At 38.5% G+C, this 72,089-nt stretch overlaps 1 long non-coding RNA gene, 1 other non-coding gene and 2 pseudogenes across 2 annotated transcripts; 3 read left to right on the top strand and 1 right to left on the bottom strand.

Moving 5' to 3' along the window:
* Positions 1-23,574: 23,574 nt before the first annotated feature.
* On the bottom strand, positions 23,575-23,714 carry LOC118704008. Its single transcript, XR_004983245.1, has one exon. It is a non-coding gene; the product is annotated as a small nucleolar RNA SNORA7 (small nucleolar RNA).
* A 9,399-nt stretch (positions 23,715-33,113) lies between these two features.
* LOC118703108 lies at positions 33,114-53,808 on the top strand (annotated as a pseudogene).
* Positions 45,169-69,096, top strand: LOC123651242. Its single transcript, XR_006739813.1, has 3 exons — positions 45,169-45,182; positions 57,554-57,560; positions 68,911-69,096. It is a non-coding gene; the product is annotated as an uncharacterized LOC123651242 (long non-coding RNA).
* Positions 67,951-68,542, top strand: LOC118703623 (annotated as a pseudogene).
* Positions 69,097-72,089: the final 2,993 nt, after the last annotated feature.

Below are 72,089 nucleotides of genomic sequence, written 5' to 3'. Positions count from 1 at the left end.
ATTGTAGAATTTTGCAAATCAGCAAAGAGGAGATACTTCATGACTCCGTCTTCTTAGGAACAATGACAGGAAATAATCCATCATCTCTTTTCCTGAGTGGAGTTTTCCTTGAATGTGGAGTTTTCCTTGGATGTGGCTACATCCTCCTTAATGAAGCCCTGGCTGCCCGGGGCTTCCCTGTCTTTCTGTCCTTCTGGGATCACCTTTTCCTTTTAGATCCAAGCAACGTGGTCCAAGCCCATCACACTTGCCGCAGTCCAGAGCCCCCCTACAAACCCTCCTGGCTGCTTCTGCTTCTACCCCCGCTATTCGCTGCTTCTATAGTGCCTCCCGGTTGTCCCCTACATCACGCTTGGCTTCCCCAGTAGCCCTACTTCACTATTTCAAATATAAGATGATCAGACTTCAGCTGAAGGCTGGGAGAAGCAGAGGGTAATTACAGCTCAGGATAGTAAACATTCCTGTCATAAAATTCCTCAGCTACCGTCACTGCATAAAAATCTCTTCTTTAAAGAGAAAACAAAACAGTTCTAGAGATTTTTAGAGAAAGAGAAAGGGAGGGGGACAGAGAGAAGCGCATTGATGAGAAAGAACCATTGTATTCTGACTGGGAATTGAACTACGACTTCTCGGTGTATGGGAGGATGCTCAACCAACTGAACCACACCGGCCGGGACTAAACTTTCTTCTTGTACCAGTTTATCTCCAGCCTCTGCCTGCCACCATATTGGCCAGGCCCTTCTCTCTCCTAGGCTACACTTGCCTCCTTCAGCTGCCAATAAGGTGCCAACAGTCAATCCTTTTGATATGCTATATAATAAAAGGGTAATATGCAAATTGAATGACCAGAACAACCACTCAACCAGTTACTGTGAGGCACACTGACTACCTCTCGGTCCCTTTCCCCAGCCAGTAGGCTTCAATTGCCTGATGGTGAACAGGGACCCAGGGGTAAGTGGCGGCAGGGGGCAGGACGGGCTGCAGGCAGCCAGGGAAGATGGCCCTGATCGCACGCCAGGCCTAGGGACCATAACTGCACATGAATTTCGTGCACTGGGCCTCTAGTAGTGTCTATAAAACTTGGCATAGCTTGTCACTCAAAGTTATGGAAAAAGTGGTTTGGGAGTCTCTGACTCTAGATCGCAAACCCTCACCCTAATCTCTTATATGTAACTTCATCTAGCTGAAAAAGTATTTTCCCAAGCTTGTGCTAGAAAGCAAATACCAAATTATATTTGTATGACAATTTTTCTTTAGCTCGGAATATTTGCAATTAAATATAGAAATAATGAATTAAACAATAGGTGTTATTAATACATTTTTTTAATTAAAGAACAATCTGGATTTAGATATGTGTATATGTTTAGATAATTCTTTTTAAAATATATTTTTGTTGATTTTAGAGAGGAAGGGAAAGGGAGAGAGAGATAAAAAACATCCATGATGAGAATCATTGATCATCTGCCTCTTGCAAGTCCCTCACTGGTGATCGAGCCCCCCACCCAGGCATGTGCCCTGACTGGGGATCGAACTGTATGACCTCCTGGTTTATAGGTTGGTGATCAACCATTGAGCCATGTCGGCCGGTCTGTTTAGGTAATTTGACCTGTTAGAAGGATCTCCTGATTTTAATTTAAAGTGAGTAATTGGATAACTGTCTTTCATTTGTGATTTTAGTCAAAATCTTACTAAGTTAATAAAGAGTACAATTAGAAAAAAAGAAATAAAAAAAACCAAACAGAAACAGTACAATTAGAACAATTAAAAAATATAAAATTGTTTTTAAAAATATATATTTTATTGATTTTTTTACAGAGAGGAAGAGAGAGGGATAGAGAGTTAGAAACATCGATGAGGGAGAATCATTGATCAGCTGCCTTTTGCACACTCCCTACTGGGGATGTGCCCACAACCAAGGTACATGCCCTTGACCAGAATCAAACCTGGGACCTTTCAGTCCGCAGGCTAATGCTCTATCCACTGAGCCAAAATGGTTTTGGCATAAAATTAATCTTATCTATACATTTAACTTACTTGATTTATAAGAATTTTGAAGGGTGACACAGATGCTCTAAAATTGATTGTGATGACAGCTGCACAGCTCTGTGATATACTAAAGCCACTGAATCACAGGTGTCTCTCAACTTACAATGGGATTATATCCCCACAAACCCTCTGTAAGTTGAAAATTATTGTAAGTCAAAAACACACCTATTACTCATAACTTACCAAACATCATAGCATAGCATAGCATAGCATAGCAGAGCATAGCAGAGCATAGCCAGCCTACTTGAAATGTGCTCAAAACACTTACATGAGCCGCAGTTGGGCAAAATGATCTCAATGCCACTGCCCAGCACCACAGGAGAGTATTGTACCACATTTCTTTCCGTAGCCCCGGAAAAGATCAACATTCAGAATCTGATATACAGTTTCTACTGAATGCCTATTGCTTTTGCACCATTGTAAAATAAAAATAAAAAAACCCTAAGTCAAGAACCATCTGTACACTCTTTAAATTGTTTGCTTTAAATGGGTGAGTTAATGGCAATGCAGATCATATTTCAATAAAACTGCTAAAATGTCATTTGAGTTCTTGAGAAGGTTTGTTTGTGAGTCCACTGTAATATTGAAAAATAAAACGAAACATAGTACACATAAACCCAGTATAAGAATATAAGGCTTTAGAGTAACTGAACTGTAAAAGCTTCCTTAAAAGTGATTACTAGCCGAGACCGGTTTGGCTCAATGGATAGAGCGTCGGCTTGGGGACTGAAAGGTCCCGGGTTCGATTCCGGTCAAGGGCATGTACCTTGGTTGCGGGCATATCCCCCGTAGGGAGTGTGCAAGAGGCAGCCAATCGATGACTCTCTCTCATAGATGTTTCTAACTCTCTATCTCTCTCCCTTCCTCTCTGTGCAAAATCAATAAAATATCTATTTAAAAAAAAAAGTGATTACTAAAATTTGCTAAATAGAATAAAAGCATTTATAAACTATAGTTAAAGCTTAAGGCAAAAGTAGAGTTTTAAAATTTAATCTTAATAAACTGAATAAAAAAATAGACCTCGTGCATGTATAGAAGAGGGTGAGATTTATATGATATAATCATTAAAATATAAATTAGCAGTACTGAGATCTCTGTATAATGGATTAAAAAAGACCCAGCAATATTGGGATTGAAAATCTAGTATTTCTGAAGCTAGAGTCAACATCTTTTTTTTTTTTAATATATTTTATTGATTTTTTTAGCGAGAGGAATGGAGAGAGATAGAGAGCTAGAAACATCAATGAGAGAGAAACATCGATCAGCTGCCTCCTGCACACCCCCTACCAGGGATGTGCCCATAACCAATATACATGCCCTTGACCGGAATCGAACCTGGGACCCTTCAGTCCGCAGACTGATGCTCTACCACTGAGCCAAACCAGTTTCGGCATTTAAAAAAAAAAAATATTTTATTGATTTTGTACAGAGAGGAAGGGGGAGAGATAGAGAGTTAGAAACATCGATGAGAGAGAGTCATCGATCAGCTGCCTCTTGCACACTCCCTACTGGGGATGTGCCCGCAACCAAGGTACATGCCCTTGACCGGAATCAAACCGGGGACCCTTCAGTCCCCAAGCCAACGCTCTATCCATTGAGCCAAACCGATCTCGGCTAGAGTCAACATCTTTAATCAACTCCAGCTCCGGCCATTTATATTTTATAGGATGAAAGCTGGAAAAATGTCAACTTTATCTGTTTTCTTCAATGTAAAATAAAGAAAGGTGTCTTTCTCCTAGGACTGCAGTGAGGATTAAAAAAGATAGTACATGTACATGGCTGAGTTACTGGCATAAAGAAGGTGCTGAATTAGTTATCTGTTATTATAATACTAGCTGGTCAATGATAGAACCTCTTGGGTAAATGCATGAAGTGGACATCTGATGTCCCTGTTGTTATTTTTGGTCACTTCATGTCCACGCTCCCTTCCCGATCCTTGATTTCCTTTTTGAGAAGTTACCTTCCTCCTAATGTGCCGTAGTAGCACTGGTGGAACTATCTAGATGCTTGCCCAAGCCAAACTGACAGGGATCCCAACCTCTACCTCTGGGGAAGTGGATTCTTGAGGGAGCTGATGCAAGAAGGCAAAATGTTTTCTCATTCAAAATATTGGTAGTGTCAGTCCATAGCCAAGCATCATGTGGTGATCCCGGCACCGCAGCTGGTCAACAGTCAGAAGGATAGCTGGACTCAGCAAGAGGACAGTGAGGATGAGCTGAGACTTGCCCGACACCTCTGCCTTAGTCTCTTCCTATATCTGGCCAGCTCCCAAGAGGTTCTTCTTTGCTCAACTCTAAGTTGGAACAATAGCCAGAAGGGAACTCTCAAATAAATCAAGTTGACATTCACACATTCCAGCAGAGTTTTTAAGCACATAAAGGAAGATGACATCCATGAACACGTCAGCCTGGGCCTGGCCCATAGTTAGTGTTTACTAGAAGCTCATTTAGTTAACATGGCCCTCGTAAATCAAGTGACCTGAGCTAACAGTATTCAGAGGTGAAGTCATTGTTCATAACCATTTTAAACAGGCACATTGCTGACACACATTTTGTTAAAGTAAATAACATTGCTGGCCCACTGTCTCTCTTTCTATGAATTTATTTGGAAACTGTTTAAATGGATAAAGTACTTGTTAATAAAAAGCAACAAATAAACCTGTGTGTCTTAGATGTATTTTCACCAGTCTTGTAATTGTATCTTTAGTTTGAAAAATAAGTAGAATATTACCTTTTTCTCATTTTCCTATCAAATGTTTGATTTGTATTTGTTAGTACAAGACCTTTTTCCTGATATGTTTTCTTCAACCTAATTTATTTTCATATTTCTGTCCTAGACCTCATTATTTACTGAACTATGCCATTTTACTACCTGGGTTCTTTTTGCCTCTACTATTCTTACAGAAGAGGTAGCTTATTAGCTCTTAGATAAGAATCTCAGTAAATGACGAAACCGGTTTGGCTCAGTGGATAGAGCGTCGGCCTGCGGACTGAAAGTTCCCAGGTTTGATTCTGGTCAAGAGCATGTGTGTGCAAGAGGCAGCTGATTGATGATTCTTTCTCATCATTGTTTCTGACTCTCTATCCCTCTCTCTTCCTCTCTGTGAAAAATCAATAAAATATATATATATTTTTAAAAAAGAATCTCAGTAACTGCAATTATATCAGCAGGGTTCTGGCAGAAAACAGAAGGCAAGCTCATCTAGGAGTTTGAAGAGAATTGGATGGCGGGGAAATATACAGAGGCGTAGGCCGGGCTAAGGGAACCAACAAAGAATGTGACGGCACCCAGGGACCAGCCACCATTGAAAACTACTACTTCCCGCAGGTGTCCAGGGCCCTACACTTGAGCACTTAGCATTCTGGCCAGAGGAAAAAATGGCCTGTTAGGTTTTGGAGTCAAGCAAGAAGGGTTGCCCAATAGCTGTAAAGGGACAGCGCCTTCCCCAGGACCTGCCACTGAAGCCAGGCAGGAGTTAAGGAAGAACTGTCCACTTTTTTTTTTTTCTCTCCTTCCCACTGATCTCCTGCCAATGCCGCCCTCGGCCAAATCCATTTTTCCGAGTAGTCCTCTTTGGCATGTATTTCTGGATGGACATACTTGGAATTTTACAGTGTCTGCTCTTGTTCTTAAGAAGAATTCTAAACATTTTACTGCCAGCAATTAATCTTGTTTTCCAGTTTCCTTAAAGATATATTATTCCCTGTGTACATAATTTTGTGCTTTTTCAGGGCATTCTTTTAGAGAAGGAGATAGTTTCTTGCTTTTGAGTAAGTAGTCAATACTGTCTGCTATACAAGTAAAAACACAGCTTTCCTAAATCTTGAATTTTAATCAAAACATTACTTACTGGAAATTTGTAGCAATATTCTTTAATTTTTTAAAAAATTATTTTTATTGTTGAAAGTATTACAGATGTCCTTTCCTCCCACCCTCATTGACCCCATCCTCCTGGCTCCCATCCCCCTCCCCAGGCCTTTATTGCACTATTGTCTGTGTCCATGGGTTATGCATATATGCATATACATTCTTTAGTTAATCTCTTCTTACCTCCTCCCTCCCCTTCCCTTTTGAGATTCTTCAGTCTGTTGCATTCTCCTATACCTCTGGATCTAGTTTATTAGTTTATTTTGTTCATTAGATTTCAAATATAAGTAAGATCATGTGATATTTGACTCTCTCTAATTGGCTTATTTTGCTCAGCATAATATCCAGGTCTCACTATGCTATCTCAAAAAGGTAATAGATTCATTATCTTCTTCTTCTTCTTTTTATTTTTTTACAGTTGCATAGTATTCCATTATGTAATTGTATCCATTTTTATCCACTCATCTTCTGATGGGTACTTGGGTTGTTTCCAGATGTAAGCTATTGTAAACAATGCTGCTATGAACATAGAGGTACATATATTCTTTCTAGTTGGTGTTTCAGGCTTTTTAGGATATATTTCTAGAAGTGGGACATATGGGTCAAATGGCAGTTATTAGAATGTAGGAGGGCAAGTAATTGCGAAATAATTAAAATTTAGTCTCCTTAAAACACACACACACACACACACACACACACACACACAATTTGGGCCCATGAGACTTCAGGAGATGCCTGCTGTATGTGAAAGGAATGGATTCTGGGAATCTTTTCCTTGATTTTAAAAAGAGACTCAGGGAAGAAAAGGTCTTTTCCCCTCTTATTTCTCTGAACATTGTATGAATTTCTGAATTACCCATGGGGGAAGTTAGTCTGAGGATGAGGCTGATGTTGAAGAGGCAAAAGAGAAAGATGGAAAGAATCAGGGTCCTTGGCGATGTCACTGAGCTGCCAACTTGACCATACAGGAGCCCACGATACCTCATGACTTCTAATCCCATGAGGATCAGTTTTCCTATCGTTTCTATTCCCAGAAGCTGAAAGGGTTCTAATTAATAAAGTTTACTGCAAGCATCATTCCAAATACTTTGAGGTAAGCCATGTGTCTCGTACACTTACATTCATTTAATAATTCTTAGAGCATGGGTTTTAATGATAACATGTGTACACACCTATATGGTTTGCATATATACGATATAGTTGGTTAAAACACTTATAAAACTCTTATAACTTTGAATTTTATTTTTTAATATATTTTATTGATTTTGTACAGAGAGGGAGAGCGATACAGAGTTAGAAACATCAGTGAGAGAGAGTCATCGATCAGCTGCCTCTTGCACACCCTCTATTGGGGATGTGCCCACAACCAAGGTACATGCCCTTGACCGGAATCGAACCCGGGACCCTTCAGTCCCCAAGCTGATGCTCTATCCATTGAGCCAAACTGGTTTCGGTATAACTTTGAATTTTAAGTTATAAGAGTTTTATAGATGGGAACCCAAAGGAAAAAACAAAACAAAACAAAATAGGGTCCTTTCTATTTGATAGAAAAACATGATGTTCCCCAATAATTTTTATCATGTTTTCAGGAATGAAAAAAATGAGCTTTGTTTAACAATATATATTTATGCAGTTTATTTTTTTCTTTAAGATTTTATAAGTGGGCCTAAAGAAATTATGCTATTTTTTTCCTGGTCTTGTCTGGATTATGCTATTTTAAAACACTGGAAAGAAAACTAAGAACACATATGGAAGGCTCAAGGACAAATCCTTATTTATGAAAATTGCTATATATAATGTGTAGTTCTGTACAAGAATGCTACCTTTGAAAAGACCAAAGAAAGCATATTATTTTGGATTTATAGCTCATCCCACTAGAAAGGTGAATTTGTACATTAATGTCCTAATAAATTTTTAGCACATATTTTATGAGAAAGATGAAATATTATAATATTTTTGATAGCTAATCAATAAGGTATTCATTTAGTTTTACTACTTTCTAGGTATTAGGATGTTGAGTGAAAGCAATATGGCTAGTTAAAGAACCTTTCTATTTAATAAAAAGTATGTAGAATGCTAATTGGTTTTTAAGATATATGCCATGTTCCCAGTTGCCCTCCCTGAGTTCCTTAACTTGACATCTAAAAAATTAAGTTCCAAAGTTCTCAGGCACCTTTCTCTTTACTTTATTGATCTTTCTTTATATCTGTCATTGACCGACACTTAAACACAACCCATAAATCAGGCATATACAGTTATAAGGCTAAAAGAGTAATATATCAAGTAATAAGATAAACCTGTGAGACCCGGTTAAAACCCTTTTTTATAGGAGGGAGTTGTTTTCCAATGACCAGTGCCATACCGTGAGGCCCAGTCCTAGAATTCATAGCCTCTAGCATTGTCCAACAATGCATGCTATTGTAGCAACTGAGTGGCTTATTTTTCTTAGAGTTCATTGTGCAATTCCTGTGTCTCTCACTCTGGGGACCCTGTTGGTACCCTCAGGTCACCTTACCAACTGACCAAAAGTATTTCAGAAGGTCTTTCAGGGCCTTAGGCTTCAATCTCGCCTCTGATGATGTCACAACTCTCAATGGAATATACTGGCCTTTTAAGCTGATTCCTGCTCCTTCAGCGATACCCTCAGGACTCACTGCAGTCATTATAGAACAGTCATATGCCGTGCAACAATGCTGCTGTCAACAATGGACCACGTGTACAACAGTTGTCCCATAAGATTATAATGGAGCTGAAAAATTCCTATCACCTAGTAACACTGTAGCCATTGTAACATCTTACTGCAATACATTACTCTCATGTTTGTGGTGATGCTGGTGTAAACAGACCTACTGTGCTGTTAGTCATGTTAAAGTATAGCACATCACACTTGATGATAATAATTGAGTATAGAGTGCACGCACCAAGCACTTTGTGAAAGGTACTCTGGGGAATAATAACAAAAGGAGGAACCCAGTCCCTGCCGTCACTGGGGGCTGGGTGGTTTCCACATGCCATTTCAGGCACGTTTCACATTTTCCTCCCAACCTGCTTCTGCCCCAGGAGGTTGACTGGTAGTCATCAGTGAGTTCCTGTGGTTCTTGGCTTCTGGGGGGGGGGGGGGGGGGGGTCAGCCACTGGGTTGTCTTGACAAGAAGTTAGAGGAAAGGAAGAGAATGAGGTCAGGGTTTTATGATCGATTATCCCCTGTGACGTCACTCTCAGTTGGCTGTTATGGAAAGTCTCAGCTCCTCTCAATGAGGCCCATTGTCCACAACTTTCTCTCCTTCTGGTACCTTCCTCCCTTTGTGCCTCAGGTAGTGATGGCATCCCTTACATGGCCTGGATTTCTGGACTCTCTCTTGTGGTTTCTGCACATCTTGCTCAGACCCATGTAACGAATTCACTGTGAATTCATTGCAATGTGTGTGTGCCATCTGTTTAGTGTGGGGACCCTGACTGTTACATTGGGCATGTAAGAAATGCACACAGGTACTCACAAAGAGATAAACTATATCACAGATAAACCACTATGAGAGGATTCCATGAAAGGGAGCAGTTCATGTTATCCTTGGGTGATGGAGGAGCTTCCTTTGAGAAGGAAGGTTTGAACAAGGTGTGGGGGAAATGAAGTACTGATCTCCACTTCCCACACCAGGTTTGGGCACAGGTTTCTTTTTTCCTTCTTTCCTTCTTTCCTTCTTTCCTTCTCTCTCTCTCTCTCTCTCTCTCTCTCTCTCTCTCTCTCTCTCTCTCTCTCTCTCTCTCTCCCTCCCTCCCTCCCTCCCTCCCTCCCTTCCTTTTTTTTTTTTTTAAATACATTTTATTGATTTTTTACAGAGAGGAAGAGAGAGGGATAGAGAGTTAGAAACATCGATGAGAGAGAATCATCGATCAACTGCCTCTTGCACACCCCCCACTGGGGATGTGCCCGCAACCATGGTACATGCCCTTGATCGGAATCGAACCCGGGACCTTTCAGTCCGCAGGCCGACGCTCTATCCACTGAGCCAAACCGGTTTCGGCTGGACACAGGTTTCTTTCCACTGGGCACATTTTGAAAAAAGAGTAGAAGATAAAACAAAAGTTTAAAGATACTCATCAGTAGCAGCCAAGTTTATATATCAAGTACAAAATCTGATGATAAGCACTCCTCTTTACATTAACAAACTCTTATCTTCGCTTTTCCATATATTTCATGAAAGATGCTATAAAACATCTTCTTGCCTCTTTACTATTTTCTCTAAAAATTTCCCCTGGTCCTAAGAGATGAAGAATGTGAATAAGTTATAACTCATTAGTTCTTTAGGTATCTCTCTATTTTGCAGGTTGTGAATTCATCACCTATACCTCTAATTCTTTTTGCTTTGGTTAGAAAATCTGTATGTGATTGTCCTAGAAGAAAACAAGTACACATCTATTAAAATATTTATCAGCTTACATAATTCATTTAGCCAATGAATATTTACGTAGGACCTACTATGTGCCAAGCATTGCTTTGGTCCCTAGACATGGAATAGTGAATAATAAAAAAACTATTTGATCCAGGAATCTCATATTTAAGTGGGGCAAAACTGACAGTAAACAAGAAAATACACAAAATACATAGAATGCTAGTGTCATAGAGAAAAATAACTTAAGGGAGAAGGAGAGTGAGTGTTGGAGGCAGCGCCATGATTTTGGGGTGAGTGATCATGGAAGGGGGTGGCTTTGTCAAGTGTAACTTGAGACTAAATTACGTTTGCCTTCCCAGTATGTTTCTTGTGCAGTGTTTGGAAGGAAGGGGTAAAGCAGCCATCATTTTATTTTTCTGTGCTTTAAAGGTCGGGACAGGTGTTACCCTAACTCATGTACGTTGTAGCTTGTCTGCTGGCTCACTTCAATCATGCGGGTCAGAGGCCAGGCCGCTTTCGCTTCCCCTGCGTTCTGCTTCAGCTTCTCTGACACCTGGGCCAGGTGTGTGCTCAGCTCTGTGACAGAGGAGGCCAGCTTCTGTAGTCGACAGGGTAGGGGGCAGTGAGAACTGATGTGGGTTTTAATGCGTCCTGCTGGAGCCCAGCATGTTCTCTCCAATTTTATATCCATCTTTCCTTCCCACCTTCTGATCTGTGAACTTCAAGCTCCAGCTTCAGATGTAAAAAAAACAACAGCCTCACAGAGCCTGCTTGACAAGCTCCCACAATTATGTGGAAATCAGAGGTATAGAGAAAGAATAAATTTATATTTGAATTATATATTATATATAATCAATTATATCTATCTATAGGTAGATATCTATCTATATCTATCTATATCTATATCTATCTATCTATCTATCTATATCTATATATAATATCTATATAAAAATTGATTTGTTACAGGATTTGACTGTGCAATATGTGTATCTATCATCTATCCAAATGTTTTAGCCCCTTTGACTGAATCCTGTTTGAAACAGAAGGCCTAACTGAAAAGGTGATGTCTGAGCAAAAACCTACAGGAAGTAAGAAAGCAAGCTATGCAAACAGACATCTGGAGCAAGTGTACTTCAGGCAGAGAGAACAGCAAAGGCCAAGGCCCTAAAGCACGAGCATGCCTGGTGGGGCTGAGGAACAGCAAGGAAGCCAGCGAGTGGGAGCACAATAAGAGTGCGGGAGAGGAGTGGGAAAGGAGCTCAGAGGTTAAGGTGAAAGTGGGATGCAATGCTACACTGTGTAGGGTCTTGTAGGCCATTGAGTGCATTGAGCGAGATAGGGAACTATTGGAGGGTTTTGGAGCAGAGGAGTGACATGATTTGGCTGAAATTTTAGCAGGACGCCTCTGGCTGCTGTGCAGAGCATCAGCTGTAAGGGAGGAAGGGTGGGAGAAGGGAGACCAGTTAAGAGGCCCGTGAATGACTCAGACACAGGATACTGAAGGTTTGTAGCAGTGCAAACATTGGCGGTGCTAAGAAGTATTGGAGTTTGGATATTATTTGAAGGCAGAGTCAGCAGGATTTGCTGGTGAATTTTATGAAGAATGTAAGGTAAAGAGAAGAATTAAGGATAATTTAGTGATTTGGGCCTCAGCAACGAGTTGAACAGTAAGATGAGGGAATGGTCATGGAGGAAGTGTCTGCAAGAAAATTGAGGATCAGCCATAGCTATGATCATTTTAAAACACCTGTTTTGCATTCAAATGAATGGTTCAGAGTCCAGATGAAGAAAGATCCAGGCTAGAGAAATAAGTCTGCGAGATGTACAATGGCGTTAAACCATGGAGGGGACAGCTTACTTAGGGAGCTGGTGCCAGTACAAGGGCTGTTTCAGTGGAGTCATGGGATCTCAGCTTAGCTGGCACATATTCAGGAAATATTGGGAGAAGAGGAATTGAAGATAGCAAATCTAGACAATGTTTTAGAGGAGATTTTCTGTCATCAATATTGATTTATAACCATAGTCAAAGTATACTTAAAACACCACCAATCATTTGTATCTTATAGACACTCCCATTAGAGAATCGATGACATTTTATTTAAATTTTGTTCATTAGTGTGTCTTACCAACTAGCCAACCAGCTCCCAAAGAGAAGAATTATTTGTTTTTCTCATCTTTCTGAAACATCTTTCATGAAGTGTTTCTCTGAGTTAAATGCTTTGTCTATTCCTATGCAGTTCTTGGGGATATTGCAGAGTTCAGTTGGCATGGTTTTCTTATCATCACAGCAGTCAAAGAACACATCAACATCAAGGAATTAGATGGAAGTCCTGTCCCTTTTAAATATAAACGTTATAGGTCACATGTGGAAAGTAGGCAATGGCTTTTTTAAAAAAAAGAATTATATACTTTTTAAATAGTGAAAGAAATATAGGAGCAGAAGAATATCCAGAGTTGGATTCAGAAAGTAAGGAAGGTTGTCAGTTTGTATAATCTTTTGAGAGTAAACTTTTAGATTTTTAAAATTATATATTTGAACTTATTTTTATCTTAATGTAGTTTAAAAAATACTTACAAATATTGCTTGCCTTTATGGTAGGTTATTTATTTACCCAAGGTTTCAAAATTTAAGAAGCATACGAATAGCTGAACTATGGTTTTAGAAGTCTGAGAAATCTAGAAAAATTGTAATTATTAGAGACGTGATCCAAATGAGACTCTATACGTAAAGTGGATTGAGAACACAAAGGAAACACAGACATTGGAATGAGGGGAACATTAAGATACAATATTACAGGGCCAAACAAATAGAAATAATATTGCTATAATTAATGTAGATGTGTTTAACAGAAAAATATTTGTTACAACTGTGTGAACTGTGGTACTATGTATTGGGGATGCAATGGACTGAACTGTGTCCCCTTCCCCAAATGCATATGTTGAATCCCTAAATCCTAATGTGACTACATTTGAAGATAGGGGTCTTTAAGAGATAATTAAGATTAAATGAGGTCCTATGGGTGGGTGCCTATCTGACAGGATTGGTTTGGGTGTTTTTTTTTGTTTTTTTTTAAAATATATTTTATTGATTTTTTACAGAGAGGAAGGGAGAGAGATAGAGTTAGAAATGTTGATCAGCTGCCTCCTGCAACCCCCACTGGGATGTGCCCACAACCAAGTTATGTGCCCTTGACTGGAATTGAACCTGGGACCTTTCAGTCCACAGGCAGACGCTCTGTCCACTGAGCCAAACCTGTTTTAGCAGGATTGGTATTTTTATAAAAGGAGGAAAAGACACTGAGCACTCTCTCTCTGCTCCATGGGAGGACACAGTGGGAAGGCAGCTGTCTGCAAGCCAGGAAGAGCATCCTTACCAGAAACCAAGCCCTGCTGGAACCCTGAACTTGAACTTTCAGACTCCAGAACGCTGAGAAAATAAATGTCTGTTGTTTAAGCCACCCAGTCTAAGGTATTTTGTTATGGTAGCCTGAGCTGATTTAGGGCAAAACAGTTAAAAGATTTAAAAAAACATAGTAAAAATTTATGAATATATGAAAGACAACAACAACCCAGAACAGATAGATTGGAATGTGTACATTATGCCAGATACATTTCGTTTCACTTACTCATCAGAAGAATCCTCTGAGTCAGGGACTTACTTCCTGTTTTAGTGAGGCTTGGAGAAATTAAGTAACCTATTCAAGATTACACAGCCAGTAAGTGGAGGAGTCAGGCTCATACTTATTCTGTCTGATACCAAAAGCCATGTCAGCCGTCCTTTTTATTCGCTCTTCTAACGGTACTTGAGTTTCTACTGAAAGGCAGAAAATAAAATGGATGTAGACATAATTTTTGACTTGCTCCCTTCCTCCAATGGGCTTACAACTTGAGGTGCTAGGGTCTGGGCCAGATATGGGAAGGAAACATCTCAGAGACTAAGATGGAAACAGTACGGTAAGATTTGGAACGAAAGGTAAAAATAAAAATCTGAAGCATTCTTATGTGTTCTAGAGCAGTCCTCAAAATATACCGTGCACCAGTCTGCATTCCCACCAGCAGTGTGCGAGGGTTCCCTTTTCTCCACATCCTCACCAACACTTGTCGTTTGTTGATTTGTTGATGATAGCCATTCTAACAGGTGTGAGGTGATACCTCATTGTTGTTTTGATTTGCATCTCAATTAGTGACTTTGAGCATTTTTTCATATGTCTCTTAGTCTTCTAATGAACAAAATAAATTGATGAACAAAATAGATCCAGAGCTACAAAAGCATGGTACAGACTGTTGAACCTCAGAGGGAAGGTGGGGGCAGGTGGATGGGTGGGAAAAAAATCAACCAAAGAATTTGTATACATATATACATAAACCATGGACACAGACAATAGGGTGGTGAAGGCCTAGAGGAGGTCAATAGGAGGAAAAGGGGGACACATGTAATACTTTCAATAATAAAGATTTAAAAAATTCATACTATGCATATAAATCACCTGAGGATCCTGTTAAAATAGTTTCTGATTCAATAGATATGGAATGAGCCTAAAAGTCTGCATGTCTAACAAGCTGCTTCGTTGGTATTGGTCCAGGGACCACACTGGAAATATCAAAAGGCTGAAGAGCAGATGCAATATTTCTCTCATGTGGTGGTTCCACTCTCCAGGCCAGAGAAAACTCAGATACAGGCAATGGTCTTACATGAACACACTTTCAAGCTCACTAATGGCTTAGGAAAGAGGGCCCCTTTGGTAAGGAAATGTGTTCCTTTACTGAGTTATTTCTTATGGAACACCATATTTTAATTAAATCAAGTTTTACAGTTGTATATAATCCCAAGTGATCAGTGTGGCAGCATTTTTAAATATATTTTATTTAGTTTTCACAGAAAGGAAGGGAGAGAGATAGAGAGCTAGAAACGTCTATGAGAGAGAAACATCGACCAGCTGCCTCTTGCACACCCCCTATTGGGGATGTACCCGCAACCAACGTACATGCCCTTGACTGGAATCGAACCCGGGACCCTTCAGTTCGCAGACCGATGCTCTACCGCTGAGCCAAACCGGTTTCAGTGTGGCAGCATTTTTAAATTTCACAACTAATGTGTTTGTTTTTCATTAGAGGTCCAGGTGTTGACTCCTTAATTTGAAATCACTATGATGTTTCTATGCAGAAGGCATAGAAAGAAATTAAACAAATTCCCCAAACAAAAGCATTCAATACACAATGAAGTGTTTTTAGACGTTATGAACAATCCGTCATGTAATTAATTTTATTTCAGTTTTCAAAACTGAACGTTGCTACCTTTCCTCTCCCTGCCCCCCCCTCACCCCAGATTTATTGAGAAATAATTGACTACCTTTCCTCTTTATCAGTCACCACTTCTAATGAAAAATCATATCTGAGGCTGACCAACAGAGGATTTTTTTGTCTGAGCCACAAATAGCTAGGGAACTCAATTCTATCTATGTATATAAAATCCTAAGTGACCATTACAACCAGTTGAACAGCTGCTCTGACGATGCACTGATCACCAAGGGGCAGATGCTCACACAGGAGTTCCCCCCTGGTGGTCAGTGCATTCCCACAGCCAACCTCTCCCAGCTGTCCAACCTCCTCTGGTCCCTCCCCTGGCCAGTCTCTCCGCCTGGCCCGAGATGGCCCCAATTGGCCCCAACCCTGGCCTGGCCAAGGGACCCCCCCTGTGCACGAATTTGTGCACTAGGCCTCTAGTTTTGGAATAAAATACAATCTTTCAGTAGCAAGGTTTTGATAAAACCATTTCTGATTATTTGAATCTGAGGCTTTCCACTCCCTTGGACCAGGCTTTTTCTTTCTCATGAATTTGAAATTTTCTAATTGCTTATGTTTTCAACCATGGAAGACTGCAAGAGATATAAACAATTTTCTAAAATTAGCCCTGAGAACTTTCATTCAAGTCTAGTATAAATATTTTTTTAAATGTGAGGATTAAAATTACTTTTAAGAAATTAAAGTCTTCATTAGTCTTCTTTTGTGACACTCCATTTATCCTCATGATAATTTGCACTGATATTTACATAGTGTTTTCTCCCCCCCCCCCCCCCCCAAGTTTCTCTATATGGATCACACACAAAATATTGTCACACTATTCCTATGAGAGATACTGGTTGAAAGAAGAATAAAAGCAAATGTTATCTTTTTGCCTTAAAAACAAGCCTGAAACTGCAAACAGAACAAAATCTCTCACAAAAGGCAGGGAAATTTTAGTTCAAATGAAAGAGATTACTTTAGGCAAAGATAAAGGACTTCCCCAGGGAGAGAATTTACACAGGAAATAGTGGCTATTGGACAGGAAGCAGCTGCAGATTATCGGAGGATGTGGCCACCCACCAGTGCAAGATTTTTCCTTTCTTTCCGGCCTTACTGTCACTTTCCTAGAAGAAGCCATTAGCACCAGTAAGTGCAGGCTTTCATAGTGACTCCAAATGGACTTCCTTGCCTCCTCTAACTTCCCCTTGCATCCCAGTCCATCTCCTCTCCTGCCACAGACCACAGCGTCACAGAAGTGTAGGGCTGAAACTACAGACCCACTATGGTCATCCCAGTCAGCTGACGACCCTGCAGTGTCTCTTTGGGTACCTCTAGGTAATACTAGCTGCTGTACCTAAAAATCTGTGTGTGAAGAAGAAACTTTCTGCCATCCTCCTAGTTTTTTTGGGGGGTGGGGGGTGGGGTGGGGGGTGGGGTGAAGTGGGGCTGGTCAAATAATTAAGTTGACATGAGACAGATTAATAAGAGAAAATAACCACATTTAATTATGAATGTAGGAATGAGAACCCCACATATGTGAGAGAGTCAGAGAGCCCCACATAGATGAGAGGTTCAAAGACAGAAAGTCAAGATGAGGGATATATGACATTGTGAGCTAAGGATGTGGTAAGGTGTCTGCGAGCTTCAGAAGGTAGGAAGGTCATTTGCAGGACACTAAGAAGAGAAGATATTTATCAATTAGTAGTTTTCCCTGACTTCAGATAGATTTAAAAAGTAATTCCTGGTGATAACTATCATTATGGGCAAAGCCCCCAATTTAAATTCTTTAAGGGAGAGGTAAAAGCTCCTCATGAGCCTGCAAGGTTTTCATCCCTTTCAGTTCAAAACAATTCACAGGTCATAATGGCACATTTTGGGAACCCTGTCCTGACCCCCTGTGCATTCTTAGCACTGAGACATAGAGTGACAATGAATGAAAACACTGCAGGGAGTTTGTGTACGTGCTGTGGGCATGACTTGGGGCCGGGGAGAGTTTCCAAGACATCTGCTTTGTTTTCTTCTTGTTAAGTGAGAGATGTAAAGAAAAGATGTTCCAACAAAAATGTTATTTTTCCCCCCTGCTCATATAGGAACTGCTACTAGATAGTATTTATCTTTAAGAAAGAAAGGGGCTGAATATTTCCACTCTTCTTGTCAAAACTCTTAATCTTTCACTGTTTTTTACATTTATCTTTTTTACATTTCTTTCATCTTTTTTACATTTCTACTCTGGCTTCCTGTATACACGGATAATTGTACTTTTATGCTACTTAATCATTAATTGTTTCAATAGTATTTAAAAAAATTAAAATAGGCTTATTTTTCCTGATAAAGTCATAGATAGATCATTAGAGTCTGAGGATTTAAACAATACAGACATAATGGAAAAAGGGAAAGGTCTTTATTCTGTGGAAGGATAACCACATGCTGAAGATGGCCTTCCAGACTAATTACCACGTTTACAGTCACATAAAACAAGAATGGGACACCATACAAAGTAGACACCATACAGCTACTGTCTTTCCTTCCTAAATACAATACATTAGATATCTATTTCTATGCTAGTGCTTGTTGATCTACCTCACTCTTTTAAAAAAATATATTTTATTGATTTTTTTTTACAGAGAGAAAGGAAGAGGGATAGAAAGCTAAAAACATTGATGAGAGAGAAACATCCACCAGTTGCCTCTTGCACACCCCCTACTGGGGATGTGCCCGCAACCAATGTACATGCCCTTGACTGGAATCAAACCTGGGACCTCTCAGTCAGCAGACCGATGTTCTATCCACTGAGCCAAACCGGTTTTGGCTACCTCCCTCTTTTTAATGGCTGGATAATATTCCATTGTGTGGATGTATTAGAATATATGTTACCCTCCTCTCCCCTTCCTCCCCCAAAAATAAAACTTTAATTAGAAGATTTTTAATAATTCACTGAACACACTGGAAAAGGAGATTATACTATGACCTTCTTTCCCTACCCCAATTTATCCTCATACGAGTTTTACGAAACGACTCTCCTAAGAAATTTGGCTTGAGTATTGCTCCCTTGTCATTTTTTTTTTCTCATTCTGCCACACTCTGCAAAGGCATGCTGCTATAGAAGGAGCTCTGAGAGTCTAGAGATCTGGGATTGAATCTAAATCCCATGCTCAGTGTAATGGTTAGTGAGAAGATTATTTGGAAAAAGCATTGCTAAGAGAGTCACTTAAAACAAACCAGAAGTGAGGACAATGCATATTGCCTACTCCACTTCTTGGAACTGTTGTTAAGTTGCTGACCTGTTGCTAAATTCAGTTCAAGGCCAAAGAACAAACATTCTGGATGCATGATTGCTACATGGACATACGTGGACTTTACTTCCTCCTCATTGCAGTGACCATATTATCCGCATTCTTCATCTTGAAAAGCAGAATCTTCCATTTACGTAATAGACCTAACCAAATTCCAACTGATCTAGCCAACATCCTTCATTTACGTGGAGAAGCTAAAGGGGGACAACTCCTATGGGGTTGCCTTTCATAAACCCTCTTCTTTGGGTCCTTTGGAACACAATTTAGGCTGCTACCTGAATGTGTCCTGAATTGCATTCCCTCCTTTGCTCACATAAATCCTTTTTATTATTATTTTATTTTTGTTAATCCTTAGCAAAAGGATTTTCCAAGGGCATCTTCCATTGATTTTTAGGGAGAGTGGAAGATAGAGAGAAAGACAGAGAGAAACATCGATGTGAGAGAAACACATCGATTGGTTGCCTCCTTCACGAACCCCAAACCAGGGCCCGGGCTGGGGAGGAGCCTGCAATCAGGTATATGCCCTTGGCTGGAATCGAACCTGGAACCCTTTGGTCCAAAGGATGCCATTCTATCCACTGAGCCACACCGGGAAGGGCTCTTTTTATTCTTTATTACAGCCTAAACTTGGTTAACAGTAATTCCAGGCAATTTCCTTACTTCTCTGGACTTCAGTTTCCTCATGTACAAAAGAGAAAAGTGAATTAGAAGGCATTTGAGGCTCTTGGCCATTTCTACTTGGATTTCCTGAATCTATAATAAGCTAAGCATTACACCAGGGGCTTTCCAGGTTGTCTTTATACCAATTCTAAAAGGCAGATAACATAATCCCCATTTTTTCACACAGAGAGAATGGAGGTGGGAGAATGTAAGAAGTCAGAAGTGTTAAAAAGAAAACAACAGGCCCCCAAATGTGTCACTGTACTAAAGCCCAGGATACCAAACCTATATTTAATACCTGACCTAATTACTGTTTCAACCTTTCCCAGAAATATAATCTTAAGCAGGGCTGGAATTTACTGGTCAACACCAATTAACAGAGGTTACCTGTTACATGGGCCCTCTCAATCCCCCAATAGAAAAAGGAGGCAATATTCATGATAAAAACCCTTCCTTGTTCACCTCCCCTCCCCAGGATGATGTCCTAAACACCATAATTTCACTTATATGTGGAGTCTAAAGAACAATATAAATGAACAAACAAAACAGGAACAAACTCATAGATATAGAGAACAGACTGATGATTGCCAGGGGTTAGTGTGTGTGTGGGTCTGGGTGAAGGTAAAAGAATTAAGAAGTAACAATTGGTAGTTACAAAATAGACATGGGATGTAAAGTACAGCATAGGGAATATAGTAAATTATCTATCTATCTATCTATCTATCTATCTATCTATCTATCTATCTATCTATCTATCTAAAAGGCTAAGTGACCATCCAACCGGTCAACTGGCCAATAGGTATGATGCACACTGACCACCAGGGGGGTAGATGTTCAACGCAGGAGCTGCGGAGCTGCGGTGACTTGGCAGCAGCATTTCTAGGGTGATGCACCCCAAAACCAGAGAGGAGGAAGCCCGATTCCAGGGTGCATCACCTGAGAACCACTCTCTTGCAATCCGGGACCCCTTGGGGAATGTCAGAGAGCCAGTTTTGGTCTGATCCCCCAGGCCAGGACGAGGGACCCCACCTGCCAGAGGGACCCCACTCACTTCGCAGATGCCCTTCGAGCAGCAGTGCCACCCCAGGTGCGGCCTGCCAGGGAGTGACCATAGGAGGTTGGCTCCAGGGCGTATCTGGCCCTTCTTGCCCAGTCCCACCCCGCTGGCCACTTTCTAATTAATTTTTTCAATGTGCACGAATCTGTGCATTGGGGCACTAGTGTTGTAATAACTATGTATGGTGCCAAGTGGGTACTGGAAAGAAATATCTGGGGACCACTTTGTAAAGTATATGATTATCTAACCACCATGCTTATACATCGGAAACTAAAACAAATAATACTTAATGTAATCTGTAATTGAAAAATAAAATTGAAAAAAGATAATGTCCTGGTCTAAACAAAATCCTTTCGTTTCTTTTGTTAATAGTTCCCTTGCACCATCCTTTTTCCTATAAAAACCTTCCATTTTGTAAACCTTTCAGTGCACCCTTCTAATTGCTCAATGGGATACAGCTCAATTCACAATTTGCTTAATAAAGCCAATAAGACCTTCAAATTTACAGACCTGAATTTTGTTCTTTAGCAAAAGGCAAGAAGGGAGCCTGGCATTATTAGGATTGGACTGAGCAAGAAGAAGAGTTATAGAGATCTGAGCTCTGGGAGCAGCTTTGCCTGACCCAAAAGCCTGGAGTCCAGCCGCATTGATAGTTTATGGTACAGTTCACAAATGTTCTTTCACTTGTGCTTCCCCAATTCCTGGTGTAAATAAACACACACACACACACACACACACACACACACACACACACACACACATTTCATTCTCATTTTAAAGGTGATAAAATAAAGAGGTTAAGTATCTTGTAGAGGTCATACAGATAGGAAGAGGTGTTAGAGAGAATTAATTTCTTGGTTAGCAAATAGCAAAACCAGGCCTTCTGACCTAATTATGGTGGACATTTCATAAGTCATATTGAATTACTTAATTCCACTGTGCTTATTTCCCAGTTACTATAAATAGAAAAAAAGGACCCTGAAACTCTTAATTGAGGAGCACAAATTTGGAAGATATTTTTTTAGAATTCAATATATAATATTTGCATAGACTATTCCATGGTACATTCTTAAAATTCAGTTAAAATGTTATTTTCTAATCATTCTTTTTATTTATTAACTATAAGCCCGATGTATGACATTCATGCACTGGGGAGAGGGGGAGGGAGGAGGAAGGGTCCCTCAGCCTGGCCTGTGCCCTCTCGCAGTCCGCAGTCTGGGACCTCTTGGGGAATGTCTGGCTGCAGGCTTAGGCCTGCTCCCTGCAGTAGTCGGATATCCCCTGAGGGGTCCTTAGCCCTGCTGCTGCGGAGGTGGGAGAGGCTCCTGTCACTGCTGCTACACGCACCAGCCATGAGCCTGGTTTCTGGCTGAGTGGTTCTCCCCGAGGGAGCACACTGACCACCAGAGGGCAGATCCTGTGTTGAGCGTCTGCCCCCTGGTGGTCAGTGCGCATCATAGCGACCGGTTATTCTGCCATTTGGTTGATTTGCATATTAGGGTTTTATTATATAGGATTCTTCATTTTTAAATAATATTATATTTAGGAGACCAGCAATAAAAGTATCTTTTAAAATGAGTACTGGACTCTATTAAGCAGGCAAAGAGTTGTCAAAGGAATAAGAGGAAAGGAATATTTACCAATACAGTGAATAGTTTTAGCTCAGATTGTGAAGAGTTGATAGGCCCTTAATCCATAAGGGGACCACCTTTATGAGTATTTAAATTAAATACAAATCACATTATCTAAACAAAGTACCTAGCCAAGTAGAACTTAATGTTTCTATTGCAAGACTTTTAATAGTTGTCTCTCGGCTCAATTTCATGTCCATTGGTGTACGTCAAAAGACATGAAGCACACAGGAATTTCCCATCTAATAGGACTATCAAATGGGAATGTGTCCCTTGTCAACACACGTTCCTTGGTGCCACTTCAACACCAAGAGGAATCGCCAATTTGGGGGGCAGTGAAAAAGAAAACATTATTCAGTGAAAAACAACTCAAATGTGATATAGCACAGCTATGAGGCAGGTTCCTCTCCAGCTACACAGCTCAGCTCTGCTCCAAGCTGGTCTGCTCCACACTGCTCTGGTGTGCCCTTTTTGTGTTTCAGCTGAGCCAAGGAAACAGAGCCTTCCTTGGAAAGGGAAAGTGTGCTCTCTGAGTCAGAGGGGAACTGGCTTATATAGACAGGAGTCCCTGCCCCTTCCTGATTGGTCTATCTTGATGCAAATGAGGACTCCAAGTCCTCACATTTTGATTGGTCCAAAAGGCACTGTCCTGATTGGTCAGAAATGATGTTGATGGGGATATGGCTGCACAGCTCTGATTGGGTCAGGGAAACCTCAATCATACTGTTTGAAATGGGATTCAAGAACTCCTTCACAAGGCCTACTCAGATGGCAGAAACATAAGGCAGGGAGGCAACTCAGTGCAGACTTTTCCCTGAAGTGCAGTTTGCATGAGAGGCCTTTGTCAAAATGGCAATGAGGCTCTGCCATTTTTTTTTAATTTAATTTTTATTATTATTATTATTATTATTATTTTAAAGAATTTGAACCCAGTTAGCCACCAGAAACCCTTCTTAATAGATATGTTCTTTCTCAGGGTCCACACCCTTCTGGGCATTACAGCTGAGGCTCATTTAGAAAAACAGGCAAGAGATAGATCTTGAAGTCTCTTAGGACCCATTCCATCTCCATGTATAAATACTGTGCCTATTCAGAATTGGCTTTATGATCTCACTTTTTAAACGTCTGTTTTTGTCCCAACCAGTTCTGCTTTCAATTATGTATTTGGCTCAGCTCTCACCATGATTCTCTCTCAATAACAGTCTTACTCTTTTCCCTCCATTCCTCCTTCCCCTCATCAGCAGTCATTTTACAGATTCTTTCCTTGAACCAGGTTGCACAACATTTTTCTCTAATCTTATCAAGTATTCTCTCTCATTTTTTTTTTTTGTTTTTTTTTTGTTTTTCACTGTCGCAGAGTGCCTTCCAATCACCAGCTACCAAACAAGCAGGGAATGGAATGGGTGCCTCTGCCAGGCCTGTTTTTCCTCCCGTCTCCGAAGCTGGCAGAATATGAGCCACTCGCCAGACGCGGTCCTGGGAGGTTTATTCTCTCTCATTTCTATGTAAATGTTTTCCTACCTCTGTGATCTTCTTATACCAGAAATAAGTTTTGTTTTGTACCTTTTGTCTCATCTAATCTTTTTTTATTTCACTCAAGTTTTATTGACATATGACACATATAAGTTTAAGGTATACAGTGTAATTGGATTGATGCTGGTATATATTGCAAAATGTTTACCACAATAAAATTAGTTAACACACCCTTCACCTTACCTAGTTACCATTTAGTTGTTGTTATGGTGAGAACATTAAAGCACTAGTCTCCTAGCAACTTTAAAGTATACAATACTATTAACTATAGTCACCATGCTGTACATCAGATTCCCTGAATTAATTGCACTTTTTGATAAATATCTACCTATTTTTCCCACCCCTTAACTCCTGGCAACCATCTTCTAGTCTACGTTTCTATGAGTGTAATGATTTGAGATTTTACACATAAGTGAGTACAATGCAATATTTGTCTTCCTTTATTTGACGCAGAATGATGCCAAGGTCCATCCACATATTGCAAATGCAGGATGTCCTTCTTTGTTTCTGGCTTAATAACATTACGTTGTATATAATACCATTCATCTACTGAGGACTACTTAGGTTGTTGTTGTTTCTGTCTTGGCTATTGTGGAATAGAGTGCAATGAACACGTGAGTGCAGATATCTCTTCAGGACAGCGATTCCATTTCCCTTAGATATATACCCAGAAGCGGGATGCTAGATCATATGATAGTTCTATTTTTTGAGGAAATTCCATACGGGTTTCCATTGTTGTGGCCTCAGTTTACATTCCCACCAATAGTGTACCAGCATTCCTTTTTCTTCATATCCTCCCCAACATTTGTTATCTCTTATCTGTTTGATAATAACCATGCTAACAGGTGTGAGGAAACGTTCTTGTGGTTTTAGTTTTCTTCACCTCACTGTCCTGATGAGTCGTGATGCTGAGCACCTTTTCATTTTCCGGTTGGCCATTTACAAAAAAGTCTATTCAAGTCATTTGCTCATTTTTTTTAAATTGAATTTTTTTTTTTTTTGCTATGGAGTTGTATGTAATATTTAATATTAACTACTTATTACATTACTATTTTCTCCCACTCCATAGGTTTCCCTTCATTCTGTTGATTGTTTCTTTGGCTGTGCAGAAGCTTTTTAACTTGATGTAGTCTCGCTTGTTGATGTTTGCTTTTGCTGCTTGTGCTTTTGATGTCATGTTCAAAATATCATTGCTAACACTGATACCAAAGCTTCTCTCCTATGCTTCCTTCTAGGAGTTAATGATTTCAGGTGTTATGTTTACGTACTTAACCTATTTAGAGTTAATTTTGGGGAGTCCAGTAGGTTTGGGGTCTAATTTCATTCTTTTGTATGTGCATGTCCAGATGTTCTAACACCATGTCCTTCTCCCATTGACTATTTGCAGCTCCCTTGTCAAATATTAATTGAACATATATGTGTGGATTTATTTCTGTTCTACTGGTTTATGTGTCTGTTTTTATGCCAGTACCACATTGTTTTATTATAATTTTGTGATACAGTTTGAAAACAAGAATTGTGAGGCTTCTTGCTTTGTTTTGTCTTAAACTATTTTGACTATTTAGTCTTCATACAAATTTTTTCTATTATTATTTATTTATCTTATCATTTTATTTATTATTTGTTTCACTTGTTATTCCATTTCTATTATTTATATATTACTTTTTCTATTTCTGTGAAAATTGCCATTGGGATTTTGACAGGGATTTGCATTGAATCCATAGAAAGTTTTGGGTACTATGGTCCTTTTAACAATATTAATTATTCCAACCCATTAACATGGAATATCTCTCCATTTATTTTTCATTTATTTCATCAAAGTCTTATAAATTTTAGTGTACAGATTTTTAATCTCCTCTGTTAAATTTATTCCTAAGTGTTTTATTGTTGTGATGCTATTGTCAATTATATTACAAATTTTTTTTTCAGATAGTTCATTGTTAGTGTTTAGAAACAACTGATTTTTGTATGTTGATGTTGTATACTAAAACTTTACTGAATCCATTTATTAGTTCAAACAGTTTTGGGTGAAGTATTTTTTTAATTTTTAAAGTTAAATTTATTGGGGTGACATTGCTTTTTAAGATTATATAAGTATCAAGTGTACATTTCTATGATACATGATCTAGTGTATATTGCATTGTGTGTCCACCATCCAAAGTCAAATCATTTTCCATCACCATGTATTTGGCCCCCTTTACCCTTTACTACCACTAACCTCTCCTTCCCTCTGATAATTACCATACCATTGTCTTTGTTTATGAGTTTTTGTCTATGGTCCTTAATTTTTTCTGACATATTTCACTTAGCATGATATTCTCAAGGTCCATCCATGTTATTGCAAATGGCAATATTTTATCTTTCTTATAGTTGAATCTTTAGGATTTTATACATACAATCATATGCTGCATAATGATGCTTTGGTCAATGACAGATTGCATTGACTACGCTGGTCACATCTATGATGATAAGAGCATAATATGCTAAGTAGACTGGACATCATTCTGGACGAGGCTGGGGCTGCAGCCATGGTTTCGAGGAAGCTGCTGTGGCTGTGAAGGCCTACTCTTCCATGAATTTTGTGCATTGGACCTCTAGTAAGATTATAATGGAGCTGAAAAATTCTTATTACCACGTTACATCATATCCATTATAATTTCAAAGCACAACATATATCTCATGAGTATGTGGTGATGCTGGTGTAAACAAATCTATTGCACTTCCAGTCATATAAACTATGGCATATACAGTTACAATAGTGGCCTACAGCATTTAAAAAAATATATATTTTATTGATTTTTTACAGAAAGGAAGAGAGAGGGAAAGAGAGCTAGAAACATCGATCAGCTGCCTCCTGCATATCCCCTAGTAGGGATGTGCTCACAACCTAGGTACGTGCCCCTGACTGGAATCGAACCTGGGACCTTTCAATCCGCAGGCTGACACTCTATCCACTGAGCCAAACCGGTTTCGGCAAGCATTTTGATTTGTGTAAGTACACACTATGATGTTCACACAATGAATAGATTGTCTAAAGATGCATTTCTCAGAAAGCACCTCATCTTAAGTGGTGCATGACTCTAAAAGAGCATGTCATCAGCAAACAAAGACAATTTTGCTTATTTTTCTCAGATTTGGATGCTACTTATTTATTTTTGCAAAATTGCATTGGCAGGACATCTAACACTGCATTGAACAGAAGTGGTGAAAGTGGGCACCCAGGTCTTCTTCCTGATTTTAGATGAAAAGCTTTCATTATTGAGTATGATGTAAGCAGTGGTAAGATATATTCCTTCTGTAACCAATTTGTTGACAGCTTTTTGTCATAAAAAGATGTTGAATTTTGTCAAATGCTTTTATTGCATCTATTGAGATGGTATATATGATTTTTTTGTCTTTCATTCTATTAATTCAGTGTATCACATTGACCAATTTGCATATTCGTTGCATCCCAGGGATAAATCCTACTTGACAAAGGTGTATAATCTTTTTAATATGCTGTTAAATTCATTTTGCTGAGAATTTTTGCATTTACATTCATTAGGGTGATTTGCTTGTCGTTTTCTTTTCCTGAAGTACCCTTATCTAGCTTTGGTATCAGGGTCATGCTGGCCTCCTAAAGTAAACACGAATTCCTATAGTGTGAAAAGCAGCGAAGTCTGCAGGGGTCCGGGGTGGTTGTGCAGACTGTTGGTTTCCTCAGTGGTGAAAGGTGCTGAGTTTGTCTGCAGAGCATTTCACTGGGACTGTGGTGCTTTCACTGCATGGCTGACTGGTATCTCCAGCGCCTCTTCCTGTTCCAAGCTGGGTGAGGCGAAGCTGAGTCAGGGTACTTTGAGCAGTGTTTCAAAAGCCAGAGAAAGCTGATAGCAACTCTTTCTAGTTGAGTTCCCTCCTGGCACAGAGTAGTGCTGGCCTAGGGCATGGGGTGATGCAGGCAAAATGAAACTGTTCTTTCTTCCCTTTCTGAGAGATTATACTTATATTACACGCCCCCCCCCACTCCCAACACAGTTAGGGGGGAATTTCTAAAGTGGACTCCTGAGCTGTGTTGCTGGAATTTCTAAAGTGACTCCTGAGCTCTCTCGAAGTAGTTTCTGTTGGTGGGTAGCTAATTGTTGCTTTTTGTGCAGAGATGGAGCCTGTAGTCTCCTACTTTGCCATCTTGTTGGTATCACCCCACTGCCCAAGTAATTCTTTTTAAAATTTATTGGTTGATTGGTGAGAGAGAGAGAGAGAGAGAGAGAGAGAGAGAGAGAGAGAGAGAGAGAGAGAGAGAGAGAGAGAGAGAGAGAGAGAGAAGGAAGAAGAAGAAGAAGAAGAAGAAGAAGAAGAAGAAGAAGAAGAAGAACAAGAAGAAGAAGAAGAAGAAGAAGAAGAAGAAGAAGAAGAAGAAGAAGAAGAAGAAGAAAAAGAAGAGGAGGAGGAGGAGGAGGGGGAGGAGGAGAGAAAATGAGAGAAACATAGATTTACTGTTTCACCCATTTATGCATTCATTGGTTGATTCTTGTTCGTGCCCTTGTGCCCTGACCGGGGATCGAACCTACAACCTTGGCCCACATAATTCTTGATTTTAGGGACATGTTGGGTCCTTTTTGTACACAAAGCCATCACAGCTTGGAGGCACATGAAAGAATGCTAAATACCTGGACTTAGTATCAGATGGGTACTTTCCATGTGCAGTCCCAATGAGGAAATGCCTAGGATTCTGCTATCAATATATATTTTCAATTTTCCTTCAAAGGGTTATGAACTCAGAAATTATTCTAGGTTTGGGTATGAGAGATAGCATAGTGGTCTCTAACCTTATGACTGGATTCTTCTTTTTTCTTGGCTCTCTCTAGCTTGACTGCATTTCCTGTTCTTTTCTCTGGTTATGTCCTTGTTTAAGTATTTGTTAATGGGGGGGGGGGGAGAGAGAGAGAGAGAGAGAGAGAGAGAGAGAGAGAGAGAGAGAGAGAGAGAGAGAGAGAGAAAGAGGAAGAAGAAGAAGAAGAAGAAGAAGAAGAAGGAGGAGGAGGAGGAGGAGGAGGAGGAGGAGGAGGAGGAGGAGGAGAGGGGAGGGGAGAGAAGAGGAGAGGAGAGGAGAGGAGAGGAGAGGAGAGGAGAGGAGAGGAGAGGAAGGAGAAAAAGAGAAAAACATAGATTTGCTGTTTTACCATTTATGCATTCATTGGCTGATTCTTACATGGGCCCTTGTGCCCTGAGTGTGAATCCCCAAACCTAGCACTGAGGTATACACACAGAGAATACCTCAGACCCTCTAGTTTTGGCTCAGAGAGAAAGAAGAGCTAAATCCCAGAGAGAGTGGAAGAAATTTCCCAGGTCTTTTTCATTCTCTTTCCTTCTTCTTTATTTTCTCCTGCACCTGCCAGCAGGCAATCATGTGATGGAAGTAGTGGTAGTATAGCAAAGGAGGGAAAAATGTGAAGAAAAGGAATCTCCTCTCTGTTTAGTTGACTGCAGTTCTAGGAAGGGCCCCACTGATATTTTTCCTCTATCTTTCTGCTGTTGTGGTGCAATCACAGAAGTGGGAAGTTTCTGGGGAGCCAAGAATAGCCAGGAAGTACCAGGATGTTAGCTGAGCAGAAGCTCAGGAAAGCAACCCCATATAACTATGAAATACTGGGTGATTCTCCAATTTGCACATTCAGGAACCTAATCTTAATTAGCATCCCAGTGACTTTGAAAACTAAGCTAATACAAAGGGTTCTACCTGGTTCCCAGACTGCCCCATGGGAGGCACACATGTTACATGGTCTGAATTACACCCCTCTTCCCCCCTCCCCCCCACACACATCGAAAACAAAAATAGAAAATGGATAGAAACTTGTAGATTAAATCTAACCAAGTGCCCACTAAAACAAAAATATCAACAGTTTTCATAAGATTTAAACAAGACCCAAGATTTTATAATGTTCAAAATATCCACAAAACAATATCAATTATTTGGCATACAAAGAACCATGAAAATCTTAACTCACAAGGGAAAATAGAATCAACAGATGTCAATGATGAGATGGCACAGGTATTAGGGTATTGTGACAAACTTTAAAGCAGCTATTATTCAAATGCTCAAATGAGCAATCACACACACTCTTGAAACAAAAATTAAAACATTAAGTTTCAGCAATGAAACAAAAGTTATAAAGAAAAACCAAATGAAAATGTTATAATTGAAATATCTAATAACCGAGAAGGGGGGAATTCAACAACAGAATAAAGATGACAGAGAAGTCAGTAAACTTTGAGAGCTCAAACAGAAATTATCAAATCTGAACAACAGAAAAATGAATTTTTAAAAAGGAAGAAAGCCTCAGGTATTTATTAGTAAAAAACAAAAGGTCTAGCCGTAACCAGTTTGGCTCAGTGGGTAGAGCATTGGCCTGGGGACTGAAAGGTCCCAGGTTCGATTCGGGTCAAAGGCATGCACCTTGGTTGCAGGCATATCCCCAGTAGGGCGTGTGCAAGAGGCAGCTGATCGATGTGTCTCTCTCATTGATGCTTCTAACTCTCTATCCCTTTCTCTTCCTCTCTGTAAAAAATCAATAAAATATTTAAAACCCCCCCCAAAACAAAAGTTCTAACATTCATTATATCGATATCATCAGAATCTCAGAGGAGAAAAGAAAGAATGCATCAAGACACAGTGGCTGAAAACTTACTATACATATACCTACAAATTCAAGAAAATGATTGAACCCCAACAAATTAAAGCCTTAGAAAACCACCATAATGGACACATCATGATACAATTGATGAAAATTAAAGAAAAAGAAGAACTCTTAAAAGAAGCCAGAATTAAAGGATACATTACCCATAGGGCAGTGATCAGCAAATTTTCTCTGAAAGGCATAAATAGTAAATATTTTAGGTTTGCAGGCCATATGATGTCTGAAACAACTTCTCAACATTGCCATTGTAGCATAAAAGTGCACGTAGATAATATGTAGACAATTAGGTGTGGCGTTGTTAAAATTTAACTAGAAAAGAAACACACAGGCAGCCCATATGCCACAGTTTGCCAGCTCCTACCAGAGGGAACAATGACATGAGTTACTATGGATTTCTCCTCAGAAACTATAAAGGCAAGAAAACAATGAAATAACATTTTTAAAGTCTTATCTGAAGAAAGAAGAAATTGTAAGCTTTTTCATAAATTAAAGAAAGCTAAGAGAATCTATAGCTAGCATACATGTTTTTTATTTTATTATTATTATTTTAAATAAATCTTTATTGTTCATATTATTACAAATGTTCCTCTCCCCCCCCCCCCCCCATTGCTCTCCTCCACCAGGTTCCCACCCCACCCTCTGCCCTTTCCCCTCCCCCCCATTGTCCTCATCCATAGGTGCACAGTTTATGTTCAGTCTCTTCCCACAACCTCCTTTCCCCTTTTCCCCAAGAATCGTCAGTTCACTCCCCTTCCATACCTCTGATTCTATTATATTCAACAGTTAATATTGTTCATCAGATTTTTAAAAAAAATTTCTTGGTTTTTAGATTCACTTGTTGATAGTTATGTATTTGTTGTTCATAATTTTTATCTTTATTTACTTTCTCTTCCCAGAGAACCCCCTTCAGCAATTCATATAATTCTGGTTTGGTGGTGATGAACCCCTTTAGCTTTTTTTAATTTATTTTTTTATTAGTGAAGCTCTTTATCTGGCCTTCAATTCTGAGTGATAGCTTTGCTGGATAGATTATTTTTGGCTGTAGGTTCTGATATTCATCACCTTGAATATTTCTTGCCATTCCCGTCTGGCCTGCATGGTTTCTGTTGAGAAATCAGCTGACAATCGTATAGGTGCTCCTTTATAGGTAACTACCTGCTTTGCTCTTGCTGCTTTTAATATTCTCTCTTTGTCTTTTGCTCTTGGAATTTTATTTTATTTTTTTTAATTATTTTTTAAATTATTTTTAAAAAATATATTTTATTGATTTTTTACAGGGAGGAAGGGAGAGAGATAGCTAGAAACGTCGATGAGAGAGAAACATCGACCAGCTGCCTCTTGCACACCTGCTACCAGGGATGTGCCCGCAACCAATGTACATGCCCCTGACCGGAATCGAACCCGGGAACTTTCAGTCCGCAGACCAACGCTCTACCACTGAGCCAAACCGGTTTCGGCTGCTCTTGGAATTTTAATTATGATTTGTCTTGGTGTGGTCTTCTTTGGATTCCTTTTGTTTGGAGTTCTGTGCGCTTCTTGGACTTGTAAGTCTAATTCCTTCACCAGGTGGGGGAAGTTTTCTGTCACTATTTCTTTCAGTATGTTTTCGATATCTTGCTCTCTCTCATCTTCTGGGACCCCCATAATTCTGATGTTGGCTGAAGTTGTCCCAGAGGTTTCTTACATTATCTTCAACTTTCTGGATTCTCTTTCCTTCTTGCTTCTGCAGAGGAGTGTCTTCTGGCCCTTTATGTTCCAAATCTTTGACTTGATTCTTGCGATTTTCCATTCTGTTTTTAAGACTCTGTATAATATTTTTATTTCAGACAATGTATTCTTTATTTCTTGTTGATTCCTTATTAATTCTAGTTTGATCCCTTTTCATATCCTCATAGGTCTTATCGGCCTTTTCTAGGAAATTCTTGAAAAACCTTATAAGCATAGATTTGAACTCTATATCCAGTCACTTTTTGTCCTCCATTTCTTTTGTTTGTGATCTTTTTCCTTGTCTCTGCATTTTCACAGCTTCCCTGAATTGGTAGCCTTAAAAGTCTCTGTGTTCTGCTTAGATGTAGTTTCAGGGTGGAGCCTACAGCCTTGGCTTCCCTCAGCTACGTCCTATCCGGCTCCTGAGTCTCAGTATTCCTCAGGGTCCTTCAGTACTTGTTGTAAGCACCTCTGAGAGAAAGGTGCCCTTGATTTTTACCTGCTACCAAACAGTCTAGGCTCTCCCCCAATGAGCCTGGAACTGGGATTCAGTTCACTTGGCAGTGGAGTTGGAAGTGGAGTTCAGAGCAGTCTGGAGCCCCTGTCTCCTTCACGCTAGGGCAATCCAGCAGCACAGCCAACCGTCAGTTCTCTGAACGGAATGTGCGCGCCTCCAGGACCTCCTTTCGCCACTCCTCCGGGTTTCCACCTTACAGCCCAGTCTCCCTCTGTATGAGCCTGGGGTCTGGCCTAGAACTGGAGCAGTCAGAGCAGTCAGAACTGGGGCTCAGCACAGTCCGGAGCTTTTGTCTCCTTCCCGCTAGGGCAATCTAGCAGCAGAGCCAGCAGTCCGTCCTCTGCATGCAATGTGCGCGCCTCCGGGGGCTCTGCCTTTTGCAGCTCCCCTGGGATTCCGCCTCACAGCCCTGGCTCCCTCTGTTCGAGCCTGTGTCCCCAGGGTCTGGCCTAGAACTGGGGTTCAGTGCTGTCGGGTCTGGGGTTCCACACAGTCCGGAGCTTTTATCTCCTTCCCGCCAGGGAACGCCAGCCAGGTACTCAGCTGCCCCCTCCTCTCCACATGCACAGCATGCCTCTGTACCTTAGTTCCTCTGATTTTCCTTCTGGTTTTCTCTTTCCTTCTCGCTGTAGAATTTCCAGTCAGTCGACTTTCCTGTAGTTCTGGGTATGTCTATTTTATATTTTATTGATAGTTGTATTTTATTGAAATTGTTGTGTGCGGCTGCAGTTAGGTGTTTACCTGTGCAGCCATCTTGGATTCTCCTTAGCATACATGTTTTAAAAATATATATATATTTTATTGATTTTTTACAGAGAGGAAGAGAGAAGGACAGAGAGCTAAAAATATCGATGAGAGAGAATAATTGATGAGCTGCCTCTTGTACAACCCCTACTGGGGATGTGCCCACATCCAAGGTATATGCCCCTGACCAGAATCAAACTGGGACCTTTCAGTCTGCAGGCCGATGCTCTATCCACTGAGCCAAACTGGTTTCAGCTAGCATACATGTTTTAAATATATTTTATTGATTTTTCACAGAGAGGAAGGGAGAGGGATAGAGAGCTAGAAACATCGATGAGAGAGATACATCGAGCAGCTGCCTCCTGCACCCCCCCCCCACCGGGGATGTGCCTGCAATCAATGTACATGCCCTTGATCAGAATCGAACCCGGGACCCTTTGGTCCGCAGGCCGACGCTCTATCCACTGAGCCTAACTGGTTTCGGCTAGCATACATGTTTTAAAATAATTGCTAAAGAAAGTTCTTCTGAAAGAAGGGAAATGATTCCAATGGCAAACATTACACATGAAGGAACAGCAATAGAAAATATGTTAGATAGAAAAGATGTTAGAATAACATAATTCCACAAATTTGTACCAGAAAATATAAAAGAATACCTTTCAACTCATTTTATAAGGCCATTAAGATCCTGATACCAAAACTAGATGACAGTACAAAAACAAACAATATACCTCATGAACACAGATAAAAAAATTCTCAACAAACAAAATCTTCAACCAAATAATAGAAATTGAACTTAGCAATATATAAAAACTCCAGAAGCAACAGGGATTTGTCTCAAGGAGGCAAAGCAATTCAACATTGAAACATTAATCATTATAATGCAATATATTAACAATCTAAAAAAAAAAAAAAAGGCATAGGTGCCTTCTATCTTGTTGCCTTTAAAATGTGACTTCTTTAACATGTGGCTTCCATGTTTTTGCCCAAGATGGCTTCTCTAGCTCTAACTTAAATATTCATGCCCCAGCCATTAAGACATTAAGCAGAAAAAAGGGAAGTGAAGAGCGTGACCAATTTTTAAAAATTGATTTTAGGAAGAGAAAGGCAAGAGGAGGGAGGGAATGGAGAGAGAGACATCGATTTGTTGGTTTCACTTATTTATGCATTCATTGGTTGATTCTTATATCTGCCCTGACTGGAGATCAAGCCCACAACCTTGGCATAGTGGAATAATGCTTTTACCAACTGAGCTACCCGGCCAGGGTCCCATTTCTTTTTGAATATAGCCAGGGAGTTGTAAATGTCTCTTTTACTAAGAACCCATTGGCCAGGACTTGATCACAGCATCACACAGACCTTTAAAGGAGCGTTGGTGGCTATGTGCCTGCCTAAACTTGTGAGGCCCCCACCAATTAAGAAAGGAGAATAAATGTTGGAAAGAGCTAGCAATTTTCTCCACATTACTTAAATCTAAATCATGTTCCTTTAAAAAATATGTCTGTAACCCTATAATAATGAGTTATGTTGGTTCCTCAGTTTTCTTCAGTGGGCCTCAAATATTTTATCTCCAAAAATACTCAGACTAGAGATATGACTATCCCTGTAGAACCCTCTGAATGTTGAAAATAATTCCTTAAATAGAGGGCTTTTGTTACTCTTTACCAAGAATCACATAACTCAATATTTTGTTGACATGGTAGATGGAATCCTCCAACCTCCAAGGGAATTTTATTTTTGATCTATGAGGAACTATAATAACAAGGAGTCCAGAAGTGAGCTGGGAAATTACAACCAAATTTGCCTCAGCCAAATTTTAAAATGGTCTTGCAAGACTTTAAAATTTTTTCCCCAAATAATTTACTTTCTGGCAAGTATTTCTGTATTAGTCAGGGTTCTCTAGAGAAACAGAACCAACATATACATAAAATATAAAATAAGGAATTGGCTCACATAATTATGGAGATGGAGAAGTCCTACACACTGCCATCTGCAAGTTGGAGAACCAGGAAGGCTAATGGTATAATTTGGTCCAAGTCTGAAGGCCTGAAAATTAGCAGTGCTGATGTCCAAGGGCAGGAAAAGATGGATGTCTCAGTTCAAGAAGAGAGAACAAATTCATCCTTCCTCTGCCTTTTGGTTCTATTCAGGCTCTCAACAGATTGGATGATGCCTACTCACATCGGTGTGTATGATCTTCTTTAGTCTGGCCTTCAATGACACACCCAGAAAGAATTTTTTTTTTCCAGCCATCTGGTTATCCTTTAGCTCTGTCAAGTTGACACATATAATTAATCATTACAATCTCTAAGTATTTTAATCAGAAAGAGAGCTAAATATAAGAAAAAGTCCAAGACTCACACGAGTTAGAAATATTTTGTTTAACTCTTTCCCTTTCTGCACAGAGGATGGTTATTTAGAGAAGTGACTGATTCCAGGCCTCGGGCAGGGAATGTACAAGATCAGCTTGAAGCACCTTGTGGTGACAGAAAGTAAAAGTGGTCAAAAGTTGGTGTGCAGCCATGTCAAAGGGCATAGGGACCAACTGGAAGGAGTGCCTAATGGCCAAATCTGGTACAACTGAAAAAAAAATTATAACAATTAATTAAAACCCATAAGATAAAATGAATATTCATTACTCTATATAGCATAAATAATAAAATAAATAAATTAGACAGAGTGGACAATTCTTCCTTACAGTACAATTCTAATTAGAAGCAAGGGGAGAAATGGGGAATCACCATTTGATAAATACCTCAGTAATAGTTATTATGGGCAAGAGTCATTAATGGATGCTAAAATTAGTGGGTAAAATTTTGATGAGAAACAGGATATTTATAGAGGCTCAAAGTATCTCTCCATGGAATACTTACTAATTACAGCGAGGGATTAATACATTGGCAGGACTTGGTAGACCTGACCTCAACAAAGAGATCAAAGTGAAACTCATCAGTAATGAGCCATATTACATCATGTTTCTCCAGATAAGCTGCACTGGAAGGTCACAACATAATTTCTGTAGTATTCTTGCCAAAACTTCATAAACTGAATTTCATCATGAGAAAACATCAGGCAAACCAAAATTAAGAGACATTGTACATATAACCAGCCAATACAGTTTAAAAAATGTCAGCTCAAAAAAGATAAGGAATGGAATTGTCCAGATTAGAGGGGATAAAGGAAATATGGCAACTAATGCAATGTGAGATACTGGCTTGGATCCAGAAAAATATTTGTGAGGTGAAATTTGAATAAATATTATAGATTAATTAATAGCATAAAACCCATGTTAATTTACGTATTTTGATAATTATATTATGATTATGTAGTATATCAACAGTTGGGTGAGAGCATACATGAAGTCTTTGTACTCTTTCAAAACTTTTTTTCGAAGTTTGCAATTATTTCACAACTAGAGGCCCCGTGCATGAAATTTGTGCAAGGGGATTGGCCCTTGCAGCCCTGGCTTTGTTGGAAGGTCATCCAGAAGGTCATTCAGCTGTCCAGTCTAATTAGCGTATTATGCTTTTATTATTATAGATAACAACTTTTAAAAAGGAAGAAAATAGTAATAAAGCTTAAGGCAGGTTGTTAAAGGTTTCAGTGAGATTAGTAGGAAGTAGTCAGGTGGCCGTCACTCTTGCCACCTTCGATAACTGAGAATCAAAGATTTTTAAGTAGCTTGCTCAGTCCCCAGAACACTAAGAATTACAAAGAGAAAATTACTCAAAGATCCATTGCTAAAAATAACTCTCATTTTACACACACACACACACACACCCTCTTTCTCTTGTATTTCTATATAAGTAATATATTTTTTACTGACGGTATATCGTTATATTATTAAACAGCTCCAGAATGATTACTGTTCATGACATCATTTGGACAGATACTATATATTTAAATATTCCGTGACTGTTGGATGTTCAGACTTGTTTCTATTACTTCATTATGACATATAAAATAGCAATGAAGATGATTGAACATAAATCTTTATGTGAATCTGCATATTTAAAATTTAAAAATTCAATTGGTTAAATTGTATTCCAAAAATATTATACCAGTGTATACTTCTACCAAAATAAATAAGAAAGACCATTTCTCTGTATCTTTGCCAATACTGGATATTGGCATTTAGAAATTCCAAATCTTTTTTTTTTTTTTTTTTTGTAGCATGAGTGGCAATGGATGGAATTATTATTTTATTTTCCATTTCTTTGGATGCACTAAATTCTAAAAAAATCTTGTTAGTTGGAATCCTACATAGGAAATCTGCTGAGTAGCCCTCTTTTCAGATTGTTAAAATGTTTTCCTATTCACTTAAAACCAAAGTTTCTAGCTGGGGTTTATCTGCTAGCTTGATATGTGAGCTTGGATAATTGATGAATTACTATGCACTGTTTTTCTTCAACTGTAAAATGATGATCGCTGTAATTTTAAGATGAGAAGATGTATTTAATATATGATTTTTGATTGGATAATTTAAAAATATACAGGATTGGACTGTTGAGTTAACTCATATTAAATTGCTATTTAAGAGTGAATAGCACAGAACTGCTACAAGTTCTTACATTTCTTATTTTAAAAAATTCACAGTGACTGTATAAATTAGCATTTAAACTTTATTTTTTTGTGGTAAGAAGTAGCAAATATGAAAATATTCTATACAGCCTCTATCTTTTAAAAATATTTACATTGTGTTTTGTTTTTTTTTTAACAGAGAGTGGCTTCTACTTTCTCATAAGAATCATAGTTGACAATTAAACATCATAATGTAATTTTTATCCCATTTCAATAATACCTGTACACACTCCCTCTAGTGGTTTAAGCTATGTAAAGTATTTGTTGAACATTCCAGACCAACTTAGTTTCTAGTTGTACTGAACCGATGCTTACAGTTTTTGTCCCACAGCCTTTCTTTGTCTATCCAGAACCATTATTACCTTCTAATACATCATTTAAGAGGGGGGAAAAAGAGATGGAGGGTTATTTTTGTGCCATTTCAATTTAGCACAACAGAAAAAAAGTAACCCATCAACTCAATTCAAAGAAATTGGTTAATCAGGGTGTGTATATAATTAACTTAAACAAAGAACTACAGGACAACCTGTCCGAAGGAAGCCGACAGTCTATGGGCCTGTGTTATCCTCATTATGGCTTTAGTTGCTGGCTCCCATCCTCACTAGCATCCTCAGAGATGTGTGGGATCCCACTGGGTTTCCAGTTGCATGGTCCATGCTGTCCTCCACAGCTGAGTCCTTTCAACGCAGCCATGAGACCCCTTTTTTAGGGTCTTCTCTCAGTACTTCCTCATCTCTCTGGGGGCAAGGGAGTAGTGATCATGGGAAACTCCCAGGTGCTTTCTTGTGCCACTGTGGGGCTCACAGATACTTTGCCAGGGCCTGTGTCAGTGTCCCACGGTTCATTTCCATCTCACTGTTGGCTGTAGATTCAGCTTTGATGGCTCTAGGAGGCGCATGTGATCCACATCTCCTCCCAAAGGGCTGCTGCATCCAACCATCCCTCTAGATTCCCTCTCTCCCCAACTCTGAGAACTTAATCCAGGCAAGGGGTGGGGAATCACATGCCTCTCTGCCAAGACTTTTGACTGAAGACCCAGAACCAAAGTGGCTATTCCTAGTTTCTTCCAGATACTTCCGTCCTGTCCCTCTGGAGCAGTGTCAAGTCTTATGGCCTGGGTAAGGGAGAGTCACAGAAAAAATAGTTAATTCCTCCTTTGTCCCAAGACAAGGGATATCCCAATAGGTGGGTGTTAGTCTCATAGAGTTGCACAAAGATTAAGAAGAATGAAGGGGAAAATGAGAAATAGGCTTTCATTCAGAAATTAGGAGGCTGTTATTAACTTTAAGAAATACATTTCAAGCATCTGATAGTCTGGGGATGGAAGAAGGCGGCAAGGGGTGTGCATGGAGGGTGAGGAAGTTTAACACCTCACATTTATTGATAGAAAAAGCAGGCAGGAGACAAGGTCACGATTATCCAAGGTCACATATCAAGCTAGCAGGTAAATCCCAGCTAGAAACTTTGGTTCTAAGTGAATAGGAAAACATTTTGTCAATCTGAAAAGAGAGCTACTCATCAGATTACCAAGTACTATTGTAAGTGCTTTAGATGAATTGACTCATTTAATTCTCAAAACGACTCTATTTCCCCCTCCTCCCCCCACACACACTTGCAGATACAAAAACTGAAGTTCAGATAGTTATTTGTCCGAGCACAACACACAGCTAGAAAGCGCAAGAGGCAGCGTGGCTCCTAAAACCCCACATGCTGCTGTGGTGGGTGAGGACCTGGTGAAAGATCAGAGGAGAGCAGGACCATGGATTTCATCTTAGATTAAGAATATCTGTAAAACTGTAAAGGAAGAGAAAGAACTGGTGGAACGAGGAGAAAACCAATCTTTAATAAACATTTACTCAATTACGAGTACATGCAAGAAGGGGAACAGGAGGTGACAGAAAAAGCAGGCAGGAGACAAGACCCCAGGAAGGATGTCAGCCTGGGTTAGGGGTGAAAGGTCTGAGTGAAGCTCTGGGAAATTCTGAGATAGCCGAACCATTCATAATCATGAGGCTGTGAACCCTTGGGAGAATGACTTTGATCTCTTGTTGATCAGAGATCACACCGCTGAGTGAGGAGGGAGACAGGGTTCTTAGGGCTGTGGAAGCTGTCTGGAACAGCATCTGGGAGGAATGCAACAAGAAGTCAAACCGAAAGGAAAAAAATTGCCCGGTCACATTAAAATATTATTATGATGGTCAAATTATGTCCCAGACAGTATGCTATGCACATTATATACCTGTCTTCAAAGTAGCCTTGCATGGTCAAGATTATTACCTTGACTTAACTGAGTTAGGAACATGAGAAGCAGAAAAAGTCAGTAATTTGCTTAGGAACTCAGCTAGTAAGTGGTGGAACTTACACTCAAATTCGGGTGTTCCAAACGTTGGAGGACTTTCCAGCCCAGCACAGGTAGCTGTGACATAAGGGCACCAAGAGATGACATTTGAGGCTGTGAGGATGGGGAGATCGAAGAGAGGGTGGAGATGAGCGGGTGTCTCTCCCCAAAGCCCATGAGTTTCTCCTACTCAACGGTGGAGTAGAATGAATCTGTAGTATGCCCCACTGGCACACTTTCTGCCTTTCCTATTTGAGTCTTGGCAACTTGAGAGCAGGAAAAATGGGTGAGGAGAGTCCCCCAGAGCTGGGGACTGATGTGAGGTAAGGACTGGGTGGGTGAGAAATGCTGAGGAGAGTCCTGGCAGCTTGGGGTTCTCTTGAAGTGTGGTGATTTGCTATGCTGCTTCAGTCAGTTTACATTTAGCGCCGTTAAATTTTACACCTTGGGTCTAAATTTTACTTTGTTCAGGGAGTGTTGTGGCTCTTTAGATATCTTCCTCTGATTTTTTTCTTCTTTCTCTGAGATCACATTGTGTAGTGGGAAGCCACGTGTTTGGTACGTGTTGGTAGAAAAGTCTGCCTCTTCAGAATTGGTTGAGAGTATGTTTTTCTAAAAATTCTGTGGTTGGTATCGATTTTCTCCTCACAGCCATGGAGGTGAATAAATTCTCACCCTTTATATTTCTAAACAAAATAAAATATGATATCCGTTCAAAAGCGTTGAATAAGGAAAAGGAAAAGCCAATTTGAAAAAAAGGTCAGCAAGACACAAGGATGTGTGATGTTTGCTGAAAGCGCCTGTCAGAAGAGGCTGGGTAATGCAGATGGGCCAAGGGAAACAAGATACAATTAAGGCGAAATTCATTCCCCCAAGATCGCTGAAAAAGTGAGTTTATAAATCCTGAGAGGTAGGAGGCCAAATGAGATCTAATTGTATCTTATTTAACTTGGCCTTTTAAAAATGGATAACCCTTGGCTCTCTCTGCAAATATCACACTTTTGTCAAGCTGACCTTATGCGATGTTTTCGTTTTTGTAAATGTGAAGTAGTTTTGATCATACAATAGTTACTCAACTAATAAGGTTTTCAACTATAAATATAGACCGTGCTCTAATGGAAACCATATTACCAGTGGGAAGAGTTCCATTCCTTATTATTGTATTCTATCTAGCTCACATGGCTCTCACAAGGCCCAGAAAAATAGCGCAAGAAAGAATACTTCTGCAAAGATTCACACACTCAGTTTAAATATACTGTAAAAATAAGAAACGAGGTCATCCAAATAAATAGATGCTCATGAGTAGAAAAGAAAATTTGAAATACTGTAGAGCTCACATTATCTTCTTGTTTTACTATGGAAGAGAGTTGCACTACAGAAAAATCCAAATCAGACACAGTTCTCAAGCTAATTGTCTTAGGGTTTATATTGAAATATGTAATATTTCCTAAAGGAGATTTAACTTTTTAATTTTATTTATTTTTTGTCAGGGTTTCCATGGAAGTCGTAGGGCCTCCATTCCAGATGACCAGGGTTCTAAATCACTCCTTCCTTCTAAGACTCCACTTGCCATCTATAAATGAGTGTGCTAAACTGGATGACTGCCGGCTCTCTCCTACTTCTAACACTGACACTTTATTTGGCTTTGAATCTCTGTGAATAATTGAATTTGATTTAACATGGGAAGGAGAAGATAGTCTCTCAATGTTTTTGGTTTTATTCTCTCTCTCCCTCTCCTACCCTACCACTCTCTCACTTTTTTGGCTTTAAAAGAACTTCAGAGGGCCTTTCCCTGGGAAACCAACATGTCATGTGCTAGGAGAGCTGGGATTTGACATGGCTCCTTGTGTATTGGCTCCTGTGTGACATGGCTCCTCTCAAGTATTTCCTTGAGGCCTGGATGAAAAGAAGGAAGAGGGACCTCAGCAAAGGCATGGTGATAGAGAAGCTGTAGTTCTGAGGATTTGTACTTTTTCTTAATGCACATAGACAAAGTTCTTGCCTGCCTCCCCACCAGGGTCTTGTGTAAGAACATTCTGCCATAAGATGTTAACAGCATGAGTGACCTTCCCTGGGTTTAACGATTCACTGATTGTAAAACATGTTTTACCTAGAATCACAATGGGTCTGTGTTTCTGGAGCCCATACCCACTGACCTGGAAGAGGCCCCCCAGAAGTGTGCTAAGTGGACAAGGGAAATGGGCTAGAGTTTATATTTATCTAACTAGATAATTGAGTGAACTAAAAGGTCTTTTATTATCCTTATGTGGATTATATACTTTGTAGGGTATCCAAAGTCTTTATTAAAACCACGTGTATTCCTGTCTCACTTCTGAGTGCCTTCTCTGAGAATCAACCCATATGCTGGGAATGCAAACCACACTCCTTTTACAGTCAGTGTAAACAAATATAATTAAAGAGGCAAACTTACTTCAGAAATTATCTAATGCCTCCTGCATTAAAATAGAAATGACTTTTGGCTGCTCCCATTTCCTCGTGTGGATCACTGTTAAGTTCAGGTCTGATTTTCCTGGAAAAACAAGTGTGAGTCTCAGCAGGCTTGACTTAGTCTTATATCCCCAGGTTCCTCATAGTGACAGGTAATTTATGGAAATTACTGCCTCAGAATTGTAAATGCAACATTCTTAAGACTAGAGTTAAGAGAGTCGCAAGCAGATAAGATTGAAGGTAAAACTCACAGTTTGAGAAATGGTGCTGAAGTGAGCAGAAACTCTCACAGGATTTTTGAGTCACATATTTTTATTAATAAGAAGTATTTGCAGTCACATTCTTGATTATGAAAAGGAAGGAAATAAAATAGCTTTGAAAATCCCATTAAAATGGTATTTTAATGTAGTCTTGTCAAGTCATAGGCCTTATATAAACTAAGTACAGTTCTTAATCTGTACTGAATTGCATGTTATGGCATCTTCTTCTGTTCATTGCTTTTTCTTAAAGCTAAAAGGGGACTAGTCCTACTTATTTCATGCTGCAACAAGAATTTAGGTCACAGTAGCTGATACTTTTTTGTGATCAAAGACCTTTTAGGTTGTAAACATTCTTTTAGGAAATACTAACATACATGAAAATGAGACCTAGGAGAATAATTTTATGAAACAGTATTTCAAGATAATTTAATAACATTAAATACATTCCTTTTCATAGCCATTCTTATTTATTACATATTTTTGTTTATTCATTATAGATTTCAAAATCCAACTGGCATGTCAGTGTCCTTTATAATTTACTTCAAAGGTGTTAACATATTTAAAGTTAAGTCCAATCTATTAGAAGGATATTTAAATTTAGAATGAATATCTAGGTTCTTAAATATGTTCTTTTAGTCCTTTTAATTTTAAAAATATTTAAAGTTTAATTATACAAGCAATAAAAGGATATATTCTCTTGGTAAAAATTAAAACTCTAATGATATGGATCAAGTCCTTTATTAGCATCCAGAATTTAGGTCTCCTTCCCAGATGGTGTGAGCACTGCTATCTGCTTAGTGTATATTCTTCTGGATAACTGTTGTTTGCATATATATATTTCCTTCAGAAAATAGAGAATATTTTAAAGTATGCTTAACATAACTGCTCTGAAATGAGTGTGGTTTGCATCCTAGGCATATGGGTTGATTCTCAGAGAAGGCACACAGCTTGCTTCTTCACTTGGTAATATGTTTTGAGGAATTTTCCCTGTTAGTACACATAATCATCTTTGTTATTTTAAGCTGCTCTTTAGCACTTCGAGGAATAGCTATTAAAAATTCATTTTCCACTCTGATTTCAATAGGTCTTTAGGTTGTTCCCATTTTGTTTACAACGACAAGGAATGCTGCAATGAATTGCATGTGTCCTCACAACAGCAGGTCTGAACAGCATCTTACTAGTAAACGGTTTTGCTTTCTTTTCTGAAGCTTTGGCACAGACCAGGCTGTCTTTTACAGTATTACTGTTTACCATCAAGCCTCTATCAAGGCATTTTCCTGAACAAAGTCCATTCTCTTTCTGAGAAGCATTCTGAGGACAGCTGCTAAAGTAATTAAAAAATTTCCCAACTTATTTTCCTTATGTTCTTGGAATTGGAAAAGCAGATCGTTGATACCTGGTGTGTTTTCACTGAATGAATGAATGATATATTTCAAGCACAGAGAGCATTGGAATAAAAGGAGATAGGCGTTTGTGACTTGGGTTTATGATCCTAGATATGAGACAAATTTCTTCCTCCTCAGAAAAGAGGTGGTCAAGCAGGAGTTTTTAAAGGTCTTGACCATTACGTTACTTTGCAGTTCTTTTTGTTCCGAGGGAGCTGTGGATGCTTTTTGTGACGCTGCACATTTGGGAGATGCTAAGGAAGAGTTTGATTATATCACAGTTCATCTAATTTTCAGAGTATTAAAATGCAGCAAAATTTTAAATATATGCTCATAAACTCATTTCAAAAGTGTGGGTAAAAAAAAAAAGTTAAAGCTTGAAGTAAATTGTCACACTAAAAGGACATATTTATGAATTTAGGTGTTAATCTTAAATATTAAAGACAGAAAATACAGATATCCCTGGGGATCAAAGGGAAAATATATTGGTGATAATTCATTAGGAAACTATTATACCTTTTTAAAGTAAGGAATCTGTGATTAAATACCCCCTTTTAAAAATAAAAGTATGTTTATGTTGAAATTGAGACAATAAGCTATTTATTAGGTGCTTCCTGGATCCTCTTAGGTGCTCATATATTGATTATGATATGGCATCTTCTTCTGACAGGTATCCATGCTGTCTTTTTTTAAATTATTATTATTTTTTATCAGATGAGCCTAATTGCCACACACCAAAAGAATCCATGATACTCTTTTTCAAACAAGTTAGTTCTTTGAGAATTGCTCTAAAATGCTCCCTAGAGCTGAAATAGGGCCTCAAATTTAGATTTGTAAGTCATGAGAAAAAAAGGGGATATGTACTCATATGGAAATGGCTCATTTTCTATAAAGCACTTTCCTACTTTGTTGTGAGAGTAAATTCAAAATGAAGGAGGTACACTTTACATAAATTCTTTTCTGAAGGAATTTAAGAAAAACTAACAAGTAAAAGATCTATAAACCCCAAATTATCATATCATTGTGAAGTTGGGTAATTCACTTTTATGATTTAAAATATTTGACGTTTGAGCATGTTGAATATTTTTACTTAAATGGAACTGTTATTACTTAAATTATTATTTAGTGGCAATATGGCTCTAATTGAATCACTAGAGATTTATTTGAACCTATCTGATTAGAACTCCCTCAGGGTTTAATTTCTTCATTTTTTTAGGTTAGCATACCTTATTATTTTTCAATAACAATAGTACTTGCTTAAGAATTCTTATATAGGAATAACATGGTAATTGTATTTTGTAATATTCATAAACTTTAAATGTGATAAACTTTAGCCTGAGGATAGCAACACTTTTTGAAAACACTAATTTAACAATACCATTGTTATTTTAGAATTTACAGTCAGTCGACTTTCCTGTAGTTCTGGGTAATGTCCATTTTATATATATATATATATAAAATAAAAAAAAATATATATATTTTATTTTATTTATTTTATTTATTTTTTTTTATATATTTTATTGATTTTTTACAGAGAGGAAGGGAGAGAGATAGAGAGCTAGAAACGTCGATGAGAGAGAAACATCGACCAGTCGCCTCTTGCACACCCCCTACCGGGGATGTGCCCGCAACCAAGGTACATGCCCTTGACCGGAATCGAACCTGGGACCCTTCAGTCCACAGACCGACGCTCTACCACTGAGCCAAACCGGTTTTGGCCATTTTATATTTTAGTTATATCTTATTGAAATTGTTGTGTGCGGCTGCGGCTAGGTGTCTACCTGTTCAGCCATCTTGGATTCTCTCGCCATTGTTATTTTAAAACAATAACTTTATTAATTTTAGAACTAGGACACAGAGGGATTTAGTAACTTATTCATGTCAATACCGTGATTTCATTGCAAAGGAAAAAGTACGTAATGATATTTACTTCTTCCTGATTGCTTAATGAGTGGTTACAATTTATTGAGGGCTTATTGTGTGCCAGGACCAATGTTAAGGTTGGTTAAGCTACTCTAAAGAGACTGGACAATAAATTAATGGCTTAAGGAATGTCGAAATTTATTACTCTCTTAGGTGAGAGCCTGGACTAGTTGTTTAAGTCATTCAGGGACTCAGGCTCACAGTAGTCTGTGTGGTCTTCTAAGATCCCTCTGATGCTATTCCAGCAAGCAGGACTTGGAAATTCAGAGTAGAGGATTCTGTGTGCAAGGTTTATGGTCTAGGAAGTGTCATTTTGTTTACAGTCCATCAGTTGGAGCTAAGTCACTTGGCACTCCTAGCTGCAAAGGGGACTGGGAAATGTAGTCTCTGCCTTGGCAGCTATTTCCCAACTACAATTCTACAACCATATAGTTTGTAAGTGACAGAATTTGAACCTAGGCCTGTTTGGCTCTGAAGTCCATGTTCTTTAATTCTATGCCAGAATATAACAGAAGTTGAAATACAGCCCAGTCAGTTGGGTTTAATTTATTTTGTGTCATGCACTATTATAAGAATAATCTACTCAATTATCTTCACCACAATCTTATGAAGTAGATCCTAATATCCTCATTTTATAGATAAGGATACTGAGGTGCAAAAAAGGTAAAGGTCAAAGAAGTGGCAGAACTGTGATTTGAAGCCAAATCTGGCTTCAGAGTCCAAGCTCATAACCACTATTCCATACTGCCCCTAAGCTAGTTAGAATACGTTCATCATTCTAAGGGATTTTTTGAGTATTTTGGGTATTGTTCCAGGTACTGGAGTAAAATGGCTCAATAATTGTTTTTGGACTGTTTTTTCCTAAAGTTTTAAAAGAGTAGTGTTGTCAAGATAAGATGAGCTGAAGGAAGGAAGCAGTATGACTGATTTATCTGGGTACTTTGGCTGCACAAGAGCCAGGCTGGGATATGGTTCATGAAATTCTAGATAGTTCTCCTGAATTCCAAATTAATAAGCATGGATTTTATCTTCCTCCTTGTTGCCCCATCTCCTCCTCCTCCTCCTCCTCCTCCTCCTCCTCCTCCTCCTCCTCCTCATCATCATCATCATCATCATCTTTTTCCTCCTCCTCCTCCTTATACCACTTCTCTCTTCCTCCCCCTCCCATCATTCTCTGCCCAAATATTTGTATCTTATTGTCTAACTGGGATCTCAGAAGAATGACCCAAGTCTTCCTTACTAGTGAGAAATGTGTTAATTCAATAATCTCACTAAATTTATATATAAAAAACAACAACAATGCTAAATGAAACACACACACTTTCTTCTGAAGGCAGAGACTCAAATTGTGTTTTATTACAAGTAAGTAGCTTGGGTGACCTAAACTCACTCTTTTATGCCACAATAAGTTGAATATGAACCAAACGAACTCACAGAGGAGGCAGTGTAGGAAAAGAACAGAAACATATAAAGAGGCAAAAATCCACCAGTAATCATCATGTTCCTTGTGTGTTATAGTCTGAGGCCAAAGAACTTCTCAGGGAACATATTTTTCCTCTTAGGCTGATCTATATTGACAACCACCCATGGACACTAATTTTTAAAGAGTAGACTGTGGCCTGAAGGACACAGAGGCAACCCTGGACTATATTTCACTGAAGCACATTTGCCATGAAAATAACAGTTATTGCTGTTGCCACTCAATAGCCAGTGCCTCTCAGTATGAATAAGGGGAGTTAAATAAATTATGTTTATACCAAGGTCCTTGAAACTATGACAAGTTGGAGGTAGGGGGATGGGTAAGCCCAGGTTGAATTATCCCTATGTTCTGTAGTTGTAAGGGTGGGGGGAGCTGAAATGGCAGGGCACACCAGGGTGAAAATGTAAGCAATGTTTAACTCAGTCTGTTAATAAAGAGCAAGGTTTGCTTGCTGGTACCCCAGTAAGCCATGCCTCATAAGCATTGTGGTTTCCAAAATTATTTCAAGTTAGGCACTGCTACAAGTAAAATATGCTGCTGGCTGTGAAATAATGAGAGGGATAATAAATATATAAAACTTGGAATCTCCTGATGAAAAATGAAAGAGGTTTTATGAACCCAACCAGTCAGACTCAGATGAAAAACCCCTAGTGTGCTCACCATGATTAATACCCTGGCCTTCTATGTGAGAAGCTCAGACTCCATTTCCTATTCTGATATCTTGTTCTGGAGGCAGCTTTGGTTGGGCTCATTACTGAGATAGAAAATTCATCTGGTGTTGGTAAATGGGTGGCTCTAAGGTCCTGGTGGGAGAGGGTATGTCAGCATGTACCCGAGAAAATGGCCCTGTGTCTCTTTAGAACTGGGTGCAAATATTAGAGGGGACATTTAATGACAGTAGCATTGAACTGTAATATACCAATATGGAATTCTTTTAAAAATTAATTATCCTTCTCTTCATCAGTGCCTGGGAAGCAGTCAAATGGATCTCTTAAAATTATCTAACAGTTGAGGAAATAAAGGCTCGGACACTTGCCCAAGGTCACAGAGTTGGTAACTGGAATATGCTGGATTCTAGAGGAAAAACCTAATCTTACTGCTGGTTAGAGCCCCTTTTCCTAATCTCTTCAGTGTCAGTTTCCCTAACCTGCTGTTACACATACACACATGCACATGTGCGACCCTCCACCCCTCTCTCTGTGGGGTATGAACAAACCAGGCATCCTGTCTAAATTAATTTATTTCATGAGATCATTTCTCCACACTCCATTTCACATTGCCTGTGGAGACATAAACCTAGCCTTGAGTTAAAAGAATGAGGACTTTGGTCCCTAATTTGGCCCTAAATGTCAAGCAGAAAATGTTTTCTTAACTCAATGTGCGGCCTGGAAGGCTTGTTTGCTTGACTTTCAAATGCTGCCAGCCAGAAGACACAACTCTAAAAGGTTTTTATAGGGAAGGCTGAGCCCTGATGGAAAATTTATGCCTGGGAGGATGTTACTGCACAGAAAAGGTTGGGGTGGGGGCACATTTTGGTAAAAATTCTTCCTTAGCTGGAAATTTTGGCCTATGGGTTCCCAAGAAAGTTAATTTTGTGGATGATTGCTTTTATGAATGATCATAATGCCTAGTGCAGCCTCATCTCAAATTTCTTAAGTAGAGGAATGTCTCCTAATTAATCATTAAGAAAAAAATAGAAGAATAAAGCAAGAGGAAAATTACGTTTGTCTTATTCTATGATAGATAACATTTTAAGCTTGTTGACCCTGCTGAGCCCACAGAAACATGCCTGTGACACCAAGAAGTGAAATAAATTGCCAGGTCATCACACCTTTCCCATATCAGACCTCCTTTCATATTCAGTAAATGATGTGTGGTTACATGCAGGCCATTAACACCACGAAGGAGGATGTTTTGGGAGTCTTTTTTCTTTCTTCCGAACACTGGGGCTATGGCTGAGTGTCATGGCGTTCTAATCTACCTGTCAGAAACTTCAGGAGAGATGTTCTGATGGCTTTTGAGTGTACATTCAGAGGTCCTTGTCTGATGCTAGCCTCGCTGTCATCAGTGCTGTTCTCAGGGTGGTGGGAGTCAGCATCCACTAAGTAGGATCGTTTCTGCTACACAGTGGACTTCTCCCCAGTTTTTACATAGCCATGCTCCCCACTCCCCCATAGCCATGTTTTTATAATGAGACTTCAAAGACCCCTTTAAAAAGCAGATACATTATATTTGAAAGTGACAATAATTCATTATCTCTTATTTTTATTTCACAATAATATTTCTCAATTTCAAGAATCAGGTGAAGATCATGTAAAGACATAAATTATCACTTCCTCTTCCACAATTCACTAGGTTGGGAATGGGCAGAAATACACATCTTTATAACTTCCCACGTTAATGGGATGTGGGTAGGGGCATCATACTTTGAGTAGCACTGTTCTATGATTAAGTTTTCAGATTGATCAGTTACCTAATGGCTATTTGAAGGAATGGAAAAGAGAATAGTAGGTTGGAATGGAGAAAGGAGAATAAGAAAAGTTTCAGAATTTTGGAATGGTGTAATGTAGGACAAATATAAATATAGGTTCCCCAGTAAGGATTTCTGGGAAGTCTATGAAAGAGAGATGAAGAATTATAGAGGAAAGCAGATGGAAGAGGACCTCATCAAAAATGTTCCTTCTTCACACATTTGACCAAGGCCAATGCTGGAATCAACAATTGCCACCCATGCACTTCCTATTATCTTCATTTATGAATGGAAGCTCTTCAGAATATTGAGCATGATACTCTTTGACAATGAAGTAAACTTTAAGAATGACAACCCAATCAGCAAGATGTGAATCAATTATTGTTCTTGAATGAGTAGGATATTCTACCTGCCTTTACAATGAAATCTATTCAAATGAATGATGGGAAGAAATTGGAGGGGGCATTGAGGAGGGCTGGGGAAGGAATGGAATGCTAGTGTGGTTTGAGCTGGGGCAGTGGGATTCTGTATACTGTTCCTTTGAATTCATCTAGGAACCTTAAATGTGTATCTGCCTAATGGCTGTCCTTTGTAAACTTTGATTGACCATGTTTTCTAGACTTGCAAAAGTTCAGAGCTGTTCTTTGTTGCTTCAAAAATGGAAAGATTGAGAACAACTGCCAAGTCTTTGAAGTGTGTGCCTGTAGGGCTGGGCCTCACAGCTGCTCAAATCTGAAAATAATTAAGTATTTCACCACTGCAATGACTCAGCTGGGGTTAGGACATCACCAGATTGGAGCTTGACTATTTTTAATGCATGCATTTTAATAATATTTGAGAGATGTGGCTCAGGATATAAACTGCCCAGGATAACTCATACCCTTATGTAGTTACTGGCAACCCAAGTCTTTATGGCACACTTAGCAACACCAATGCTTTAGACTTTGGGGATTTCTTCCTGTTTCTCCCTCATCAAAAATTGCCTCCTATGCCCTAACCACACACTAACATAATAAATGACTGTTGCTAGGAAATTTGATGAACAACACAATTGGCTTTTTCTTGTCATCAATGTCTTAGCTCACTAATGACCTTTTCAGAGAAACTTTCCCTGACCATCCAATGTAGAGAAGCAGCCCTTTTTTTCATCATATCACACTATTTCATTTTCTCCACATCATCAACTACACTCTGAAATGACCTTGTTCTCTTTCTTATTTACTAGCTCCCTCCCCGCTTCAATATAAGCTTCAAGCTAGCCGAGATCTTGTCACTATCTCTAGTGCCTGGAGCTGTGTTTGACACATGACAAGTGCTCACAAATATGAATGCATTCAAGCCAAGGTGAAGATTAGGAATGTTTATGGGTTAGCCTCACAGGATAAAAAACATTTCAACAAGATCATTTATTCTTTAGCTCAAAGGAATGAAAAATGTGGGAATTTCAGGTACATACTCCTCCACGTATTGCTCAGGTGGTGACTAGCTTAAGCCCCATACAGATCCTGGTATGCTCCATCACTGAAAGAACTTTCTGGGGCTAATTGGGGTATCATGAAGGAGATGGAAAGAGCTTGTCAACTCAAATTCACATGCCCCATTTTGTGCGTGTCTCCCTGAAGGGAATTTCATCCACACTGACTACCTACTATTAAGCTGTAGATTTTAGAAAAAAGTGACATTATTTCAAAGCCTTGTACTAGTGTCAATAAGCTATAAATTCCAAGTATACAAACTCTTCTTATCATTGTCTAAAATGAGTCCTATTCATCTGTTTTAAATTGAAGAGCTGCATTGTCCTGTTTTCAAAGAGCAGAGAAGGCCATAATAGAGAGTGATTATGATCTCCTCTAGGTTTTGTGGAGATGTCATGTCTTTGCCATTTGCCAGAACTCTCCAATGCATTTGAGGAAATCTAAGTTCTGAAAGCTTGCTTTTTGCCAGAACTCTACAAAGAGTTTAGAAAAAGAAAAAAATCATAAACTCTGAAAGATATTTATTTCTCAGCGATACCTCCCTAAAAATATGGCCTAGAACAGTAATTTACAAATTATCCTAAAATCAGCGGTGCCATTATCACCTGTGAATTTGTTAGAAATGCAAGTGTTCAGGCACCAACCTAGACTCAGGGTATTGGTAGGGCAATGGAGGCTCTAGGGGAGAATCCAATTTATATATATTTTTCCTTTTGGAGTTTCTGGTGGCTGCCAGCATTCCTTTACTTGCAGCCAAATTAGTCTAATTTCTGCCTCTGGTCATATAAGTCAGAAATTTGGGACAGCAATTTGTGTTTTAACTAGCCCTGCAGGTAATTCTGATACATGCTGAAGTTTGAGTACCCCTGTCCGGAACCTTACTACTCAAGATGTGGCTGCAGTCTAGCAGCATCAGCATTACTTGGGAGCTATGTCAGAATCGACATATTTAACTAGATCCCCAGGAGATTATTATAAACACTGAAGTCTGAGAAACACTGGATCTAGACTCTACCTAGAGTGGCATGTCTCAGTAATAGGTAGTCTCAAAAAAGAGAGGACAGCCCTGGCCAGTGTGGCTCAGTTGGTTGGGCATTGTCCCATGCACTGAATGGTTGCTGGTTCGATTTCTGGTCAGGGCCATATGACTGGATAGTGAACTCAATCCTTAGTAGGAGCTGTGCAGGAGACAGCTGATTAATAATTCTCTCTCATCATTGATCTCTCTCTCTCTCTCTCTCTCTCCCTTCCTCCCTTCGTGTCCAAAATAAATTAAAAAAGAACACTACAGAGCTTCCGGTCATCTGGAGTGTGTGGGCCATTAAGTGGTGAACCTGTGGAGATAAAATATGGCTAAAAGCTTATGGAGTAGGTGGAAAAGGAAGATGCATGCTGAAAAGAGAAAAAAGAATACCCCAAAGGAGCTTAGCAGACTTAAAAGTATTCTTAAAGTAGATACTGATGTTTTAATGAAAGATGTTCATGAGATAGCAACTGTGGTGGTCCCCAAACATTCTGAAGAGAAAACCCAGTGTGGTGAAAGATGACAAAGATGACATGAAAATAGAGACTGGCATTAAGAGAAACAAAGAGACTCTTCTAGTCCAGCATGGACACTATCCCATAAGGATGAACCAGAGGCAAAGAAAAAGGCTGACAGCAAAGCGAGAAAAAGGAAAGGGGAAAAGCAAAGCAAAAACAGCAAAGGCAGCTAAGGGTTTGGCCTGGTAGACTTTTGAAAACTTGAAAAGTGCCCCATGGGACAGATCTTTGATTAGAATGTATTCACCTGCCGGGACCGGTTTGGCTCAATGGATAGAGCGTCGGCTTGGGGACTGAAGGGCCCTGGGTTCGATTCTGGTCAAGGGCATGTACCTTGGTTTCGGGCATATCCCCAGTAGGGGGTGTGCAAGAGGCAGCTGATCAGTGACTCTCATTGATGTTTTTAACTCTCTGTCTCTCTCCCTTCCTCTCTGTACAAAAATCAATAAAATATATTAAAAAAAATAGAATGTATACACCTATTTCAGCTATATCAAATCAAAATCTTGTTTTCATTTTTTTTTAACTGGGCTTTTTTCTTCAAACCTAACATAACATCTTAAATTTGTTTTAGGAATTTGAATAAAATATTTCCTTCAATGAATGAAAGCTAAAATAAATAAATAAACAAACAAATAAACAAAGAAAAAAAAGAAAAAAAAGAAAAAAAAGAACACTACAGAGAGTTACTTAGAACTGTAGTAACTCTTTGGTATTTCTGATATTAGCAGCTCTAAAGTGAGAAAGAGAACTGCTCTGAGAAACATAGCAATCCATAAAGATCTTAGAAAAAGGGCTCCATTTATGTTGGACAATTGTTTCTTTTCCTCTTAATATTATTTTCCCATCAAATTATTTTTCTATCAAGGATGTAAGTTTTCATGAAAAATTATAAATGCAATTTAGGAGAACTCAGCCCTTCATCCTTGTTTATGCCTTCTCCTTCATTTTATTAAGGTTGTGTGAGAGCTGCCAAGACATGCACACTGGTTAACAAATGGCTAATTGACAGTCACCCATCTGTTAATGAGATTTTGCCTGTTTTCAGAGAGAGTCAATGATCATTAGATTTTGTTTCCCCTCATGGGGGAAAGCTGTGACATACTGATTACTTGACAGTGTTAGGAAGATTTCTAACATTGGTTATGTAGACAGAATAAATCTTACCTTTTAGGCAAGTGGTTCTGTCCCACATCTAGTTTCTATCTTAATCCATATACTTTTAATTATATTTATAACTAGAGATCTGGTGCACAAAGAGGTGGGGGCGTCCCCCTTAGCCCAGCCTGCATCCTCTCCAATCTGGGACCCCTCAGAGAATCAGGCCTAACCCAGCAGTCAGATATCCCTCTCACAATTTGGGACTGCTGGCTCCTAACTGCCCCCCTGCCAGCCTGATCACCCCTAACCGCCTCTGCCTGCTGGTCTAATTGCCTCTAAGTACCCCCCTGCCGGCCTGGGTGCCCCTAACTGTCTCCCCAACCAGCCTGTTCATCCCCAACTGCTCACGCACGTGAGTGTCCCCGTCCCCCCCTCTGTTCACACCCCACTGTCCCCCCTGTTGTTCAGTCATTTGATTGTCCTTCACTAACCCCCCTGCTGGCCTTGTCGCCTCAAGCAGTCTGTGTTCAGTTGTCTATCCAGTTGTTTTAGACATGACGGCCCCCGACTTTTTACATATTAGGGTGGCAAACAGGTATAGCAGTTTTTAATGGTATCAGTGTATAAAATGGTATCAGTGATTCATACTGTGAGATATGGCAGAAATAAGTAATTGACAAAATGTGTTGATTTGCCTTTCCTAATTTAATCAATTCTCCCCACTTCACAATCTGTGTTTTCTCATATGCCTTGTGATCTCTCTGGTACATAAGATACAAAAATTTTTTCAGAGTGAGAGGGGAAAGATGAAAGAATGATGCCCTAATCTTTTCAAGGTTGAAAGCCTTGATTATACATGGCTCAGGAAAAATAGTCTGGAAGCAGTACACAGCCAGTGACAACTAAACTTTGAGACTTAACATGAATATAACTTTTCTCTTTGGACAGTATCTCAGCAGCATTAGTGTGGGAGAGCAGAGGAGTTCTGTGGTGCTTATCTTATTCCTCTCCCCTACTTTAAAAACAAAACAAAACATTTTATTGATTTTTTTTTACAGAGAGAAAGGGAGAAGGATAGAGAGTTAGAAACATTGATAAGAGAGAAACATCGATCAGCTGCCTCCTGCACACACCCTACTGGGGATGTGCCTGCAACCAAGGTACATGCCCTTGACCAGAATCGATCCTGTGACCTTTCAGTCCAAAGGCTGATGCTCTATCCACTGAGCCAAACTGGTTTTGGTTCTCCCTTACTTTTTCGTACTTAACAAACAACTACAACTTCTCCCTATGAGACTGGCCTCTTGTTAATATTGTGATCATATGGAGAAATCAGTGTTCTTTCAAGTAATTCTCTCTTTAGGAACAAACATATAGGTTTATCTATGTTGATAAAGTGAAAGAAGACTAGTCAGAAATTGGGTGGACTTAGATGGGGGGGTGATAGGAGTAAGGTTGGAGAGATAGGTAAGGGGTTTTGAGGGTCTTTTAAGTTAAGGACTTAATACATCGATTGGTTGCCTACTGCTTGCACCTAGACCAAAGCTGGGGATCAAGCCCACAACCAAGGCACATACCCTTGACAGGAAATGAATTCATGATCTTTTAGTCTTCAGTTCGACACTCTAACCACTGAGTAAAACTGGCCAGGGTTTAACAAATACTTTTGATATAGCATACTCTCCCCTATACCTCTCCCACCTGAATGAAGAGTAAACCAAATTATAGAGAAGACATAGGTAACTTAAATATTTTCTTTAAAAAATTATGGTTTATTATTTTGTAACTATTTCCAAGTATTAGACTTAAATCTACACTTTCATTAGCATCAATTTTATTTCACTAAAGTGTATTTGGGGAATAAGATATCCATGTAAAATTTGGCATTGGACTTTGTTTTCCACAAAGAAATATCTGAAAGGATCATTAAAATGGAAAATTGAATGAATTTATCGGTGACTTGGGTCCTTAAGGCATGCGCATGTATATGAGTATGTATGTCCCAAAATGTATGTTTTAGTACAGTGAAAACCATCTATGAAAATGTCTTCTCCCCTTTAAACCATCCTCCACTGACAGTCATGTTACCTGCATTTTTGCGTACTAAGTTGGTCTAGGCCTGTTTTAGAAGCACTTATGGAACTCAGCTCTTATTCACAGAAGCATTTGGTTTGTTGGGACTACTCAACTAATCCAACGGCTTCCACAGTAAATACATTACTGTGTGACTATGTTTAATAGGCTCCTGAATCCATCACACAGTGTTGCCTGTCACACTTTGAGGTAGAATACTCCGACAGTATTTCAAACTGGAATGGAAATTAGAAGCTACATTTGATACAAAAAAAAAGTATTGAGTTGGCAGGATTTCTGAAAAATCCTATTTATAGCAGGCTGGGCAAAATAGTAACCTAACTGGAAAAAAAAAAAAAAAGAATTAGGTAGTTCATTAGAGGTTCAAGTCTGCACTCATTGTTTATGTTAGAATCAATGCTCTGTCTAGGGCTGTACATGAAAAAGGTAAGAGAAACCAAACATCAGTTTTAACTAAAAGACCCTTACTGCTGGGTTTAATTTTTAAACTGGTGATTTGCAAACATCAAATATTGTAATTTTATAGTTTGTAACAGTAGAGTTCATCTCCTTTCTTTTAAAGGATGAATCAAGTGGATGGTTTAAAAACAGCAAGTTTGTAATTGGCAAGAGGATGAGACAAGGTAAAAAGAACAAAATCAAGATTACAAAGAACATAAAAGATAGGAGTTAGTGTGGTGGGAGTGTGACACCAAGAACATTTATACAACTTGATTTGGACTGTTTTATTATTTCTAAAAGAAAAAAAAAATCTACCTTTACTGCTGAGAACAATTTAAAATTATGTATGAATACCGTATATAAAATATATATATTACATATATTTATCCATAATATGGGTATTTGATTCCTATATTAATTTGTATGCACATCTTTACACAGAACATCCATAGTATATTCAAAAAAGTGGGTATATGAGTATATCCTATATAATAAAAGCCTAGGTGGCATGATGCCCCAGTGCAATGTTGTCATAAGATGACCATCAGAGGAGGGCAGTTGTGGGCAATCAGGCCTACAGAGGAGGGCAGTTGGAGGTGATCAGGCCAGGAGGGGAACAGTTAGGGGGTGATCAGGCTGGCAGGCAGAAGTGGTTAGGGACAATCAGGCAGGCATCAGGCGATCAATTAGGAGCCAGTAGTCCGGATTGTGAGAGGGATGTCTGACTGCCTGTGGGATTAGGCCTAAATGGGCAGTAGGAGATCCCTTAGGGGTCCCAGATTGGAGAGGATGTACGCTCAGCTGAGGGGACCCTCCCACCCCCCACACTCTGTACACAAATTTTGTGCCCTGGGCCTCTAGTTTATTTATACTTAACATATACTATTACATCTAGGGATTTAAAAAACCTGAGTAACCACAGTTTTTTAAAGTAATATTTCAAAAGTTTTTTTTGTTGTTGTTGTTTGTTTTTGTACTATTGGCTTTTAAAGGATTTTTAGTTTTTTTTCTTTCTCTTCAGTATTTGAATTTTTTCTTTATAAACATTCATATGCTATAGTATTCTTTTTTAAAAAATATATTTTTATTAATTTTACACAGAGAGGAATTGAGAGGGATAGAGAGTTAGAAACGTCGATGAGAGAGAAACATCAACCAGCTGCCTCTTGCACACTCCCCATTGGGATGTGCCCGCAACCAAGGAACATGCCCTTGACGGGAATCGAACCCGGGACCTTTCAGTCCACAGGCCAACGCTCTATTCATTGAGCCAAACCGGTTTCAGCGCTATAGTATTCTTATGGTGTCTGTAACTTAACTAGTTTTGTTCACTGCTTTGACTCCTGATTGAATTTAGTGGAGGCTATGGAAAATGAGATTTACCCTGCTTAGTGCTCTTCAGAAAAGTAAATATTGTAACTCCCTTTAATAATTCATAGCTTTGTTTCACAATTCTGACTCTCAATGAAGTTTTCCTCGCTTCTCAAATAAAGCTCAAATGGGAATCAACCCCTTATTCATAAATCAATGATATTTTCTAGTTCTTTTGATTCTTTTGTGGATTCTAAGGTAATCCTTTAATGAAATAACACGAGTGAATGCAGAGGGAACCACCCTCCAATTCTTAGATTTCTCTTTCTCTTTAGTATATGACATAGCCTCCATTTCCTTAGAATTCTTTTTCTGTCCGATATGTCACTACATGGGGTTAAGAGCTGAATTTAATAGACTAAATTCCTAATCCCAGATTAGTACCTTATGATAGGTGAACTTGACTTTGTTATGACTCAGTTTTCTTATCTGGAAAATGGGGAAAATCATGGCATTTTTCTCATTTAAATATTGGGAGGGTTAGATGAAGTAAATGTAAGTACTTAAAATAAGTTAGAAAACAACTCTAGTTCAGCTTTTTACTTTAAGTATATAATGTTGAATATTTACTTTATTTTGAGAATAAAATATCTGTGTGGAGAAATAAGAATTTGCTTAACATATCTATGTGTGAATTAATTGAATGCAGAATATTATAATGTTGGCTCATTTTCAATTAAAGTGTTTGCAAACATCTACAACATAGAATTATACAATCCCTCAAATGAAAAATCACACTCTATATATAAACTACATATTGTGGAAATTACCAGGAGGTATTGTATAAAGAGATTCACTTTTCTGGAGCTTATTCAACCACAATTGTGATGCCATATAGAAGCTGAGTTCTCACTCTTGGATAATAAAACTTTCATTTATATAGCGTTTTACAAGGCACCTTTACATACATTAGGTCATTTTGTCTTCACAAAATTATTCCAAGATAGGTAGAGGAAGACCAAATTGTTATCTGAAAATTATCATCTTATTTTGCAGGTAAGGAAAACCAAACTCCAAAGAGTAGGTAACTTGCCTCAGGCCTCAGAGTTCCTAAGGAGGTAGCATCGACTTTCTGCCATTAGTTCTTGGATTCTCTCCTGCCCCCGCCCCCAACACACACGCCAATAATTGCCTCTGCCAGCCTCAGTAATGTCAGGGTTCAGAATCAGTAGAAGAGATCAGAAAAAGTAAGTTGTTTGTTCTTATTCTTATGGCCTTCAAGGCCTTGTGCTGAGAGGGGAGGCACGTGACAGGTAACCTTATAGTTCCTTGCCCCTCTGGACTCTACTGGTATAAAGAAATGTCTTAAGATGGCACCATGAGACTAAAGTGGGAGAGCTCAGGGTAGGAGGACAAGGTAGAGTTTCAACATGGAAAGGAAGAAGGGCCAGGGTTTGAAGAAGGGGAGATACATGTGAGGAGGATGTCTGGCCTGCTCTTCTGCCTAGCCACAAAAGAACCTCAGTGCCTGCTATTTCTGGAGCACTTACTATTTACTAAGGCAGAAAAAAAGAAATAACGACCTGTTCCTTCTTGGAGAGCTGATTTTGTTTCATCAGGATTAGTGGGAGTGAATAAAACCTTTTAATCAAATCTCTATCCAACTCAACAATAATAGAATAAATAACCCAATTAAACAATGGACACTGATGTGAATTGATTTTTCTTCTAAGAAATTACACAGATGGACAAGCATGTGAAAGATGCAAAACATCATTTGTTATTAGAGAAATGCAAGAAAAAGCACATTAAGATAGCACTTTACACTCAGTAGGATGGCTAAACGGAAAGAGATGGGCAATAACAAGTGTTGGTGGGATGTGAAGAAATTGGAATCCTCATGCATTGCTGGTGGGAATGTAAGATGGTGCAACAGTTTTGAGAAATATTTTGGCTGTTCCCACAAAAGGTAAAATATAAATGAAATTCACATGGAATCTAGCAATTCTACTTCTATATACATCCTCAAGAGAATTGGCACCATTTATCCACATAAAAAGTTGTACACTAATATTCATAGCAGCATTATTCCTAATAGCCCAAAACTATAAACAACCTGAATGTCCATTAACTAATAAATTGATAAATAAAATTGTGTGGTATATCTATATACTGGAACATAATTCAGCCTCAAAAGGAATGAAGTACTGATACATGCTATACAACATGAAAGAACATTGAAAATATGCTAAGCAAAACAAGCCAGATACAAAAGGCCACATATTATTGATTCCTTTACACAAAATGTCCAGAATAGAGGAAGAAAGTAGATTAGTGCTTGACACAGGCTGCAAAAAAGTAAAAGGGAGAGTGACTGCCAATGGATATGGGATTTCTTTTTGGGGTAATAAAAATGTTCTGAAATTAGATAGTAGTGAACCTTGTAAATATACTAAAACCACTGAATTACACAATTTCTGAGGGTAATTTTTATGATACATGAATTATAGCTCAATTAAAAATCCTTATCCAAAAAAACAATCCTTATCCAGGAGGATAATTGCTAAGATTTATGAAGGAACAATGCTAGAAACTGTGCTTTGAGTTTTGTGGATTACTTAATTCTCACAAGAGAATTATAGGAATGTACACTCTTACTATTTTCATCTTACATTAAGAGGATTACAGAGACTCAATAATTTCCCTCAAGCCACATGGGATTGGATGCCAGACTCTGTTTTCTACACTGTGCAATAGTGCCTCTATGATAACCACGGCTAGACCTTGAATAATTTCTATTTCTCTGTGTATTGCAGTCACTGCATTCTTGGCTCTTTTGACATTTTGTTCTTTCAGGATTCCACAGCTGGATGTTCTAGTGGCCAATAGGAATAGAACCAAGAAGTAGTCTGCTGCCAACCCCAATAAAGGAGTTGGTTGAAGGCTGACATCATTCTTTGTTCAAAGTTATGTCCTCGGAGCAGCCCTCTTGATCCCCAATCTAAGTAAAAAGTCCCCCAACAGAGGGTCTTGCTGAACTGTGCACCTCTTTTTAAAAGCACCGATCACGGAGATTTAATTAATATCTGCCTTCTTCAATAGACTATAATCTTCATGATGTCAGAGGTCATGTCTGGTTTGCTCACCATTGTACACTCAGCAAGTAGCACTGAGCAAGGCACTTAGTATCAACTCAGTGACTGTAAGAAGATCCTTCTCTATTGTCTCCTACTGTACAGGGTCCCTTTTCAGAAACCTATGCCGGTATATAATTCCTCCCGCCTCTGGATCCAGGGCTTAGACTCCACGTGGGAGTGCTACTGGCTCTCACACTGGAAAGTGATGTACTAGTGGAAAGCTTGGCTTTGCTTCTAACCTCAGAGCCCTCTCTAAAGCATTTCCCATGCGCTGTGTTTCTCCACTCTGACTGGGATTTTGGCTTTCACCTCATTTCTTGCCTCCACCAGTCCTCATGACTGACTCTAATAGTATTCCCATTAACTCCCCCATGATCCCAAACGATTTTACACCTAAAAATCTAATACCACAACTTAAACACGTACAATCAATATTCCCAAGGATATAAACAAGCAGAGTATTTCCAAAAATGTTAATTGCTTTAGTTGCGCAGCAAATAAGTGATATAACCAGAGTGAGAAACTATGAGATTCTAAACTTAATGTCTCTGTTTTATATAGTTGTTTTTCTAACCATGCCTAGCCAGAGTGTCGGGCACATATTAAGACCCTATTAAGTATTTGCTAAATGGGAACCTGAAATTCTTGCTGGAGGGACTCCATTCTGCAACAACTAATTCCCAAAGGCCCTCTTCATCTCCCCTCAACAACTTTCTAAGATGTAAGAATTTTTGGATCAGAGTATCCAAATGCTAAATGTAACTAAACCCAGCAAAATGACTCCACTTTCTCAGTTTTTTCATATCACTGTTGTTAGCACCATCATTTTTTTTTTTTTTTAAATCTACCTATGGAGTTGGTTTTATCCAACAGCTTCAATAGTGTCTGGATACTATTCTAGGTTAATTTTTCTGATTTTGATATTTTCATCACCAAAACTTTCAACAACTCCCTACACTATTAGCCCAACCTCAAATTCACTGGAATTAAAATTCTTTAAAAAATGATCCCATCTTACTTTTGTGTCTTTATTTTTTCCCCTTCTATAGATACAATTTTTCTGAGTATGCCAAAAGCAATTCCTTAGTATTCCTTGGACATAACTCATTTCCCGTCTCCATGCTATCTACGACTTATTCCTTATGCTCAAATGCCTGCATCTTGGCCTAAACATCTCAAATGAAAGCTCTCCAGGAATTTTTTTCTTGATTTCTGTTATCAGATGAAATCATGCCATCTTTTAACTCCTCTAGAGATCTTTTTATGCTTCTTCTGTAGCCTATCTACATAGGGTTATAGTTTTTGGTGTACATATCATCATCTCTACTAGTCCAGTGGTAGGCAATCTCAGTCAACAGAGCCAAATATCAACAGTACAACAATTGAAATTTCTTTTTTTTAATCTTTTTAAAAAATAAATATTTTATTGATTTTTTTACAGAGAGGAAGGGAAAGAGACAGAAACATCCATGAGAGAGAGAGTCATCGATCAGCTGCCTCTTGCACGCCCCCTACTGGGGTTGTGCCCACAGCCAAGGTACATGCCCTTGATAGGAATCCAACCCGGGACCCTTCAGTCAGAAGGCTGACACTGTATCCACTGAGTCAAAGCAGTTTCGGCTGAAATTTCTTTTGAGAGCCAAATTTTTTAAACTTAAACTTCTTCTAACACCACTTCTTCAATAGACTCGTCCAGGCTGTGGTATTTTCTGGAAGAGCTACACTCAAGGGGCCAAAGAGCTGCATGTGGTTTGCAAGCCGCAGTTTGTCAACCATGGTACTAGTCAATGAGGTCAGGATGTATAATGACTTATACAACTTTGTGCTTTGTACACCAAGCCAGTGTCTTGTATATAGTGAAAATACTGTGGAATTTACATAGCTTTAAAAAAAATCACCCCTTTCTTCCTTTTATATACCAAAGAAACCACTTCCTTATAGTCACCATGTTTTAAAGTTGATAAACCCAACTCATGCATATACTCCACATATATGAAACTGTTTACTAGCTTTATGTAACTGAGTAATATTTATAATTAGAAAATATCAACTTTTAAGGAGGTCTTAATATGAACTAAGAACTTTAGTTAATTCTAGTTCTAATTAATTTTTAATAGGAAGATAATACAAGGAAAACCTAAAATACAACATTTAAATGCCCAATGGAAGAGCCAATAGACTAATCTTAGTGTACCCCATGGAATGCAAGTTTCTGGCTCCTGAAAATATTTACAGTTATCTTTCTGGCTGCTTTTGAGTAGCAGTGACTGGAATTAGTGGGATTCTCCTCTCTTGGGGATGAAAAATGAAGTCTGAAAGAATGTTCATTACCATCAGGGTATGTGTTGACCAAACTGATTTTTCATCTGCCAACATGTGTATACTGGCTTCTGTCTCATCTAGAGACCTCTGGAACTAAAAGTAATTGATCAAATTAGCTCGACTATAATCCCCCACTAGTTCTGTTACGATTGCAGCTTGTTAACCTTAGCACACTGTTTATTTAAACCATGTGGATGACATCATGAAAACCACCCCATTTCATCAAAGCCTGATGCAGACTATGAAAAACAATTTGGTTTCAAACCACTCTAAGATATGGTCTTTTTTCTCTGCCCCCAGATCCCAATATTAAAAGATAACATGTAAAACCTCAGTTCTTAATCATTTGATTTTTGACTCCAGCTTTGTGAAAGGGAAGAATTTTCATGTCGCTTAGAAGCAAGCAAACTAAAAATATCAAATAAGTTTGCTTCAGTCCTGGAAAAGGTGACTCGATGGCAGAAACTGTTATTTTGATTTTCCTCTTATCCTTCATTTGCCAAGTTCACTTTTCTATGCTGTCTTATGGTTTCCTCCACCACAGCTGGTCAGGTAACACCCAGTGAGGTACTAGAATCAGCCACAGGATTCATAAGCTGTTTTCATGGGATGCAATTCTTTTTATTCTTGGTGTCTTTCTATTCCTGCAATGGTACATGTATGTACCAATTTCAGCTCCTGATGGATGCTAAGTTCCTCGGCTCCTACAGTGTTTTTGCTGTCACAGTTCCAACATAATTCCACAGCCACAACTTCCTTCTTAGCATAACTATCTACACTAACAAAAGAGAAACATGCAAATTGACCATCACTCCACTACACCCACCAGCCAATCAGGAGAGAATATGCAAATTAGAAGGACAAAGATGGAGACTGCCCAACTGCTCCAGGTGTAGAGTAGCTGGGCAGGGAAGGATGCCTGCTATGAGAAGGAAGGCAGGGGGCAAAAGGATCTACAGGAGCAGAGTGCCACAGCAAAGACAAGACTGTAGTGAAGACGAAGGAGGCAGACTCTGGCTGGAATGAAGGCCTGGGTCCTGGATGCCAGAGGAAAACCGGTGCTGGAAGCCAAGGGAAGGAAGGCCTATTGCATGAATCTTTTCATGCAATGGGCCTCTAGTGATAATCTATAAAACCTGATTTTTGAGTATTGGTAGAAGACAAATTAATTGACAATTCATAAGGGAACTATTGCTTTATTAGTGGCACCAATATGAGCCAACACTCCAAAAGGAGAAATGAAATAGGTAATGGAATCAATGACAGATTTACCTTGTGGGCACTTGGAAACATTATCCACTTGGAAGATCAACCTACCCTTTAGATTATGAGAATTAATTTAACTAACCTTTTATGTGTTATTAAGCCTTGTTCTAATTATATACTATGAAGGATTAAAAAAGTGAATGAAGTCATGGTCATTGTTCCTAAGAAATAATTTAGTTCATCATTTCCAAAACTGTATTCTTTGGAACACTAGTTCTAAGACAAACTCTGGATAAAAGAATTTCATGTACAAAGAAGTTTGACTTTTCTCTTGGAAAGCCATAACCTATTAAAGGCCCTGAGAAATTCTGAAGTGAAGAAATATTATATTTGTTTAACCTAGAGTTTGCCACAGTTATTTGATCATGAATCACTTTCTTTTTTAATGTAATACCTATAAATATCTCATGGAATACATTTTGGGAAATTCTGTCTCAGTAAGCTTGAGAATAGGATTGTGTTCTCTATTTCTTTTGTAGCACCACAGAAAAAATCCACTAACTTTTAGAAACACTTTGTTAAATAAATAAACTGTCAAATCCAGGTGGTAAGAGGGGTGGTTTCCAAATTTCAGTCCAGAGACAGGTGTCTGTAGTCTGCATTATTATTTCTTGGGGAAGCTGCTATAAATATAAATTCCTGAGCTCTGTTCCTGAAGTTTTTAACTCAGCAGATTTGAGACTGGGTCTGAGAGTCTGCATTAAAAATTCCCCAGATGATTTTCAGTTATGGCTAGTTTAGGAACTTCTGGTTAGTATGAGGCCACAGTTGAACATTCAGCATCTCTTACTTAAAGTTGTTCATTCCATGGTCACAAACTAAATTCTAGCTTTGAAATATGTGTCCATTGTAATCCATCTAGAATGTGAATGAATTTGATTAAGTCCAAAGCATTGAACCTATAGATAGGTCAAGTTTTGTCACATAGAGAAAATTTTCAAATTTAGAACAAACTCATGATTTTGAAGAAGTTGGACTGGGCCAAGAAAAAATGGGAATAATAATATAATAATACAATATATTTATTTATTTAAAGTTGGTTATTTCCTTTTTAGTGTGAATATGACATTGCTATTTAAAATAACTGGTAAACATGGGAGATCTAGTGAATGAAAGATCTGAAATATTTTTGGAATTGAGAGATTTTTTTCAACTGGTATTTAGGATTCTTAAAATGGTATTACTGCAGACAATAAGTAGGTGACTTTAAAACATGGAAAGTTAGCCTGTGAGTCTGATATAGTTATGAACTCAAACCTTGGGTGATAATACCAGGTAGATAAGGTAATTTTTCTTCAACATAAGTATTGTAAATACTATAAAACAGCCATAAAAATTTCTGTAAGACCATACATTTTAACAAAAAAAGGTCTATATAGAAATATGTACTGAAATGTTCTCTATATTTTATACTAAAAATATCTGAGGTCAGTCCTGATTTAGTCTTCTTATTAAAATTTAGTTTCTTAGTTATTTTTTATATATTGCTGATAGTGTTAATTGATTGTTTACCTTTTAAAACAATCTGAAGAAAGGTATTTAACCAGGTAAAACTAACTTAAAAGATTTTGAATAGCCTGTAAGATTATTTCCTGAGGAGAAACAATCAGGAGCACATTAATGTTTAAAATTTATTAAAAAATTTTTTTTGTGTGTGTGTTTAGTGTGTGCCCTGTCCTCCTCTTTTTCCTTCTCCCCCTCTTTTTCTTCTTCTTCTTCTTTTTTAAAAGATATATCTTATTGATTTTTCACAGAGAGGAAGAGAGGGATAGAGAGTTAGAAACATCAATGAGAGAGAATCATCGATCAGCTGCCTCTTGCACACCCCCTACTGGGGATGTGCCCACAACCAAGGTACATGCCCTTGACCAGAACTAAACCTGGGACCTTTCAGTCCCCAGGCCAACGCTCTATCCACTGAGCCAAACCGGTCCCGGCCCTTTTCTTCTTTTGACATTAGTTTTTGAAGCCACTAAAAAACTTTAAAGATTTAGTAGAAGGCTATTCTTTCATTTGTTTGGCTTAATAACCTCATTTGGACCTTCAAGATGAGGTTATAATATGGAAGAAAAGATCCTTTAAAACTTTTTCCTTTGATTAGTTACATAGCTTGGTACATTCATACAATTGAATGCTATGTAGCGATTGAGTGATTTTATAGCTTTCTATTAATTAACGTGGAAAGATATTCATTAAACAAAAGGGAAAAAAGATGCTCAATGTATATCATTAAATGAAAAGGCGGAATACCAGAATACAAAACATTATGATTCCATATGTTTAAATCCCATTATTTAATGTATAAATTTAAAAAAGGAAATAATAGCTAAAGTTTGTTAATTTGAGATTATGTGCCAGGTATTTACTAAGCACGTTGTACTCATTAGCCTATTTAATTCTCATAATCACCTATTAAGGTACCTGCTCTTATACCTTCCCTCCTTTGAGAAATTGAAGCACAGAGACACTAAGTTACCTGCTGAAAGTCATACAGCTAGTATTATAAGTAGTAGATCTGGGATTTGAACCCAGGAAATCTGGTTCCACAACTTCAATTCTAAATCTCTTGGCTATAACAACTGTACCAAAATATTGATGTTGTTACTTGAGGGTGGTATAAAATGATTTATTTTCATTTTTGTTCCTTTATGGATTGTCACAATTTTTTTTCTTCAATTAACATGTATTACCTTCAAATTAGAAAAACATATTTTGGGATGAAAATGAAGAACTCCACCACCACCTAAAGAATGTAGCAATGAATGCAACATATACTTAAATGACATCATACAATTTAGGCTTCAACCTAGCATTCTAAACAAAACTCTTTAAAAAGTATACGTTACAGACCATCTTGGTTGGCTGGCCCCGGGTGTCATATGGTGGCGGTGAGAGGTAGGAAGGTAGGTGGGCCCGGTGGTGGCGCTCAGGTCCTGGCCTTCCCCCCTCTGATGGGGGGAAAGGGGAGCCAGAATGCCACAGTTCCCGACATGGGAGGAGTTCAGTCTCATGGCGGAGAAGCTCTACATCGCAGACCCTCTGAAGGCACTTGTGGTTCTCAAATATAGGCATTCTGATGGGAGTTTGTGTATTAAGGTAACAGACAATTTAGTTTGTTTGGTGTTTAGAACAGACCAAACTGAGAAATTCCACCGTCAATTGATGCACTTATGGTAGCCAAGGGATCCTGCAGTGTTGCCACAGAAACGGACTGGCTGGTCTGAAATGAAGACCATTTGCCATATTCTTAGAAGTAGATGTCTTTTGAATTTGAGGAAGTGTTGGGACAGAAAATTCTTACTGTAACTAAGTGGGCTATTCAGAAGCCAGGATAGCACTTCTTTTGTACATTGCTCCTTAGAGCTAGGAATGCAAATGCTTTCAGTTAGAAAGCCTTTAATTTTGGAAATGGAACAAGAAATGTGTCTATCTTGGAAACTTTCTGCAGATTATTTGATGCTGGGAAAAATATGTAATTATTTTTTTTGGTAAGTTTGTAGCAATAATTTGAAAATAAGATATCAGGAAAGGCCTATTCTTCCTTAAGTTTAGTTTATTTGTTTTTTAAAAGAAATTAAATGTAACCATTTTTGCTGGGTTGATCATTTCTTTTGGGGCATAACATTTGTGCAGTTGATGACCAACAAATACAAAATATGGTAACTAGAATTAACTGTGCGCTGTAGTATAACTAATTATGTATAGTCTAGTCTCAATTGTATCTAAAAGTAATTATGAAAACAAGTATGCTTTACCTTGAACTTTCCAAATTTAAACTATTTTATAATATAAGGGATTATCTATAATAATAAAAGTGTAATATGATAATTAGACCAGATATTCCGGACAAAGCCATAACAGTGGAGGCTGAGGCAGCCACCAAAGTGGCAGGAACCAAGCCCCTTGCATGAATTTCATGCATCGGGCCTCTAGTTAGTATTATAAGTTTGTTGGGCAATCTTTGAATCTAGTTTTCAGTGCTTAAAACACATGGACAGAATGGTCACTGATAGACTGAAACCACCATATTACAGGACACTTGTCACATATTCCCCATGTGGTTTCTCAGAAGGATTAAGGATCATGCAAACTGTGAAATCTTTGCATACATCTTTGATACCCATGTCCACTCCTCTCATTACTTACGCATGACTATCACAGCTGTTATGTTTCCATTAAGCCAGAAGAATATTATTTGATATTTATCTCTTATCTGTAATCTGAATTTTACCAATTAATGTAATGTCCATAGGTTGATTCCTACATTAAAATAACTTTTTGTTAGGAAAATAAGAAGAATTATACATTACAGATAAGAATATCAAACTTTGCCACATATTGAGTTCTCTAGTCAAAGATGAGTTACCAGCAAAGAATTGGCAATATAATTCAGTATATCTAAGGACCTGAATTATATTTTAAAATTTGGATAGTGATGGATGATATATTTATATATATTTGTATTTATTAAAATTTTCTAGGGCAGAAGTGTATAAGATGAACATTCCCTTGTCCTGGTCATCTTCTAAACAAGCTACAAACACTGCCTTCTGCCTTGCCTGCTTATTGACACCAGATACCTTCTCACCGAATGACAAGAAGAAGGCTTCTCTGAACTCAGTCATAAAATGCTGCCAAATTCACATTGTCATACTTCACTATTGTTAAATAATGCAGAAGAAATATTGTTTTTATCAATCTGATGACTTTTCTGTTTTCTTTTAAAAAATATATTTTATTGATATTTTACAGAGAGGAAGAGAAAGGGATAGAGAGTTAGAAACATCGATCAGCTGCCTCTTGCACACCCCCTACTGGGGATGTGCCTGCAACCAAAGTACATGCCCTTGACCGGAATCGAACCTGGGACCTTTCAGTCTGCAGGCCGACACTATCCACTGAGCCAAACCAGTCTCGGCATTGTTTGCTATTTCTAAGACTGGACAAGAGAATGTAAATAAGCTAAAGTGGAAGTGTTTTTTCAATTGTAAGCATAATATATACCCTGCAAAAAAAGTTAAACTATACAGAGAAAGAAAAAATCATTCAAAATCTAACTGCTCACATATAAAAATGTTCTTATTTTAATGTAGCTCCTGACTTTCTGTTATACACATTTATTGCAAAAAAAATAAAGGGACCAAGAGATTTTCTTTCTCACTTAATAATATATCTTAGAATTTGCCTGTTAATAAATCTAATGCTACATTATCATCTTTAATAGTTATTTTTATTATAAGAGAGCATCATAATAAATGATTTAATTACTCCCATCTTTTTGGAGATTTGGGTTATTTAAAGTTTTTTTTTTAATATTATATGCAATGCCACCACATACATACAGACACATATAATTATACATATACATGTGTATATGCTTATATGTGTATGAATACATTTTTGTTCTTTCATTTGATTATTTCCTTAGGATTTATTACTGGAATTGAAATTGTTGCATCAGAAGGTAGGCATATTTACATCTTTGTAAGAAAATATTTTTCAATTACAGTTGACATACAATGTTGCATTAGTTCCAGGTATAGAACATAGTGATTAGACATTTACATAACTTATGAAGTTATAACCCCAACAAATCTCTTATTCATCTAACACCATACATAGTTATAATAATAATATTATTTACTATGTTTCTTATGCTGTCCTTTACATCTCCATGACTATTCTTATAGTTAACAATTTGTACTTCTTAATCCCTTTCATATTTTTCACCCATTCCACATCTCCTCCTCCCCCCGATTGGTAACCATCAATATTGTCGGTTTGCTCTCCAGAAAGGAATGGCCACTTCATTCCCTGGCCCACAAAACAAGACAAATCACCAGTACCTGGTACTATCAGTTTTTAAATACTTGGGACTGTTCTAAGTAAAAAGAAATTTTCTTCTCTTTTAAAATTAGTTTGATTTTGGTTACAAGTAGGTTGTCTTTTCATTTTGTTGATGGTTTCCTTTGCTGTGCAAAAATCTTGAGAAAGAAGAACAAAGTTGGAGGAATCATGTTACCTGATATCAAACTATACCATGAGGCCATAGTAATCAAAACAGAATAATGCTGGCATAAAAACAGACATAGAGGTCAGTGGGACAGAACAGAGAGCCCAGAAATAAAGCTATCCCTTTAAGGTTAATTCATATTTGCCAAAGGAGGCCAGGGCATACAATGGGGTAAAGATAGTCTATTCAATAAGTGGTGTTGTGAAAATTGGACAAAAATGTGAAAAAAAAATAGAAAAGAAAAGAAAAGAAAGAAAGAAAAGAAACCAGACTACCTTTTTTCACCACACACAGGAATAAACTGAAAATGGATTAAAGACTTAAATGTTATACTTAAAACCATAAAAATCCTAGAAGAAAACAGGCAGTAAAATCTTGGACATTTCTCTTATCAATATTGGTTTCTAATATATCTAAGGGCAAGGGAAACAAAAGAAAAAAATAGGTAAATGGGACTACATCAAACTAAAAAGTATTTGTACTATTTTAAAAGGGTCATGAATCTGACCTGTTTATTTGGTAACTGAAAGGTAGCAGAAAGGACAATAATTCAGCGGTGGCCAATGTAAGAAGTTTTGGTGAATGCTTGCCAAATACCATTTACACCCACACATTCGCAAAGCAAATAGAGATCCTATTGCACAGCCTAGCTCCATGTGTTCCGTCAAATTTCCTCTGAAGAAATCATAAAGTGAGCTGCCACCCACAATTCATGTTGGTTATATGTTACCCCTGGCTTTTAATGAAAATGTAAAACCCACGGGTCCAATTCTCCTACTTGGCTCTGTATGTGTAAAGGGTGAGTTGAATAGAAATAATTAAGGACAGACTGGGAACTTTTGAAAAAACTAAACTAGGGATTACCTCAGATGCACTAGGAGTCGTTTAAATTCTTTTTTTGACCCTGTCTTATAAACATAGCCTGTTTCAGTAACCTTGACTGTTTTTGCAAAGTTGACTGGTCAACATAGCATCTCCCTGTGAGGTAGGTTCCTGAGCATTTAATCAAACACGAGACTAAGAGATAGAGGTAACAGTATGCTTAGTATTTGAATTATGACCCCAGGACATGTTATATAGACTCTTTAAAAGAAAAGGG

The sequence above is a fragment of the Pipistrellus kuhlii genome, unplaced genomic scaffold (assembly GCF_014108245.1).
Source record: "Pipistrellus kuhlii isolate mPipKuh1 unplaced genomic scaffold, mPipKuh1.p scaffold_m20_p_4, whole genome shotgun sequence".
In the NCBI taxonomy this organism is placed as follows: Eukaryota; Metazoa; Chordata; class Mammalia; order Chiroptera; family Vespertilionidae; genus Pipistrellus; species Pipistrellus kuhlii.
Note: the sequence above shows the minus strand (reverse complement) of the source record. Positions and strands in the feature narration are given on the sequence as shown.